At 33.0% G+C, this 72,089-nt stretch overlaps 3 protein-coding genes and 1 pseudogene across 5 annotated transcripts; all 4 read right to left on the reverse strand.

Moving 5' to 3' along the window:
• Positions 1-890: 890 nt before the first annotated feature.
• LOC108480580 (uncharacterized) lies at positions 891-5,718 on the reverse strand. Of its 3 annotated transcripts, XR_008280068.1 has the most exons (3): positions 5,419-5,718; positions 1,797-5,182; positions 891-1,704 (listed from the first exon to the last, which is right to left on the reverse strand). XR_008280068.1 is itself a non-coding variant. In XM_017783626.2 (2 exons), the coding sequence occupies exon 2, from the start codon at positions 5,085-5,087 to the stop codon at positions 4,296-4,298; it is 792 nt and encodes a 263-aa protein (XP_017639115.1). In that variant the 5' UTR covers positions 5,088-5,182; positions 5,532-5,708; the 3' UTR covers positions 3,962-4,295. The 3 variants fall into 3 exon arrangements, 2 of the variants coding, with proteins under 2 accessions (XP_017639115.1, XP_017639114.1); XM_017783626.2 differs by lacking the exon at positions 891-1,704 and having other exon boundaries at positions 3,962-5,182; positions 5,532-5,708; XM_017783625.2 differs by lacking the exon at positions 891-1,704 and having other exon boundaries at positions 3,962-5,182; positions 5,419-5,703.
• Positions 5,719-24,878: 19,160 nt separating this feature from the next.
• On the reverse strand, positions 24,879-25,542 carry LOC108482403 (nodulin-related protein 1). The gene has a single exon (XM_017785529.2). The coding sequence runs from the start codon at positions 25,425-25,427 to the stop codon at positions 25,053-25,055; it is 375 nt and encodes a 124-aa protein (XP_017641018.1). The 5' UTR covers positions 25,428-25,542; the 3' UTR covers positions 24,879-25,052.
• Positions 25,543-26,115: 573 nt separating this feature from the next.
• LOC108480787 (eukaryotic translation initiation factor 5A-2) lies at positions 26,116-27,424 on the reverse strand. Its single transcript, XM_017783886.2, is given in 5 exon segments — positions 26,116-26,423; positions 26,493-26,567; positions 26,649-26,705; positions 26,770-26,892; positions 27,075-27,424. Coding segments are annotated over 5 exon segments (480 nt in total). The 5' UTR covers positions 27,198-27,424; the 3' UTR covers positions 26,116-26,321.
• Positions 27,425-50,101: 22,677 nt separating this feature from the next.
• On the reverse strand, positions 50,102-52,263 carry LOC108482699 (cell division topological specificity factor homolog, chloroplastic-like; annotated as a pseudogene).
• Between the last annotated feature and the right edge of the window lie 19,826 nt (positions 52,264-72,089).

Consider the following 72,089-nt stretch of genomic DNA (forward strand, 5'->3'; position numbering starts at 1 on the left):
AAATCATATCTAAAATAAAAATTTTATTTCTCAAAAACATTCTTTGACAGCAATGGTAAACACTAGAGGTGCTCATGGGTTAGGCCGGGCCGGGTTTGGGTTGGGCTCAACTAAAAATTCAAACTCATTTATTGGGCTCGGGCCAAGCCAGACCCAAAAAATGGGCATAAAATTTTATCCAAGCCCGACTCGTATAAAAATGCTAAAACTCAGTTCAACCATATTAATTTTTATATTATTTTATATAATTTTCAAATATATATAATACATTAAAAATACTAAAAACATTAAAATAATAACAAAAATTAACAAATACCTTTAAAATAATAATAAAATTAACAATAAAATAAGTTTTATACAATATCCAAACAATAACAATAAAATAATAGCAACATAATAGTAAAATGATAACAAAATAGGGAGAAAAATACAAGAAAATAACATTAAAAAATAAAAAAAATATAAATTTTTTTGTCTTTTAGTGAATTCGGGTTGGACTGGGCTGGACCCAAACCAAAAATGCATTACCCAAGGCCTAGCCCATTTTTTAAACGGACCTTATTTTTTTGTCTAAACTCATTTTTCGGGCCTATATTTTTACCCAAACCTCCTACATTTCAGGCGGACCTTCGAGTCGGACCACCCATGAGCAGGTCTAATAAACACAACCAAACTTTTCAATAACACTTGCCAATTTTCAACCAATTTTCAACCTCTATGATAAGTCTAATCCTAAATCAAAATTCATAAACCAAATCAAATTTCATAAACCTAATTAGACATTGAATCAATTCATTTTGTATTGCCTATAAATATTTTTAAACCTAACTTGTTCAGACAGTAGAATTTGATTAAGTTGATCGTTTTTCAGAAGGAAAAAGCCCTGAAAATTATATAGTAACATTTATAAATTTGTTTGGAAAAAAAATACAATAAATAGATTTAAAAACTTGAAAAGCGTGGTGGTAATAACGTAGGCAATGACTAAAAAGATATAAAAAAGGCAAAGCTAGGTGAGCAGACAAAAACAAGATTCTTGTCAAACTTTTGGGAAAGGAAACGTCCCTCGAGACTGTTTAAAAAGAGATGAAATAAATATAAACCCAAAAGCCTGAAGACAAAGAAAGAATACGTATCTTGTGGTAGACTGAGGGTTAAGAATATCCAAAGCCGACTTTTGCATGCGAACAAAGTAATGCATATAACCCAAGCTTGCTTTGCCTGCTCGTCTCTACGCCTATGAACATCACCTACACCACCACTTCTTCCCTCGTCTTTGCTTTTATAAACCACCCAACCTATTCATTCCTTGTATACCTCCACTTTTCTTTCTTGAACCCATTAATGAAGAATTTGCCACACCTCATTCTCCTTTGTTTTTGATACAGGAATCTGCCATCAACCAGATTACTTGCATCTATAGGTAATAATTCTATTATCTCTCACCCAACATTATTTAATTCAAATCATGATGAAATGTTTTTCTTTTTCTAATTTTATCTGCATAATCCTTAGACTGATCGCTTATGCCATTTTCTGGTGCCGGCCGGGAAAAGCAGAAGATTAATTGAGCAGTACTAGAAACCAAAGTCTACCACCATTTCAAAGGAGGTATAACTCTGTTGTTTTTTGTATTATATTGTATCCAAATCTCTTAAATGTTCAATCCTGGATGAGCAAATAACATCCCTTGATTCTTTGAAGCTGTAACAATGAACATCTTTAAAATTGCATTCTTCCTATATCACCATTTTAGGGAGAGAAAGAAATAAGAGACAAAAGTAACAATAACTGACCTTAACTTCCGATTTTGCAGAGAAGAGAACCCATTATTGGTTTCAAAACCAATTTTCTGGCAAAATGACTAGTTGGAATCATGATTCAAACTATATAACAGAGCAAGTAGTTGGAGTTGCAGCTGCTGCATATGTCATTACATCGATTGCAGAACCCTCTTCGATCAAGGACAAGAACAGAAAGGAAGGTCCAACATTTTCAACATGGAAACCTGGCATCGTATCTGAACAATTTTCAGGTAAAGATTCAAGGCATAAGAAATAGAATCCGGATATCCATGTAACAAAGCATTAAGAATTCTTCTTGCTGCCTGTTTAACCAAAACAAATTAACAGGTGAAGGTTCCAAGAAAGTTCCAGACAGTGCAGACATCAAAGTGCCAGTACCCGATGCCAAAGATGAAAAAGCAACTAGACATGGGTCATCGTTTAGAAGACCTCCTATTTTTACTGATAACGCGGGCAGCTCTAGTCGTACAGAACCTGGAAGTTCCCGGAAACCTGATACACTTTCCAGTCAACCAGAACGTGCAGCACCGAAACCTGAAAGAGCAACATCAAAACCAGACCATCATGCCATTAAACCAGGAACTCCTGCAACAAGACCCGAACTGCCTCCTACCCCTAAACCTGTGCCTCCGGTGGTAGAACCCAAAAGACAGCATACAGTAAGGCCAGGGTCAGATCAAGCAAAAGCAGATGCTTGGGAGAAAGCAGAGATGGTTAAAATCAAAGACCGGTAATAATACATTGACACCGAGAAGCAGTAATTGTTTAGTACTAAACAGTTGTAGGCAATTAGAAGTATATGATCTTCTTCACTAACAATGAATTACAGGTATGTGAAGTTAAATAACACTATACTCGAATGGGAGGAAAAGAAGAAAAAGAAGGCCAGAAGCAAGCTGGACAAAGCAGAGGTTAGACTTGTTTTCTAAAGTCGAACTAATTCTTAGAAACTAACAGCTTATTCAGAAGTTAGACATGGTTTTCTTTTCTAATTTACAACTATTTCTTAGAAACTAACAGCTTAATTCTTCAAGCAGAAGAGTGAATCGGAGAAAAAGAGAGCAAGAGCCTTAACCAAATTTAGGAATGAAATGGACTACATCAAACAAGTTGCAGATGGAGCAAAAGCACAGGCAAATGCTAGACAAAGAAATGATGAGCTTAAAGCAAAGGAAAAGGCAAACATAATTAGAACAACAGGAGAGCTTCCAATGACATGCTTCTGCTGTTGAATTTAACTAATAAGTAGTATCATGACTTTCAAGTCACATATAAAACCACTACACAATGCTTTTAGTATGAACATATATGAAGCCATATAGCAGCTCATGCAGAAAATCCTAGCCCTTGTCTTGGACAAAGACTCTGTTACTCAAAATAAAATAATAAATTTACAGCGCAAATGATGTGACGATAAAATGCAGAAATTGTTTTATATTATTTTGATCATGAAGGAATTTGAATAGTCTCGAAGATTGACAGTATAATCCAAACTTCAATTGCTGCAGAAGCATGAATGAAAATCCAACTTTTTCTGGAAATTATAAATCTAAAGTACAAAAATAAAATAAATAAATAAACCCTCCAACCATCTGAATACCTCCCACCATTACTACTGAATAACAAGAAACTAATACTTGAAACTGCAAAAACCTTGAGGATAACAAGAACATGCTGAGAGTTTAAATCCTTAGTTAACCATATCTTACTAGGGCTTTTAGATTGTGCATGAACATTCAACTGTCACCAAAAGATAAACAATACTGCAAGTTTCCACGCTGAATTTGAACCATAATGAAAAGAGCTCTATATCATGCACAAGAATAAAATGAAGATAAGCAGAATCTTCAAGGTTAATGCAGCAAGCTTTATTTCAATAATCATCAGATAGCAGGAGATACGAGCCCAAGTTAGACAAAAGCAACGAGGCCATTTGTGCATTCAGAAATAGTTAAAAAAAACCAGTTAAAATATAATAGGAAGTAAAGCCATACACCACAATGACAAAAGCTGCAATGAGTCCTCATAATTTTCAAGGGCTAAAAGATTAAGCAACCGGCAAAACCATTTATCTTAACTTGAACTGTCTGCAACGATATAAAGTAGCAAATTGTATATAAAAATGCAGAAAAATTATGAAAATAAACAAAAAAAAAAACACCACAATTAACTGCAAATTATATTCTTTTGAGAACTCAAGCTTGTACAACAAGTAAGTTGACATTTCAATGACATTTAATTAAGGGCACAACCACAATTTCCAAAACAAGCTTTTGAGATGTTTTGAAGTCACTCAGTCACAGTCCATATCAAAAACAATGCATTAATCTGAAAGCTTCAGGATACTAAAAAATCCCATTACCAGCGTGGAGCTACTAAATTTCAAATAAAAGCAGTGGAGCGAGCATTGGAAGAAGGATGATCACACGGATAGATGTGTTCACTTGGAACCATATATCTCTCTGACCTTTGAAGTGAGAAAGCAACATCTCATGAGGTGATTTCTCTTACCAACCTATCCAACATAGGGAATGCAAAGTACAGTACCAAGAAAGACGGGATGGCAAAAACAACTGTGACCAGAAAGTGGAGTAATAAGATAACAGCACTCCCCGGTATTGCAAAGAAGACAACCAGAAGGAAAATGATGACCAATGGGAACTTGGATGTAAAGTGAATGAAGAAATCCAATGATTTATGAAGCGAGAAATGATGCCTCTCAGCATTATTTCTGCCACCAGTATCTAGAGACCTATTTTGTTCAGAACGATTGGCATATGATCCTCTCCTAACAACACCACTGATAGCTTGATTGCCAAGCATTAAATTACATCTCAGAGAGCCAACGGCTTGATTGTCCCCAGATAGATTTCTCCTGGAAATGCCATACCTATCCCCATTCAAACTCTCGATCATCCACAAAATGAAGAAGTTCTTCCGAGGGAACTTGAGGTTCCCCTTATAAACTAGCCGTAGCGCTATTAAGTGGCACCATGGGCAAGAAATGAACATGGGGATCTTGATTTGCTGAGTGGGGAGTTTCAAAACAGCAGGTTGGAGACCCAGGATACAATTTTGGCAAAGAGTGTGACCACACCATAAGACATAAGGCACATTCTCAACAATGTTGAAAGGTTCCCAACAAATGGGACACTCTAATCCTTCATCTCTACTACCATTTGAACACAGCTCATCATCTGAACACTCGGAACAAGCTTGATTCGCCTCTTTTGAACATTTTAACCCAATGCTAGCAATGGTATTTGAAGCAAAACTCCACATTTTGACAGAACAATAACAATAAAAATAAATTACAACTAACTCTTAACTACTTAGAATCTTAGACCAGAAAATCAGGGACTTCCGACATAACAAACCTGAAAATAAAGAAAGAAAGAAAAGATTTTAGAAGATGGAAGACAATTGTTCATAATTCAAATATATCTCAATTCATTATTCTTTTACTTTTAGATTCAGCATAATCATCCAATAATTATATTCATAAAATACAAATTAAAATCTCAGTATATGTGAAAAGAACCCCACAAAAAATTTGAAATTTTAGATATGAAATTATAAAATTTACAGATTCTAAAAGGTGAAAAAAAAATACCTTAAAAATGTTGGATGGGGTTGGGAGCAGAGAAGAGATCCAAAGAGAAAGAAAAAAGATAGTTCTCATTCGACGAGACGACACTGTTTAAATAAGAACCAGAACTAACCAACCTGGTCAACGAGTAAACCACCGATGAAAACGCCGTCGCTTAGTACTCCCCCTCGACTCCAACTGAATAACTGAAATCATTTTTATTATTTTATAATTATTTTTTCACTCCTTCCGGAGTTTGTTATTAGCGATTATAGTATATGTGTTTTAACTTCAACACGTCACTTCCTAGATTATTTACACGTTGCATATAGAATATTTACAAATTTATTATAAATATGATTTAATTTAATAGTGTAGTAATGTTTTTTTTTTTAATTTTATAAATAATTTAATATTTAAGTTTGTTAATCTTTTAACATATAATAACTCATAATCATGGTTTGTTTTTGTTATATTCCTCTACCCTTGAGATACATGTCAGTAGTATAAACAACATTGACCTTCTTGTAATCTGGTCAAAGAAAGTACTTCTCTCAACCACCCACCTTGTAATGGAAGCATTAGCCTTCCATGCTTTCAACCATCTTTCATAATAAGAAGGCTTCTCACCTTTCGTTGCCTCCAAGATGTTAAGGCATCTATTTTTTAGGTGTGAACATTTTTCTAATGTAAACATGCCCTTGAGCTTTTGTAGAGTCTAGTTGGGCTTAATAACCTTGTACTAATTGAGTGAATGATGGATTGGGCCTCACAATGTACACTTTTCACATATTAGATGAGGACAATCTTCTTCATGGTTGTAACACCCCTAGCCCATATTCGTCACAAGGTTAGAGCTACGAAGTGTTATCGGAGCATAATGTCAAGGTACAATTAGTTAACAATAACAATTCATCACATAAATCATAACAACATCAACCAAAGTCATACATACGGTCCCTTTTATGAGCCCTCAAGGCCTTAAAAAGACATTATAAACAAATCAGAACTAAATCGGAAACATATGATTTTTTTGGAAAAAGTTAAAATTTTTCAAACTGTAAGGGTCACATGGCCAAAAAACATGTCCATTTCTTTGGCCATGTGGACATTCGAAATAGGGACACAAGATCATGTCCCAGCCTATGTCCATACCCATGTAACTCATTGACTTGGGTTACACGGCCAAGCCACAAGTTCGTGCGCTAGGCCGTGTACCCTTCGAAATAACCCCACACGCCCATATGCCAAGCCGTGTGCTAAGTCGTGTAACAGCCTGACTTGCAAACCTTTGAAGGTTACAGAGGACACATGGCCGTGTCGTCTAGCCATGCGTCACACACGGCTGAGACACACGCCCGTGTGGACGAAAAATAGCCCATTCCCAAGCCATTTTTCTCACCCAAACTCACACATCATGTACAAGCCATTTGCACCTAAAATCAAGCATTTAAAACACACTTTGTATATGCATATCCAAGCTTATACAACATAGAAACTATCCATTCAACCAATATGCCAAAATGGCACCTCAATTTCAACAATCAAACTTACCTAACACCTAACCATTTCATTCACTAAATTTACCAATTGAACAATTACAAAGCCATTTTTATCCATATCTTCATATACCAAAATGCATACACAACTAATACCAAATGACCATTTTCCCAACTAACATATACTATACAAATTTGACCAAAAGATGGTCACTTCCAAACTACTTAAACTAGCCATTTCCAACATCATTCTACATTCATTCCACACCAACCATTCATTGTTACCATACCATTTCCATCAATATTTCCTTACTATCATCTTAACCAACAGAACATCAAATTATCAAGCACACAAAATACCATAAAATCTTAATATCATACCAACTAATTCATCAGCCAAGATAACATATATACAAGCCAAACACAATGGCTAAATTCATTAAACAAAACACCTATACATGTCATTATAACCATGACTCAAAATCATCAAAAACCACCGATTTAGCTGATGGATAGTGTGATGGATCTCCGACAAGCTTCCAATTTGTACGAACCTCCGATTATCTAGAAACATAGGAGAAAATCACGCAAGTAAGCTTATAATGCTTAGTAAGTTCGTAAATCATAAATAATACTTACCATTTCATTATAAAATCCTAAAGGCAAAAATAGTGAGCATATCCAACATTGCTTGGCACAAGCCTAAGCACCAACAACAATTCACAATAGTGATTAACATATAACTTAATCAAATTCATTACACAACAAAGAGCTTCCTTAAGCTTTCCATGTAAACATTCTTACTAAAAATCTTTAATCACTATCATTTCATACCTTTCTCATGCTTTTATGACATTATAAGTCGAAGTTTATACCTATCCTTCCCTTTTTGTATCCCCGTTGAACCACTAGAATAATATTGGATACTCGAGAATTTCACACACTATGTGCTAACACGTGGTTGAAACCACTACTATCTCATATCTCGTATAATTGCTCTCTCTCGAGCCATAAGTGGGTCTGCTCACACAAGTTGTCAGTTAGGACGTAGCTACACGGTGCTGCTCACACAAGCTGTCAAGTAACCGCAACACATGCTAGAAACTCAACCATCGGTAGGGCATACAAGACCAGCACCTAAAACACGGTAACCCCTAATGACATGTCATTTGTATCCTATATATTCTTAAGGTTCAAACGGGATCCGAAAATCGCTAAAACTTCGTTGAATATTTTCGTAGAGTAGTAATACCAAGAATATAACATAAAAGCATTTGAATCAAACATAATTCAATGTTAATTAAATATACGAACTTACCTCAAATTTAACTAATTAAAACTTCATTCTATTCAATTTAAATCAAAAATCATATTTTAAAAAATTACACTTTTGCCCCTATAATTTTGAATTCATTTCAAATTAGTCTCTAGCTCATAAAAATAGAAATTCATGAAATTTAATACCAGCCCACCATAGCCGAACATCACTTAGGCCCTTAACAATCCCTACATTTTAATTATTTCATAATTTCACCAAGAATACTTTCTGTTTTTCAATCTAATCCCTTATTGACAAGTTCATCAAAATTTCCTTTACAAAAATTGTTCAACTATTATCAAACATTCATTTTCATCCACCAAATAAAAAAAACTAACATTCATTTATGGTAAAACCCTATACTTTTAACAATTTTTCAAATTAGTCCCTAGGCTAGCTAGATTAAACTACGACTCCTCCAAAACCATAGAAATCATTAAAAACCGAGCAAAAATGCACTTACATGCACTACAAATGTTGGCCAAATGCTTCAAACCCTAGCTATGACTTCCTATTCTTCAATTTCAGTGGTATTTCTCATTAAGGAAGATGACATTTTAATTTTCTTTTTGTTTTATTATACTAATTAGCTTAATTACAATTTTAACCTTGCTTTTAACCTTTATAATTATAACTAAAGTCCTTAATTGTCCACTAATATGTTAATGGTCTAATTACCATTTAAGGCCACTCATAATTAAATTTCATAATAATTTAACTCCTTTTCTAATAGAATACAAGTCTTGCACTTTTTGCGATTTCGTCCTTTTTATCAAACTAAGCATACAAAAGATAAAATTTCTTCATGAAATTTTTATATGATGCTACTATCATGCTGCAAACCTTAAAATAATAATAAAATAAATTTTTTGCATCAGATTTGTTGTCCCGAAACTACTATTCTGATTTTACTAAAAAATAAGCTGTTACAATAACAATATGGCACGTCATGTTAATAGATAATGAGATCTCTTTTATAAATACATCAACCAATGATGAAGAAAGGATCGACTTTTTATACCCTAAAGCTACTCTGAGAAACTATCCTCTTAGTCAGCCTGTCATCTTATCCTTGTTCCAACTGTCAACCTTTTCAAGTGGATCGACCTCTATAACACCACATTTGTCTCCTCATCGTTCCTCTTTCTCCTTCTCTATTATTGTACACTATATCAACAACATTGTCAATATTTTTTAAAAAAATTATAAATAAATTAACATTCTTTTACATGTCTTTCATATTATTATAACAACAATCATATTAATAAATTAATACTCAATTAATATTTTTTATTTTAATTTAATATATAATAAAGAATAGCTTAATATTGTTACTAACTTATCACATCTTTAAAAACAATCCCTTTCATTACCATGGCTGGAGGGAGGAAATTGAACTCATAATTTTTTGGACGACTAAACAATGCTATTTTAGATATAAAAGGGTCGTTTTTTAGCAATTTACTATGACGAAACTCGCAAATTATACTTAACAACAGATAAGTTTGATGTTTAGTTTGTCTTAAGATTTTCATATGCTTAAATAAATTTATATAGATTTTTATGATATAAGAATTGAGTCTTAGCTCAATTGGCACATTCATTTTTTAATAAAAAAACTCACTAATAATAATTATTAAAGAGAAGAAACAAATCGTTTACACCCCTGCCTGCCATTAAAGCCTGTCTTATCCCTATTAGCCAACAAGGTCAGTGCAATAAATAAAAAACAAAATAATCTTCAAAAAAAAAAAGGAAACTAAACAGCCAAATCTAAAGAAAATAAAAAATAAATAGAAACCAATGGGAAATTGAACGGTTTCCTCTTCTTCCCCAAATCAGTTCTTCACCAATGAAAGATTAGGCAATCCAAAACTCAAAATCTTCCTTTGTATAAAAAATTGACGGTCCTGATTTCATTTCTCTAACCGAACAAAACTCATTAGAGATTTCATGACATCTTTTCTCTGATTCCACTCGAAACTTCCCTCATTTCCTTCCAATTGTAGTCGTCTGTTTTCTGCAACCAACTCTTTCACTCTCGGTAAGGCCTCTTCGATCCAGCATTTGGCCAGTTCAAACCACTTTCCTTCTCAAGCTAAACCATGGGTGGCTATATTTGCTTCCCGAGATACTTAACGAATCTCTATTTCTTTAAACTTCTCAAATTTGTATTTATTAACTCTAATTAGCATACCTATTCTTGATTTATCCTCTTCAGTTGATTTCATCTTTCTTATTACTATCAATGCATCTCCCTCTACCAAAATTCGTTGAAAACCTAAATCTTTGACAAACTGTAAAGCTTGCAAGCATGTACGTGCCTCTACTATTATTGGATCCAACACGCATTCAATCAGGTACATACACGTGCCCATAATTAACTATTTAGAATTTCTAATGAGGACTTTTAGAACTGATTTCTTTCTGGTCTGTGGACAGCTAAGGTAGTGGAGTAGGCAATTGAGGCCAAACCACTATAAATCGTTACTTCATTGTTGCTCATTCATTCGTTGTTTCCACAAATTTCTTAATAAACCAATTCACCCCCTCTTGGTGATTTCAAGCTGATCTTTCGAGCTAACAAGTAGGCATGTAACTATTTTCTATTCTCTACAGTGTAACTTTTATTTTGGTGGCAACTTGTAAATTCCAAAGCTTTGTGTAAAAAGCTTTAAGCAGTGTAATCTGTAATGCTCTATCATCATTTAGAATGTCTGTATCCTCAGCCATAATCCATTTGTACCCATTTTTCACTGGGTATACCCCATTATTGTCACCTCGCCATACCCACTCGTTTTCTCGTACGCTATTAGATAACAAAATTGCCAAGATCCTCTGTACATCATTTTCTTCAAACAGGCTATGTACCACGTCTATTTTTCAGGTACTCTCATTCACATTGATTAAATCTGATACTGTTGTGTAACCAGTATTGATCCTTGCACTTGTACCCTCTATTGACCAAGTCTTGGCAACCAGACATCATTCTAGATGTTAATTTCAGTTCTATCCCCTACTCTTCAACTAGAACCCTGCTCCAACAACTTCCGTGCACTCCAAATACTCCTCTAGGTATAAAAAGGGTAAGAACTCAAATTAGTTGTCATGAAATCCCTTCTTGGATAATACTTTTTTTTCATCACTCTTGCTAAAAAACTATTTGGATTCGTAATTAACCTCTAACCCTTTTTTGCTAACAAAGCCATATTAAATTTGGTAAAGTCTTTAAATCCCAATCCACCGTGCATCTTTGGTCTACGTACCGATTTCCACTAACACCAATGAATTCCTTTATTGGTATTAATGTTACACCACCAAAACTTGGAAATTAAGTTATCAAACTCATAACATATATAACCTGGTAACAAAAAACATTGCATTGCATAAATTGATATTACTTGCAAAATGAACTTAATAAACACTTCAGTTCCTTTTACTAAGAGTTGTCTTGTACTCCAATTCTCCATCCTCCTAACCATTTTCTCTTTTAGCCTAACAAATGCATCTATCTTTTAATGTCCCACCATCTTTGGCAACCCAAACTATTTTTTAGGGTTGTTAAAGATCCTTACACTCCAGGTACCCTTCCAATTTGTTTTTGCGTCTCAAATGACTTCCACTAAAATAAATAAGGGACTTATTGCAATTAACGAGTTATCCTGACACTTTTTTATATTCCTTTTGCAATCCTCTTAACTGCATTTATTTTGGTAAACAATATACTGTCATTTACAAAAAAAAAAAAAAAAGAAGTGTGTTACCTCTAATCTACTTCGTTCCACCTTTGCCCTTTAATTAAATCATCATTTTTTTCTAAATTAAGTAGGCTCGAAAAACCTTTTACACAAATTAAAAATAGATATAAGTTTAACATATCTCTAAAGTCGAAACACCTCTCCTCGAACCCTATTAAGCACCACAAAATAAGACACTGATGTAACACACTTCATTACTAAATTAATCCACTCAATACAAAACTACATCCGTGTCATCATTCTTTCCAGAAAAACTCATTCCACTAAATTATAAGCCTTACTCATGTCTAACTTCAAAGCAAAAACCCCTTAGATCCCATCCTTCTTTTTCTTTTAAAGAATGTATGTAACATCCCGAAATAGGGCCTAAACGGAACAGTGGTTGCGAAACCACAAATCCGAGGTAGAATGTAACGGCCTAATTTTCAGTGGTGTCAAAAATGGTGATTTGAGATCACTAAATCGGACAAATAAGATTGAACAAGATAGTAACTTAATATTTATGAGTCAAGTAAGAATTTAGAAGAATTTGTGAAATGGTGAAATTAGTGAATTAAAATAATTTATTAGGTCGACGGGTCAAAAATGAGGTATCGAGACCTTGAATTTGAAAATCGAGCTATAAATATTTTTATAAATATTTATGAAGTGTCATTGAGTTAGTATTAAAGTTTCAGTTAGAAAATTTTGATGTTTGGATAGCTAATTAATTAAAAAGGACTAAATCGAAAATAGCTCAAAATTTGTTAAATTGTGAGTAAATAGCTTAAGTATTTAAAAGATGGATTTAAAGAGCAATTAGACCCAAAGGTTAATGGCTGGACGGTTTGGGTATGAAATAAGCAAGAAAACAATGTGAACAAGGGACAAAATTGGAATTAGCATAAAAGTTAATAGTTAAAAAATGATGTAATTGAAAATCTAGACATTTCTTCATCTTTCTCACCGTAAACGCCAGTAGCAGGTCTCCTATGCTGGTTTTTCATATTTTGCACCATGTAAGTTTAATTTTTACTATTTCTTAGTAATTTTATGTTTTTGTGACTTTTACAATTAGGTCCAATCATCTAATTCATTAGTTTTTGATTTGGTGGGTGAAATTGGAAGTTACCCTGGCTGAGTAAGGGTAGTTTATGATGAATTATTATGAAATTGAAGTTCTAATTTCATATTAAGGTTGTTTTATTAAGTCATTTTGATAGAAAATGGTATTTAGTACCTAATTGTGAGCAAAATTGTGAATTAGATGTTGGTGTTGAAATTCAGAATATCAAAGGCTGTGAAATAGTTTATAATGATAAAATAAAAGTGTTAATTTATAAAAATTAGTTCAATTGATGGGTGAATTGAGCAGGACTAAATTGTAAAACTGTAAATTTTGGGGTAAAAGTGCAATTTCGAATTTTGAACAGCATAAATTGTGAAGTGAAATAGAAATCAAATAAATGCTAATGAGTAGAAATATTTTATATTATAGATCAAGAATCCAAAGAAGAACGAGGAAAAGAAAAGTAAAGGACTAAATTGTAAGGTTTAGTCACATTTTGTATCAAGGTAAGTTTACAGTAAATAAATACAATATTCTTTTATTTTACATTATTATTGTCAATTTCAGCATTTATATATTATGTTATGAAAATATTTAAAGTCGAATTTAAGGTGAAGTGACAGAGGAAAAGTGTTAGAAAGCCGGTTGAACCCTAGGAATGTTAGGATATTAGGGTTGACAGATGTAATGTAAATGAGCCATGTAAGTCCATATTAGAAATATGGCTTTGGAGACAGGATTGAGCCATGTAAGTCCATATTATATATGGCATTGGAGACAGAATAATTCATGTAAGTCCATGTCAAAGACATGGCATTGGCGAGATATTGATAGACGAGAACGACCCTAGTATCCTTAGTATTCCGAGTGGTTCAACGGGTCAGGATACGAGTTAAATTACAGTGAATTAACAGCAAAGGAAAAGTAGATTATACTTATGAAAAGGAAAGGTCGTAAGAAAGAAGGTAAGGAATAAAGAAGAAGATAGAAATTGAGAAGTAAAGAAATTTATGATGTTAGATGATATTATGCATAATTATCCATTATGTTGAATGTTGTGATTTATTTGCTTGTAAGCTTACTAAGCCTAGTGCTTAATCTCTTTATTTTCTTCTTCTTATAGTACTTATCTAGTCACTCGGGATCGAAGGAAATGTCGGAGGCCGATCACACTATCAAAGAAATAACTCGGTATAACTAGACGTTTTGTTTTGGGTATGGCATGTATAGAAACTTAGCTACTTTTGGTATAATATGAATAATGAATGATGTGTAAATACTTGCTAGTGATTAGCTAAGAAAATAGCTGATGATATACATGTTTATTAATATGTATGATTGAATGATGATTATCACATGAAAATTATGAAAATGTGAAAGTAACCTAAAACAGATTCAAGTAACAGAAATGATGTAACTTTGAAAAATCACTAAAATTGTAGAAACATAGTTTGAAGATGAATAATATATGAAATTAAAGCTTATTATGTATATTTTCTTATGGAATAAGAAAAATAGGTAAAAGTATTATATTTTATGATATATCTGAGTTTTAGTGAAACAGGGTCAGAGCGATTTCTGGATCCCCTGTTTCCACTTTGTAAATTCACCATAAATTGTACAAAACTAATTAGAAGGTATAATTTATATGGTTAGAATTCTTGTTGAATCTAGTTTTGAGAGAAAGAAACGACTTAGTCATATGAATTTTGTACAGGAATAAAAATGGTTCGTAGTAAGAAGAGGTCAGTGCAGTCGAGTTTTGAAATAGGGGAAACTTTAACTAATAAACTGTACTAATTGGCTAAGTCAAAAATTCTAGAAAAAAATTAGTAGATATATATATGAGTCTAGTTTTATGAAAAATTTACGGATCTTAATTTCGAGTTTTGAAACTCGAGAAATAAATTTTTAAGTAACCATGATGCAGGAAAACAGTTTATTCCGAAAATTAAAATAAGTGATTTAGAGTTGTTTAAAAGGTAAGATAAGTTTAGTAACACCTCAAGCTTGACTCGGTGATGGTTTCATGTGGGGCGTTACATTTATTGGTATCAGAGCAGGTTTAGTCGGTTCTCGGAACAGCTAGTGTGAGAAAAAGTTTAGCTATACATGCCATACTTGTATTTTGATAGTGTGACGACTCCTGACGATTTTTAAATATTTTGTTTTATTGTAATGGATCCCGAGTGAGCTGGTGATGATGATGTAGAAAGTAATGCGTCTGCTCCCGTAGAAGGGGTAGCGCCATCTGAGAATAGGCTAGTAACAGTTAATCAGGAAGGAGTGACTCGAGAAGTTCTCTTCCAAGCTTTGAATGATTTGTTTGCCGAGTTCATTCGCATTTAATCCGTAGCTAGACCTCCACCCCTCATGATTCTCGGGCTACCCATGTAGCTCAAGCTCCCCAATCACAGTGCACAAGGATAAGAGAAAATCCACCAGTTGATAGAATCAGAAACAAGGGGCGAAGAGTTCCGAGCAACAAAAGATGATGATGCAGAAGAGCGAATTTTGGTTAGAAAATACTATCGAGTCTTTGATGAGTTATCTTGTACACCGAGGAATGTATGGAATGTGTAGTATCACTTCTTAGAGACTCACCTACTACTGGTGGAAGACACTTGTATCGGTTGTACCAAAGGAGAGGGTCACTTGGGATTTCTTTCGGGAGGAATTTCGTAAAAAGTAATCAATCGAGGTTTATTGACCGAAGAGAAAGGAATTCTCGAATTGAAACAAGGTAATATGACGGATCGATGAGATTCGCTTAAATTATCGGCAACTTAACAAGGTAACAGTAAAGAACAAGTATCCATTGCCTAGAATTGATGATCTGTTTGATCAATTGAAGGGAGCTAATGTGTTTTTCAAGATAGATTTGAGATCCGGATATTATCAGTTGTGAGTTAAAGAGTCAGATGTCTTGAAGACTGCTTTCCGGACTAGGTATGGTCATTATGAGTTCCTTGTGATGCCATTTAACTTGACTAATGCTCCTGCCATTTTCATGGACTTAATGAACCGAATTTTCAGACCGTACTTGGATAAGTTTGTAGTTTTGTTTATTGATGATATCTTGATTTATTCTCATGATGAGACTGAGCATGCAGAGCATTTGAGAACAGTTTTACAGATTCTGAAAGATAATCAGTTGTATGTTAAGTTCAGCAAAAGTGAGTTCTAGTTACGAGAAGTTGGTTTTCTTGGACATATTGTTTCAGGTGAAGGTATTAAGGTTGATCCGAGCAAGATTTCAGCCATTGTTGATTGGAAGCCTCCTAGAAATGTATCAAAACTTAGAAGTTTTCTTGGTCTTGCTTGGATATTATAGGCGATTTGTAGAGGATTTTCCATGATAGCTACCCACGACAAGATTGCTGCGAAAGGATGTCAAGTTTGAATGGATGAGAAGTGTCAACGAGTTTTGACAAGTTAAAAGCATTGTTGACTAAAGCTCTGCTTTAGTGCAACTAGAACCGTAAGGAGTTTGTGATTTATGATGATCGTCCATGAATGGACTTGGTTGTGTACTTATGCAGGAAGGAAGGTAATTGCTTATGCCTCTAGACAACTAAAGCCACATGAGAAGAACTATCCGACACATGATTTAGAGCTAGCGCCATTGTTTTTGTTGAAGATTTGGAAACATCATTTGTATGCGGTGAGAAGTGCCACATATTCACCGATCACAAAAGTTTGAAATATTTGATGACTCAAAAGATTTGAATTTGAGGCAAAGAAGATGGTTAGAGTTGATTAAAGATTATGAGCTAGTGATCGATTATCACCTGTAAGGCAAACGTTGTTCTTGATGCTTTGAGTAGGAAATCGTTATTTGCATTAAGAGCTTTGAACACTAGTCTAGCCTTATCGGATGATGGTTTTATCTTAGCTGAGTTGAGAGCTAAACCGATGTTTCTTGAAGAAATTTGTGAAGCTCAAAAAAAAAATGATAGTGAGTTGTTAACCAAAAGAGATCGGTCTTGAGTCGGATGTAGAGTCGATTTTCGGATCGATTCGACGGTTGTTTGATGTTCCGAGACAGGGTATGCATACCGAAGAATGATGAGCTTATTCGAAAGATTTTATAGGAAGCACATAGTAGTTCTTTGTCTATTCATCCAGGTAGTATAAAGATGTATAATGATTTAAAAAAAAATGTCTTGGTGGGTAGGAATGAAAAGGACATTTGAGTTTGTTTTAGATGTTTGATCTGTCGGCCAGGTAAAGGCCGAACATCGGTACCTTCAGGTTTATTGCAGCCTGTGCTAGTCCCTGAATGGAAATGGGATCGAGTTACTATGGATTTTGTGACAGGATTGCCGTTTACACCGAGAAAGAAAGATGCAGTATAGGTTGTGATTGATAAGTTAACGAAGTCGGCTCATTTTATCCCGTTCAGATGGATTATTCACTTGACAAGTTGGCGAGTTGTATATGTCGAGATAGTCAAACTACACAGGTACCATTATCGATCATTTTAGACAGAGATCCAAGATTTACTTCACGGTTTTGGAAGAAATTACGAAGGCTTTGGGCACAAAGTTGAGTTTTAGTACGACTTTCCACCCTCAAACCGACGGTCGATCGAGAGAGTTATTCGTACTTGAAGATATGCTTAGATGTTGTGTCTTTGGAATTTCAAGGCGCTTGGGAAAAATATTTACCATTAGTAGAGTTTGCCTACAATAATAGTTATCAGTCGAGTTTGAAGATGGCACCTTATGAAGCTTTGTATGGACGTAAATGTTGCACACCTTTATATTGGATGAGCTTAAAGAAAGCTGGATTTACAAGGTTGATCTAGTTAAAGAAATGAAGAAAAGTGAAAGTTATCGAAATTGTTTAAAAGCGACTTGAGACGAGCGTAAGTCATATGCGATTTAAAAAGAAAAGAGATCGAATATCAAGTTGGTGATGCTTTTTTGAAAGTATCCCCGTGGAAGAAAGTTCTCAGATTTGGCAAGAAAGGCAAACTAAGTCCATATTTTATTGGACCGTTTGAAGTGATTGAGAGAGTCGGACCATTAGCATATTGGTTAGCTTTCCCGATTGAGTTAGAGAAGATTCAAAATGTATTTCATGTGTCTATGCTACGTCGTTATCATTCAGATCCGTCACATGTGATTTCTTAGACAAAGGTTGAGATTCAACCAGACATGACTTACGGTGAAGAACCGGTAAAGATTCTAGCTCGAGAGGTAAAGCAATCAAGGAACAAAAGTATTGCACTTGTGAAAATACTATGGAATAGACATTGGGTAGACGAGGCTATATGGGAACCCGAAGAGGCTATACAAAAATAGTACCAAAATCTCTTCACAGGTAAGATTTTTGGGACGAAAATCCCTAAAGGGGGGGAGAAATGTAACATCCCGAAATAGGGCCTAAACGGAACAGTGGTTGTGAAACCACAAATCCGAGGTAGAATGTAACGGCCTAATTTTCAGTGGTGTCAAAAATGGTGATTTGAGATCACTAAATCGGACAAATAAGATTGAACAAGATAGTAACTTAATATTTATGAGTCAAGTAAGAATTTAGAAGAATTTGTGAAATGGTGAAATTAGTGAATTAAAATAATTTATTAGGTCAGACGGGTCAAAAATAAGGTATCGAGACCTTGAATTTGAAAATCGAGCTATAAATATTTTTATAAATATTTATGAAGTGTCATTGAGTTAGTATTAAAGTTTTGTTAGAAAATTTTGATGTTTGGATAGCTAATTAATTAAAAAGGACTAAACTGAAAATAGCTCAAAATTTGTTAAATTGTGAGTAAATAGCTTAAGTATTTAAAAAGATGGATTTAAAGAGCAATTAGACCCAAAGGTTAATGGCTGGACGGTTTGGGTATGAAATAAGCAAGAAAACAATGTGAACAAGGGACAAAATTGGAATTAGCATAAAAGTTAATAGTTAAAAAATGATGTAATTGAAAATCTAGACATTTCTTCATCTTTCTCAGCCGTAAACGCCGTAGCAGGTCTCCTATGCTGGTTTTTCATATTTTTGCACCATGTAAGTTTAATTTTACTATTTCTTAGTAATTTTTATGTTTTTGTGACTTTTACAATTAGGTCCAATCATCTAATTCATTAGTTTTTGATTTGGTGGGTGAAATTGGAAGTTACCCTGGCTGAGTAAGGGTAGTTTATGATGAATTATTATGAAATTGAAGTTCTAATTTCATATTAAGGTTGTTTTATTAAGTCATTTTGATAGAAAATGGTATTTAGTACCTAATTGTGAGCAAAATTGTGAATTAGATGTTGGTGTTGAAATTCAGAATATCAAAGGCTGTGAAATAGTTTATAATGATAAAATAAAAGTGTTAATTTATAAAAAAATTAGTTCAATTGATGGGTGAATTGAGCAGGGACTAAATTGTAAAAACTGTAAATTTTGGGGTAAAAGTGCAATTTCGAATTTTGAACAGCATAAATTGTGAAGTGAAATAGAAATCAAATAAATGCTAATGAGTAGAAATATTTTATATTATAGATCAAGAATCCAAAGAAGAATGAGGAAAAGAAAAAGTAAAGGACTAAATTGTAAGGTTTAGTCACATTTTGTATCAAGGTAAGTTTACAGAAATAAATACAATATTCTTTTATTTTACATTATTATTGTCAATTTCCAGCATTTATATATTATGTTATGAAAATATTTAAAGTCGAATTTAAGGTGAAGTGACAGAGGAAAAGTGTTAGAAAGCCCCGGTTGAACCCTAGGAATGTTAGGATATTAGGGTTGACAGGACAAAATAGAAATGAGCCATGTAAGTCCATATTAGAAATATGGCTTTGGAGACAGATTGAGCCATGTAAGTCCATATTATATATGGCATTGGAGACAGAATAATTCATGTAAGTCCATGTCAAAGACATGGCATTGGCGAGATATTGATGAGCAGAACGACCCTAGTATCCTTAGTATTCCGAGTGGTTCAACGGGTCAGGATACGAGTTAAATTACAGTGAATTAACAGCAAAGGAAAAGTAGATTATACTTATGAAAAGGAAAGGTCGTAAGAAAGAAGGTAAGGGAATAAAGAAGAAGATAGAAATTGAGAAGTAAAGAAATTTATGATGTTAGATGATATTATGCATAATTATCCATTATGTTGAATGTTGTGATTTATTTGCTTGTAAGCTTACTAAGCCTAGTGCTTAATCTCTTTATTTTCTTCTTCTTATAGTACTTATCTAGTCACTCGGGATCGAAGGAAATGTCGGAGGCCGATCACACTATCAAAGAAATAACTCGGTATAACTAGACGTTTTGTTTTGGGTATGGCATGTATAGAAACTTAGCTACTTTTGGTATAATATGAATAATGAATGATGTGTAAATACTTGCTAGTGATTAGCTAAGAAAATAGCTGATGATATACATGTTTATTAATATGTATGATTGAATGATGATTATCACATGAAAATTATGAAAATGTGAAAGTAACCTAAAACAGATTCAAGTAACAGAAATGATGTAACTTTGAAAAATCACTAAAATTTTAGAAACATAGTTTGAAGATGAATAATATATGAAATTAAATCTTATTATGTATATTTTCTTATGGAATAAGCAAAATAGGTAAAAGTATTATATTTTATGATATATCTGAGTTTTAGTGAAACAGGGTCAGAGCGATTTCTGGATCCCCTGTTTCCACTTTGAAATTCACCATAAATTGTACAAAACTAATTAGAAGGTATAATTTATATGGTTAGAATTCTTGTTGAATCTAGTTTTGAGAGAAACAAACGACTTAGTCATATGAATTTTGTACAGGAATAAAAATGGTTCGTAGTAAGAAGAGGTCAGTGCAGTCGAGTTTTGAAATAGGGGAAACTTTAACTAATAAACTGTACTAATTGGCTAAGTCAAAAATTCTAGAAAAAAATTAGTAGATATATATATGAGTCTAGTTTTATGAAAAATTTACGGATCTTAATTTTGAGTTTTGAAACTCGAGAAATAAATTTTTAAGTAACCATGATGCAGGAAAACAGTTTATTCCGAAAATTAAAATAAGTGATTTAGAGTTGTTTAAAAGGTAAGATAAGTTTAGTAACACCTCAAGCTTGACTCCGATGATGGTTTCGGGCGTGGGGGCGTTACAATGTAAAATTTCATATGCGATCAAAATATTATTATCTGCAATTTCTCTTCATGGTACAAAAGCTCTTTAGACTTCACCAATACAAATGTCCAACACACGTCTAAATCTATTGACCACCACTTTAGAGATGATATTATATAAAACATTGCAAAGATTAATTGGTCAAAATTAAGTCATTATTAAGTTTAATTAACCTCCTTATCAACTTCCATATTTAGTGCGGGCTTGATCTCAATCAACTCTACCAAGGCTTCTTCATCAGGATCACCATTATTAAGTTTAATTAATCGATCATTCAACATGGACGTTGAACATTTCCTGTTCATCTGATTTACTTTCGCCCACCTACCAAATGTGAACCCAAGATTGTCCAATTTCAAAGGCACTTCCACACTATTCACCGCCTACACCCTCTTTACTTCTTCCATAAAATCTTCCTCTAAAACCAAATTTACGTTAAACCGAAATTGGGACTGCTTTGTCAGCCACCTATTTCTACTCATTCCATCTATATCCATCAATATTACGCAATAATCCAATATGGAGTGAGTAAGATGTTTAACGTAATAACCAGAAAAGATACTCCACCATTCCGGATTAGCTACTCCTCTATCCAACTTTTCTCGTATGTTATTCTCTAGAAGAAGACCTATTTCCCATGTAAACAACTATCCAGAAAAAGCCAAATCAACAAGTTAATAATCCTCTAATACCGTCTGAAAAGCCAATATATTATTCTCATTTTGAACAAATCACCCTCTTTTTTTTTAAAAGAGAACATTATCTCATTAAAATCTCATATAATTAATCGTGGCAACAAATTATTACCATTTAACTAACGAATCAAATCCCACGATTCCTCCTAACACTTTTCGTTAGATGCACCATAAAATCCAGTCAACCTCCACGATATCATTCCTTCACCTTCATATACTTTCATATCAATGTGTGACTTAGAATAGCTCCTTAGTTGATCACTACAATCCATTGTCCAACCTAATAACAATCCTCCTCGTGATCCGACAGCTTCAACTTCAATCCCATTCATATAACTGCATTTCTTTTTAACATTTTCCGTTCGCCTCGCGCTATCTTTTTTTTTATAAGAAACAAGAAATTGGGCTTAATATGTTTCAACTTGTTTTTTAGACAATTAATCGTCCATGGTTACCTTAGCCCACAGACATTCTAATTGAGGATCTTCATTACGCCTGCCTAACCCGCTTAACAATAATTACCAATATTTCAAAAGTTACTCCCAAATTCGTTGAATCAACATTACTAGAACAACTGGATTTACTTGATGCATTCTTTGCCTTTTCTTACTATCCACTATCTCAATTGGACTATCCTCCATATCCGAGCCCAATTCTATCTGCCTATCACCTTCTGGCCCAAATATTGATCTAGACTTTTTTGCCTGTCTAAAATACTCTTTATCAAATTGCAGCTCTTCCCCAAATTTTGTATTCGGATAATGTCCACTTTTCTCGCCCCTTATCTGATAAGACCAACATTTTTGGATATCTTCAAAATTCTTCCCCCTTTATCATCATCCACCTCTACTCTTGTCAGATTACTTTCATAGCTATCATCCCTCAGCCACCTACTCACCTCCAACGACGCCCTCCTAGGCGCCGCCCTTAATGAAATGTCCCAGCCAAGAGTCACCTCCTGTGATTTTAGTGTTAATCTAACCAGACAAAATCCTTCACTATACCCCAACTTTCTATAGAGAAAACAAAATAGTGGTAGTTTCTCATACTGGAATATTACATATGACAATTGATTCGAATTTATTGTTATTTTTCTCTTCCTCTTTAGAGGTCGCTTAACATCCAATCGAACTCGAATTTGCATATACTTTTTTATTCCATTTATTACAGATCCAACATCGTACTCAAGAAACTAACCAAGAAAATTCCAAAACTAACGCGCCATTCCTTCTGATATGAATCCCATATGCAAATTATCCACCTGAACCCAAAATCTACAAATATTAATGAGACTTGTAACGGATCTTCCCCTTATACTAATTGATGAAATAAAATGAGATGTTTGTTGAAGAACCACGGTGTCCCTTAGAGAACTCTCTTTAGATTTAACTCATGATAAAAAATTGGAACAAACTTTTTTTCTCACCAATATCCGTAATAGAAACTCCTCCAACGGGTGCCACAAATCTGTCAAAGTGTTTTACATTGATGGGAAATGAGCCACACTATCTGTCAGAACCCTTCCAACCAGACATAACCTAAAATCTTCCTCCACCGCATCCTCATCTCCTTGGTTTTGCATCAAAACTTCCTCATCATTTGATATGCTCAGACGTGCAAATTCTTCTCCCATGATTCCTATTCGCAAGTCTCCTCCCTTACCTAAACCATGCCTCAACAAAAAAACCCTAATATCACATTGCAAAAACAACATACAGAGAAAACAAGCATGCTAACAAGCATACTCTACTTTAGCTAGGTTTTAAACGTTCATATACTCATTTTGTGTAAATGTTATTTTAATGCTATGTTTTTAATTATATTTCATGTTAATTTTACGTCATATCTCCAATTATTCCATACTTTATATAGTTTATCTTGATTTATTTTTTACACTAAAATTATTTATTTGTTTTTAATTGCATTCTGCATACATTAATATTATATTTAAAAGGGTTAAGATGCATATTTACCATTATAAATTATGTGAAAATTAAAATTACTACTACACTTCAAGTGGTATTTGTTATTATCTTAATGAATTAGAAATAAATTTACCACTTATGTGTAAGATGATATTGAATTTTGTGGCTTTACTTTTATTTAATTGAATTTTACCACTAAAATTAAATTTTAATTTAAAATAACAAAGTTTTCTTAGTTTTTATGTTAAGAATATGATTTTGCAACTGAGTAGATAATGTGTTACTCCTTGGACAAGTTTGTACCTGCATCTATACAAATGGTATTTTTCCCATTCATTTACACCAATCCAATAGATTAAATTAATAAAAAGTGGAAGCAAAGTCTGAGAAAGGTTGGTTGTAGGAGAGATATGGAGATATGGTGAGGAAAGAAGGTTTTTAAAGTTTAGATCACATGTGAGTTTGTTATTGGCTGACAAATGTTTTTCTAATAAACTTAACATTTGGGGTTAAAATAAGTAACTAAAAGAATTTAGATACTGGAGAAAAATATGAAATTGTGGTTTGAGTCTTAAATCTATAAATTTTATTAATTATAATTTGTCAGGTCAAAGGTCAAAGGATTCAACCACTTTAAAACCAAAAATGCAAAAAAGAGGTAAATCAAGCATTAAGCTTTAGAAATACATTTTAGCTATCAATGTTTATTTTTTGCTTTCTTTTTATTTATTTATTTATAATCTCTCCTGATAAAATAAATAGCACTCAATTCCACCTACTCTTTAATTGTGGTTACAGTTAACGATAAGCGTTATAATTTACTGCCAACCACCTGCCCAAAGAAGCCAAGTCAGGAGCGTTATCCCTTCCATTAAAATGAAAATTTTATTTGTTCTTATAAAATCTTAAATTAATATTAATAAATTTATATGGTAACCTTTCAGATTTAAAATTTTTTAAAATCATAAAATTACATTTTTACAATTTTAAAAATATTAAACTTTTCCACCTTAAAAATTTGACTTAAACTAACTTCCAGTCACCATTGTCAACAGAAATCCTGGAACTGAGAGGAAAAGGAAAACTGGGAAATTTTTGCTTAATTATTACTGCAATATATTTAGCAGAATAATAGGTAATTTATTACAGCATATTACACATATAAATGCATAGGAGTCAACTCATTGACCATGCAACATACACAGAAAGATACATATTGACAGCAAGGCTTAAGTAAATAAATACTAATAAGTTTAAATTATAATTTTATTTGCCTAAGAAACCTTGAGCCATCTTCATGTAATCCCCAACACCACCACCACCAGCTGCAGCAGTTTCAGAATCTTTGGCGGCGGCACCTGCTCCATGGGAGTCGGGGTTGGTGGTGGGAGCTGAGTGACTGGTCTGGTATTGATGCAAGTAAGTCTCAGCCTTTTCGACATATTGGCCAACACCCTTGTCCTTATCCAGCTTCCCATAGTGTTGGGCGGCACCCAAAAGATCAGCACCTGCACCAGCAACCTTACCCTTGTCAACCTTGTCGCTTTCTTTGTTGAATGTGGATTTTGCTGCGTCCGCCACCAGCTTAGCGCTAGACAGGAGTTCGGAGGTGCCTTTTTTAGTGTCTCTCTCTGAAGCCATTGTTGAAGAGCTCTTTCTAAGGCAAGCTTTACTATAGGTACGTCCTTTCTTCCTAGTGGATATATATAATATGGATGCTTGTGAGTTAATTGGATTGCATGATATGGATTATGGGCCACCCTCCCTTTTAACTTGTTCAGTGTCGGCAAAACGTTTTCATGGGTAATTTAAGGACTTCAATTTGCCACGCATTCGGTTTCCTTGATTGGCCTGGCTCTTGGATATTTTGTTGGCCCCCCTATTGACGTGTTTTTGGCTTCTGCTGTTGATAGTGCAATGTCCTTTTTCTGATTAGGACTGAAAAAGCTTGATATTTTTCAGTTGCTTGTTTTCCCCACATCTCATGGGGAACACAAATCCACAAAATACTAGCGTGTTTGAACATTAAATAATTTGTTGCTTATTTTTCTTAAAAATATTTTATTCATGAGACACTTGTCGGATAATATATGGAAGAAAAACTATACTAATATATTATTAATAGAAAATAAATTACAAGTCTTGTTTAAATTATTGTAGGTAAGAAGCTAATGTCTTTTGTCAAAATCATGTTCCTTCAAAACCTCATAGGACTATACCTAATTTTACCTCCCCAGATATGATAAAATCCTCCCCATACATGCTTATCAAAAACCCCTCTTTACATGCTTTATTTTTTTAGATTCCCGAATACATAAAGAGAGTAGACTTTTCTCAAACCCATAACGTGTAATTCAATCAACATTAAACAATGGATCAAAAATAGAAGAGCAGAATTGAATACTTAATTATATGTCAAAGAGTCATAATCTTAGAGCTGGAGGACATAACAAATATGCTCTCCTGAAACATAAAACACCTACTACTACTACCACTACTACTACTACTACTTATATCAACCATTTCCCAGCGCAGTTACTTTGGGCCAATGTCCTTGAGACCACAGATCTGCTCCTCCCCCATAGCCGACATAACAGACACAACCAGATCTTTCCCCTCCGCAAATCCATCCTTTATCTGCATTCACTCATATAATATTAACTCAAACCAACACAAAACATCAAAGAATTCAGACATCAAACACACCTGCGTCAGCAGATTATCATCAGTTGGAAGCCTGAGATCATCCTTCGTGTTCCCATTCTCAGTCAGCAGACTCACCTAAACTCAAGCATCATTAAGCAATTCATATGCTCCAACAACACCATATGAATAAATACATAAATAAAAACCACATCTTACAAATCCATCCTCAGAGATATCAATCAGCTGGTAATCAGTACGGTTGACATGAGGAACCTGAAAATAAACAAATCATGATTAGCCTCTAAAACACCACCACTAGGGAGAGAGGAAGGCATACATCACAGTTGTGAGAGGAGGGAAGGATATCTTCCAGCTTTTTGCCGGTGAAGATATCAATTCCAACAAAGTGACATTTTGCGTGCCCGTGCTTCCCAGTCTTGGATGTTGAAACTTCCACTACCTGTACAACATCATATGCACCAAATACAAAATCAAATAGTATGACTCTACCCAAACCGTATTTAGAGATCAAAAATTAAATTATTTAATAATTTCCTTTTCAGCCAATTGCCAGATTTAAGAATTATCATAAAAAAAAATGAGTTAAAATTTTACCAACAAAATAAAATGATTTAGGCTAACCTTGCAAGGACGGCCTTTAATAACAATCTAACCGTTCTTACGGATGGTACCAGCTTGCTGGGGATAAGTTTTAGAAGCTCCAGCATCAGCTTTAGACTCGAAGTGGTGCTCCTCGTCCGACATCACCGCTTTAAAAAAAAACAATAGAGAAACACTAGAAAAGCAGCGATTGAGACAAAAGGGAAATGGATTTTATAACTGTGAAAATGTATGAAAATGCAGGGTTAACTTCGTTTTATTTATTTATTTTATTTTAGGAAATGTGGGAAATTTGGGTAAAGTCAAGTATGTTGAAGTGGGGAGAGAGTGTAGTCCATTGTGGGATTGGAAAATATCTTTTAGGTCTGCGTGTAAAGGACGCTTTGCCTCAAATGCATTTACGGGTTTTTTAACCTAATATTATAAAAAAAATTATACACCAAAATGAGTTGTTAGTCAGATTAATTACGAAAATAGTATACTTTTTGGGATCGTACCTAGTTAATAGGCACAACCTATTATTTTATTATTAAATTTCTTTTTTTGTTTTAAAAAATTATTATTATATTATTTTTAATATTTATAAATAGATAAAAATATGGGTTTTATACGGATAAAAAATACCCGAAACGAGTCGAGCCTGTCAGATAGGCACGACTAGTCGTGCCTGACAGGTAGGCACAACACCCTGCACATTTCCCTTTTCTTTCTTTGCATTTTACAAAAAATTGATCTTATATCACTTTTGGTCTCTCTACTAAGCCTAAAATTAAAATTCAATCTTTATACTTGAATTTCTACAATAATATTTGGTTCTATTTTTATAATTTTTTCCAAATAATTAATATTGTTAATTACTCGATAAAATTTTTGACGTGTTTTTTAAACAAAAATTAGTTTAACAAAACAATGATATATTAAGTTAGAATAAGTTTTAAATAATAAAATTTCTAACAAAATTGTATTAAAATTTTTGTTAATTACTCTATAAAATTTTGATTAGTTTAACAAAACAATGATATGTTAAGTTGGAATAAGTTTTAAACAATAAAATTTCTAACAAAATTGTATTAAAATTTTGTTAATTACTCGATAAAATTTTTGACGTATTTTTTAAACAAAATATTAGTTTAACAAAACAATGATATGTTAAGTTAGAATACATTTTTGTTAGAAATTTTATTATTTAAAACTTATTACAACTTAACATATCATTGTTTTGTTAAACTAATATTTTGTTTAAAAAACACGTTAAAAACTTTAACAGAGTAATTAACAATATTAATTATTTGGAAAAAATTATAAAAAATAGGACCAAATATTATTGTAGAAATTCAAGTATAAAGATTGAATTTTAATTTTAGGCCTAGTAGAGAGACCAAAAGTGATATAAGACCAATTTTTGTAAAATGCAAAGAAAGAAAAGGAAATGTATGGGTGTTGTGTCATGTTAGGCACGACTAGTCGTGCCTACCGATGCTCTAATTCGCTTTAGTATTTTTATCCAGATAAAACTCGATTTTATCCATATATTAATATAAATATTAAAATAATATAATAATAATTTTTAAAACAAAAAATTTTAATAATAAAATAATAGGTTGTGCCTGCTGTAGGCACGACCCCAAAAAGCATACCATTTTCGTAATTAACTGACCGACAACCCATTTTGGTGTATAATTTTTTATAATATTGGGGTAAAAACCCTGCATTTGCTTATATTTTATTGAGGAGAGGTTATATTAAATTGTGATTTTATGTTATTTTTATTTGTTTAATAGGAGAATAAAAATTATATTTTTCTTCTTAATTTTCTCCTATTGAAAAAATAATAAAAGTTATGTGAAATTATTTCATGCAATCATTTTTTTAATTTTTAGTTACTTCTTTACTTTTTCATTACATTACAAAAAAATGTTATACGATATTATAACTTCTCTTTAGTTCTCTTTTAAAAACCTTTTATTTTTATTTAAGTTTATGTCAAAAAAATTTTAAAAATAGAAAAGTATAAGTTAAATTTCTATATTAAATTCACACTTAATTAAGTTCCTTTCGTTAACAAAAAATTAATTAAATCTTTCTATTAATAATTTCCATCATTGATCACGTTGATCGTTAAAATAAATTGATGATCAATCAAATTGTGACATGTGGCAACTTCTAGTTTAATATATTTTTTCCATAAAAATATATATATTTGGAAAATTATTAAAATTTAAAATATAAAATTGACACAAACTTATAAAGAATAATAAAAAATTATAAATATTTTAATAAATAAAATTATAAAATTAAAATCTCTACAACCTCTACTGTTTAAAAAAAAATCATAAAGGTTGTTTTCTAATCTACTCTCTGTAGCACGTCTTGTGATTTTGTTTTTTTATTCATGTTGTCCTATTCTACTGTTTTCAATTAAAGAATGTTCTATTAGGGCTTTGTCGAAATGGAAAAAGAACTGGCATATCTCAATATAAAGGATGGTGAAGAAGAAGCTTTGATTTTGCCTACTAACGAGATCTCATGAAAATCGATCTATGATTGCAGTTTGGTTGGATGTTTTTTAACGGCGAGTGTGGTGCACTTTCCAGTAATGAAGAACATGATGGCAAATCTTTGGCATCCGTTGGGAGAAGTTCAAATCTCAGATCTGGACTGGAAGTGGTATTTGTTCAAATTATTCCATGAGTTGGAAATTGAGCATGTGATTATGAGTGCTCCTTGGACTTTCAATAACTATCTACTAGTTTTTCACTGATTAAAGTAGGAAGAAGATTTAATGGAAGTTCCTATTATTTCTTCTGCATTTTGGATCAAAGTTCATTATCTCCCTCCGGGATTTTTGCCGAAATCCATGGCAAAATTATTTGGTGACTTTATTGGAGAATTCATTTGCTACAACACGAAACAGTTAAATCACGGAATGAAATTTTTTTCGTATCCATGTGCAGATAGACATTCGTAACCGCTGAAACGACGAAAAAAATTATGATCTCTTAGTCAAAATTTACTTATGTTAATTTTCAATATAAAAGATTAACTCTCTTTTGTTTACTATGTGAATGTCTAGGCCATGATGATAATTTTTGCCCAAAAAGACTTAATTAGGGATTAAATGAGGTGGAAATGTGATGAAATTTAATGTTGAGAGCGAATACTAAAAAGGTATCAACAATGAACAGTGTTTGGCTTCGTGAGGAAGATGACGCTAATTGGGAAAGCAATGGTAGGGTGAAATTTAAGGGATTTGTTGAAAGGAGAATCGAGAATGTCAATCAATCCCATTTTGGGATTTAATTTGGAAGGGTGCAAGATTCAAGCTGATAATGCTAATGTAGGTCCCTCTAATAAAATGGATCATGTCATTATAGAAGATAGCCCAATAGAAAATGGTAATGGGAAGAAAAGTCCCAGGTTTGACAATATGGCCTTAGGTTTTTCTGCTTTATCATATTCGATAAAGCCTAATTTAGAGCGAATCAATGCTCAAATTCAACAAATATTGGCGACTGCCAGTAGGCTAGTCGACCGGGAGCAATGAAACTTTTAAGTTAGAAATGTCCGCGGGCTGGGGAATTCACGGGCTATTAGAAGACTTCAACATATGTTAAAGAAATTTTGTCCCAAAATTGTCTTCTTTATGGAGACGAAGTTAAATTATTACAGGATGGAAAGATGTTATCGTAGATGTGGTTTTCAAAATGGTATTGTGTTTCCAACTGATAGAACACGAGGGGGATTGTGTTTAGCGTGGAAGGTAGGAACTTTGATTCAATTGAGAAGTTATTCAAAAAAATCATGTTAATGTGACTATTAAGGAGGGAGATGATAGCCTTGAGTGGAGAATGATGGCATGAGTGGAGAATGATGGCATAGGGCTCCTAACCTTCGTGAAAATGAAGAAACGTGGAATTTATTGAGGCGATTAGGAAGATATCAAAATCATCCGTGGATTTTCTGTGGGGGCTTCAATGAGATATTGTATGCACATGAAAAAAAAGGGATGGGTGCTGAAGGAGGAGAAAAGGAACATGGTTTACGTGGGAAAGGGAAATCTCCTAGATACAAACATTAGAGAAAAGCTTGACAAAAGTGTGGCCAATACTGATTGGATAAATTTGTTTTCGAATTTTTTGGTAAGACATTTACACAATTCATTCTATAATCATTGTCCTTTATTTATCCAAATAGACAATGATGAATGCAGAGGCTTGAAGAAAAGCTTTCGACTTGAAGCATGGTGGACTTTAGAAGAATTGTGTGATAGAGAAATTTGAAGGCTTTAGGAGACTAGTTCTGGAAATGTATGGGAAATATTGATTTTGTTGCAAAAGGGTTTGAAAACTTGTGAGAGAAAGATTCGCATGAAACGACGAGGGTGCATGAAAAATCTTACAAAGAAGATGAAGTCTCTAAATAATCAAGAGAGAGATGAGGAAAATCTTGTGAATTCAATGGAGGTTAAGTTACATCTTAACATAGAGATTGAGAAAGAAAAAGCCTTTTAGGAGTATAGAGTGCATGGGAATTAGTTAAAATAAGGAGATAGGAATTCTACATTCTTTCATAAATTTACATCCTAGCGAAGAAGGATAAACAATATTCACCGCCTGAATGATGAAAGTGGAAGGGAAACTAGAGAGATGGAAAAGATGAAACAAATTGCTTGATATTAATTCCAAGATTTGTTTACCCTAAATGTTGTTAAAAATCTGGTTCATATTTTGGGAGGTATGATGTGACAGCCCTAAATTGACCCTAGTCGGAAAGTGGTTTCGGGACCGCTAAACCAAGTCACCGAAGTATTTGAGTATAATATTTATTGTCTAAAATATGTGAATATGAGTGTGTGAAAGTTTTAAGCTTCGATTTAGTTAATTGCATGTGAATTTAGTTAATAGGACTTATGTGTGACACTTTTGAAATGTGATAGGTTAATCTATAAGGATCTATTAGTGCATGTAATCAAAAGGGTGGACTTGCATGTCAATTTCCCCACTTTGGTAGTAGTGGCCGGCCATGACAATGAGGATAGACAAAATGTGATGGGTAAAACATATTATAAACATTTTGTGATAACATGTTGTGTTAAGAACAATAAAATACGAGGGGAGTGGGAGGAGAAACCAAAGTTGTTTCATCCTTGCTCCCCCATTTTGCCGTAACTAGAAGAAAAAAAAAAAAGCTTCATCCATTTTGATTCTTCTTGGCCGAAATGAAAAGAGGAAGAAGGGAGGGAAGCATTCGGTCATCTTAGGTTAATATTAAGGTAAGGAGTTTATACTAGTTCTTGAAATTTTAGTTGATCTTGGGTGAGATATCAAGTTATTTTTGTAACCCATGTTGAAATTTTGATTTTGGAATGAGTAAGGTTTTCGGCTATGGTAATTAACAAGGGTGATGGTTGTTGTTTCATGCTAAATCTTGATGAACAATGGTAGTTTGCTTATATTTTGATATTTATGAGTTCCTTTCTTGGTTCTACCTTAAACCCATGAAGTATATTTTTTTTATTTGGTGTTGTTGGAGGTTTCGGTAATGGGTAGAAAAAAAAAAGAAAACTATAGATTTTGAGATTTATGATAGAAATTAATGAGTGAGAGTTGGATAGATATTATGATGTTAAAATTCATGGGATTATGAGCTTGTAAGTTTGATGGTGAAATTTATGCTTTGTGAGGGTAAATGGTTTAAAAGGAGTATTCGGCCATGATGTAAAATTATGATGAAGTGATGCTAATGCCGAATATGAAGATGATGAACTTGAATAAATAATATTCAGCTAGCATGATAAGTTATGAAATATTAAGTAGATGATATAATTGATTGGTGAAGTGGCTAATAGGATTTTAATGAAACTATGCCAAGGCCGAATGTATCATGAAGTAAATAAAATGCTAAATGTGCATTATGTGCTTATATGTGTATTCGGCCAGGGAGGTTTGATATGAAGCTTTGTTAGGTTTGAGAGATGAATGACCGAATGAGCTATAGGTTATGTATGGATAAATTTTATGCATATGTATGTGTGTGGCATTAGTAGTTAATGGCATTCGGCATTGTTTAATTAAAATTAGAAATGAATGCTTGAAAGTTAAATAGGTCGCTCTAATGACCAAATATGCTAAAAGCTAATATATGGACAAATGATCTGAATGAATTGGTTTTTGAAATGTATATGGTTGCCGTATGTATGTGTTTGATTGAGAAGTAAATTTGTTTGATTTAGCTCAAGAGCTTAGAGGATCAAAGTTGGATAAGGAAAAGAAAAAGTGATCGAATAGCCGTTGAAATTGTTCGACAACATCCGAGGTAAGTCTTCGAGTAATGAAACTTAGTTTATGATTTGATTAAGTCATGACATATAAGCATAACGAATAAACGGAGATATAATAATTCTACTTGAATGATATTTTGAGGTGATTAGTTTATACCTATGATGGGTAGCCGAATGTGTATAGAGATCATGTTATAAAGCCAATCAAAATCATGTTCCTTGTATGTGGCTATTGAGTAAAATTGGTAAGGTTTGATAAGTGTCTTGTGTTTGAGCTTTAGTGATGAAAATGAAATATAGATGTGATATGATTTATTGATATATGTGCATGAATATTCGGATGGCAACCGGGCTAAGTCCCAAAGGCATTTGTGCTAGTGACTAATTTCGGGCTAAATCCCGAAGGCATTTGTGCGAGTTACTATATTCGGGCTAAGTCCCGAAGGCATTTGTGCGAGTTACTATATCCGGGCTAAGTCCTGCAGGCATTTGAGCGAGTAGCTATATCCAACTAAATCCCGAAGGTACTTGGTTTGGGAATGAGCGATCTTGCTGTAATACTTTCAATTAATACGCTCGTAAAATCCCAACGACGAGGTATGTTTCGTATATGCATTGGAATAGTTGATTCCTTTTAAATAGTATTCGCTCAATCGATTAACAAGCTTCCGGCCTTAGCCAAGTTGATTCCTTATGTATGAATATAAGGGTTGGAAATGTGAAGTAGGTATGATTTTGAGAATATGTGTATATGAAATTATTCGTTTAGTTATATGAATGCTATACTTCAGTTGTGCATGATTCCATACTCAAACTTACTAAGCATTAAATGCTTATTCCGTTACTTTGATTCTCTGTTTTATAGATTTTGCTCGTCAGCTATTGAACTCAGGAGTGTCAAAGTCGAAGTCATCCACACTATCAAAGCCCTTTTGGTACTCTTTTAGTTGAACTCTGAAAATGGCATGTATAGGACTACCCTTTTGTTGTTGGTCATGTACCTTTCGGTAATGTATATATTTGGATAGTCATGCGAAAATGGCTTGTATATATTTTGAGCATAGCGTTATAATCATTTTGTATGTTGTTCATGGAGTGGTATGGAAATGTTGGTAACGATTAGCCATTGGAATGGTTAATCACGATCATTTTGGTGCTATGTATAACAAAATTCTAGTTGATCCATGGAAAACCATGAAATAGGTAAAGTTTACCTTAAAAATAGATGCTGACAGCAGCAGTGATGTGGATTTGAAAAATCACTAAAAATAGTAGGAATGGAATTAAATAGTGAATAAATTATGTAATCGAACCTTGATGAATCTATTTTCATATGAAAGTAATGAAACGATCATATGAGCCGTGTTTTATGAGATGGCTAAGTTTTCGTGAAACAGGGCCAGAGCGATTTCTGGATCCCCTGTTCTGACTTTGGAAATTCACTATAAATTAACCAGAGATAATTAGAAGTCATACCCTATATTTATAGATTCCTTTTTGAGTCTAGTTTCTTTAGAAACAAACGGCATAAGTATTGAAGCCCTGTACAGGGAGATATCTAAGTCGTAATGCATGAAGGTCAGAGTAGTCGAACCCTAAAACAGGGGAGACTTTAACTAATAAACTGTACTAATTGGCTCGACCAAAAATTCTAGAATAGATGGAAATATGAGTCTAGTTTCAGGAAAAATTTACGGAACTGGTTTTCGAGTTTTGGAACTCGAGATATGATTTTAAGGTGACAAGGACGCAGTTAGCCACTTATCGGAAATTTTAAAATGGATTGTGCAAATAAATGAATTAAGTCTGTTAGCACCTCGTGTTCGACTCAACAACGGTCTCGGCACGGGTGTTACAATTTATTGGTATCGAGCTACGGTTTAGTCGATTCTAGGACTACCGTAATACGCTCGGTCTAGCTATACATGCCATTGTGTGTTTATTTGATAGTGTGGTGATTTCTGACAGTTAAAATGTGTTTACTTATAGTAATGGATCCCGATCCCAACCGAGCGGTAGCTGATGATCTTGATAGTGTAGCGCCTGCTCCAGCACAAGGGACAGCACCGGTGGACTCTCAGCCTATTGCTAGTAATCAGAATGATGAAGCTAGATAGGCTTTTTATAGCGTGATGAATGACTGGTTCAATCAGTACATTCGAACTAATACGGCTGTTCCACAACCTCTATTCCCGACTAATACACCCCCCGCACCTACAATACCTCCGTGAATCGACCAAATAAGGTCAAATAAGCCCCAGTTGATGTAATTCAAAACACGGCTTGAATTTAAAGCTACGGACAATGATGATGTCGAACAAGTTTGAATTTTGGTTGGACAACACTATTCGGGTACTCGATGAACTATCTTGCACACCCGATGAATGCCTAAAGTGTACTATCTCCTTGCTACGTGATTCTACCTACTATTGGTGGAATACGTTGATTTCTGTTGTGCCCAGAGAGCAAGTAACTTGGGAGTTTTTCCAAACCGAGTTTCGAAAAAAATATATCAGTCAGAGATTCATTGATCAAAAACGAAAGGAATTTCTTGAACTTAAACAAGGTTCCATGTCGGTTATTGATTATGAACGAAAGTTTGTAAGGCTTAGCCGGTACGCTCGAGAATGCATTTCTTCAGAAGCTGTGATGTGTAAACGTTTCGAGGATGGATTGAATGATAATATAAAGTTGTATGTTGGCATTTTAGAAATCCGAGAATTTGTGGTACTTGTCGAACGAGCTTGCAAAGCCGAAGAGCTTAGTAAGGAGAAAAGAAAAGCTGATATGGGAGCAAAGGAGTTTCGTAAGAGATCTTCGGGAAAGCCCTTTCAATAGTCATCGAAGAAATTTAGAGATGACTTAGGCCGGTTTAGAGACACTTCGGGATTTTCTAGACGAGATCGCGATCGACCCCCTTTGAGTACACGAGTCACGTCGGTCGCCAGTGTTGAAAATGATCGTCGAGACAGAACAGAGTACCAGTATTGCGGTAAATGGCATTCGGGGAGTTGTAGATTCCATGACCGCTCCTGTTATAAGTGCGGATCAGTTGACCATTTTATCAAGGATTGCCCGAGACTGACTGAACAAAATGTAAATCAGAGTGGGAAACCAGGTGCTACTACTGCTCGGGGTAGACCATCTAGAAATACAGGTAATGCTAGTGGCGGTCAGAGAAGATCTAGAGATGCTACAACCAGATCTGAGGCTCGCGCTCCTGCTAGAGCTTATGCTATACTCGTACGCGAGGATGCTTCCTCGCCAGATGTTATTACCGGTACTTTTACTCTCTTTGATACTAATGTGATTGCTTTGATGGACCCTGGTTCTACTCATTCTTATATATGTGAAACCTTAGCATCCAATAAGACTCTACCTGTTGAGTCTACTGAGTTCGTAATTCGAGTGTCGAATCCTTGGGTCGTTATGTACTTGTTGACAAAGTGTGTAGAAATGTCCCTAGTAATCCGAGGTTCTGCTTTTCCACCGATTTGATGCTTTTACCGTTCGATGAATTTGATGTTATCCTCGGTATGGATTGGTTGATCAGTACATGATGCAATTGTAAATTGCAAAAGAAAAACCATTGATTTGAGGTGTGTAAATAACGAGATAATCCGAGTTTAGTCTCTCGACTTGAATGGGTTGCCACCGTAATATCATTGATGTTGGCTCGAAATATGTAAGAAAGGGTGTGAAGCATACCTTGCGTATGTACTTGATGACAAAGAGTTAGAAAAGAAGCTGAATCAGACTTGGTGGTTTGTGAATATCTGGATGTTTTCCCAAGAATTACTGGGTTTACCACCTGTTCGGAGGTAGAGTTTGGTATTGAGCTTGTACATGGGACTACACCGATTTCGATAGCTCCGTATCGTATGGCATCAATCGAGTTAAAAGAGTTGAAAGCTCAGTTGCAAGAGTTGACGGATAGAGGGTTCGCTCGACCAAGTTTCTCACCTTGGGGTGCACCAGTATTATTTGTGAAAAAGAAGGACGGAACCATGAGGTTGTGCATCGACTATCGTCAGCTGAATAAAGTGACTATAAAGAATAAATATCCGTTACCACGCATTGATGATTTGTTTGACCAACTAAAAGGAGCCTCAGTGTTTTCAAAGATAGATTTGAGATCGGGTTATTATCAACTGCGAATTCGAGATTCGGATATACCCAAAACCACTTTTAGAACGAGGTACGGTCACTACGAATTCTTAGTGATACCGTTTGGGCTCACTAATGCCCCTGCGGTATTTATGGATTTGATGAATCGGATCTTCAGATCGTTTTTGGATTGGTTTGTAGTTGTGTTTATCGATGATATTTTGGTTTATTCGAAATGAAACCAATCATCTTTGAACACACAGGATTAGTGTTGCGATTTTACGGGATAAGCAGTTATATGCTAAGTTCAGTAAGTGTGAGTTCTGGTTGAGAGAGTTAGCTTCTTGGGACATGTGGTATCTGCATCGGGTATTCGAGTTGATCCGAGCAAAATTTCAGCCATACTTAACTGGAAGCATCTGAGAAATATTACTGAGGTTCGGAGTTTCTTGGGACTTACCGGTTACTACAGACGGTTCGTAAAGGGTTTCTCGATGATAGCCACACCAATAACGAAACTACTTCAGAAAGATTTTAAGTTCGAATGTACAGAAAAGTGTCAGAAAAGTTTCGATCAACTGAAAACTTATTTGACTAAAGCCCCAGTACTAGTGCAGCCCGAATCAGGCAAGGAGTTTGTCATTTATAGTGATACATCTTTACTTGGGTTGGGTTGTGTATTGATGCAAGAAGGTTGAGTTGTGGCTTATGCGTCGAGACAATTGAAGCCACATGAGAAAAATTATCCAACCCATGATCTCAAACTAGCTGCCATCGTATTCACTTTGAAAATATGGCGACATTACTTATTTGGTGAGAAGTGCCACGTATATTCGGATCACAAAAGTCTCAAATATTTGATGACTCAAAGAGACTTGAATCTGCGACAAAGACGTTGGCTCGAGTTGTTAAAAGACTATGAGCTTGTCATTGACTATCACCCGGGAAAGGCTAATGTGGTTGCAGATGCCTTAAGTCGTAAATCACTGTTTGCTTTACGAGCGATGAATGTACACTTGTGCATTCTATCCGACAATGTGTTAGTAGTGAATTAAAGGCCAAACCATTGTTGATTCATCAAATTCGTGAAGCTCAGAAAGTCGATGATGAATTAGTTGCAAAACGGGTTGAATGTGTTCCGAATATGGAATCAGAGTTTCAAATTGATGATGACGATTGTTTGAGGTTCAGAAGTCGTTTGTGTGTTCCAAGAAATTGAACTTATTTCGATGATTCGAACGAAGCTCATTGTAGCCGAATGTCAATTCACCGGGAGTACGAAAATGTACAACGATCCGAGACGTCGGTTTGGTGGCATGGTATGAAACGAGACATTTCGATTTTGTTTCGAGGTGTTTAATATGTCAACAAGTGAAAGCGAACATCAAGTGCCTACCGGGTTTACTTCAGCCGATCATGATACCTGAATGGAAATGGGATCGAGTCACGATGGATTTTGTATCTGGGTTGCCATTGTCGGCAAGTAAGAAAGATGCGATTTGGGTTGTTGTTGATAGACTGACTAAGTCGGCTCATTTTATTCCCGTACGTACGGATTATTCATTGGATAAACTAGCTGAATTGTATGTTTCTCAGATTGTAAGATTACACGGGGTACCTATTTCTATTGTGTCGGATAGAGATCCGAGATTCACCTCGCGATTTTGGAAGAAACTGCAAGAAGCTTTGGGTACCAAGTTGCATTTTAGCACCGCTTTTCATCCACAAACTGATGGTCAATCCGAGCGGATAATTCAGATACTTGAGGATATGTTGAGATGTTGCATCCTCGAGTTTAGTGGTTCATGGGAGCGGTATTTACCTTTGATTGAATTCGCTTACAACAATAGTTTTCAATCAAGCATTAAGATGGCACCTTACGAGGCTTTGTACGGTCGTAAATGCCGTACACCATTGTTTTGGACCGAGCTCGGTGAAAGTAAAATTTTCAGAGTTAATTTGATTAAAGATGCCGAGCAGAAAGTAAAAATAATTCGTGAAAGTCTGAAGGCAGCATCAGATCGTCAGAAGTCGTACGCGGATTTAAAACGAAGAGATATTGAGTATCAGGCGGGAGACAAAGTATTTCTTAAGGTTTCACCTTGGAAAAAGATACTCAGATTTGGCCGTAAGGGCAAACTGAGTCCGAGATTCATTGGGCCGTATGAAATCTCCGAACGAGTTGGTCCAGTTGCATATAGGTTGATTTTACCCCCTGAACTTGAAAAGATTCACGACGTCTTTCATGTTTCGATGCTTCGACGTTATAGATCTGATCCTTCGCACATAATTAATCCATCAGAGGTTGAAATTCAATCTGACTTGAGTTATGAAGAAGAACCGATTCGTATCCTCGCTCGTGAGGTGAAAGAGTTGCGAAACAAAAGGATTCCGTTAGTAAAGGTGTTATGGCTCAAACATGGGATCGAAGAAGCTACTTGGGAAATCGAGAACTCTATTAAAGAACGATACCCAAACCTATTTACCGGTAAGATTTTCGGGGATGAAAATTTCTTAAGTGGGGGAGAGTTGTGACAGCTCTAAATTGACCCTAGTCGGAAAGTGGTTTCGGGACCGCTAAACCGAGTCACCGAAGTATTTGAGTATAATATTTATTGTCTAAAATATGTGAATATGAGTGTGTGAAAGTTTTAAGCTTCGATTTAGTTAATTGCATATGAATTTAGTTAATAGGACTTATGTGTGACACTTTTGAAATGTGATAGGTTAATCTATAAGGATCTATTAGTGCATGTAATCAAAAGGGTGGACTTGCATGTCAATTTCCCCACTTTGGTAGTAGTGGCCGGCCATGACAATGAGGATAGACAAAATGTGATGGGTAAAACATATTATAAACATTTTGTGATAACATGTTGTGTTAAGAACAATAAAATACGAGGGAGTGGGAGGAGAAACCAAAGTTGTTTCAAAGATTGCTCCCCATTTTGCCGTAACTAGAAGAAAAAAAAAAAGCTTCATCCATTTTGATTCTTCTTGGCCGAAATGAAAAGAGGAAGAAGGGAGGGAAGCATTCGGTCATCTTAGGTTAATATTAAGGTAAGGAGTTTATACTAGTTCTTGAAATTTTAGTTGATCTTGGGTGAGATATCAAATTATTTTTGTAACCCATGTTGAAATTTTGATTTTGGAATGAGTAAGGTTTTCGGCTATGGTAATTAACAAGGGTGATGGTTGTTGTTTCATGCTAAATCTAGATGAACAATGGTAGTTTGCTTATATTTTGATATTTATGAGTTCCTTTCTTGGTTCTACCTTAAACCCATGAAGTATATTTTTTTATTTGGTGTTGTTGGAGGTTTCGGTAATGGGTAGAAAAAAAAAAGAAAACTATAGATTTTGAGATTTATGATAGAAATTAATGAGTGAGAGTTGGATAGATATTATGATGTTAAAATTCATGGGATTATGAGCTTGTAAGTTTGATGGTGAAATTTATGCTTTGTGAGGGTAAATGGTTTAAAAGGAGCATTCGGCCATGATGTAAAATTATGATGAAGTGATGCTAATGCCGAATATGAAGATGATGAACTTGAATAAATAATATTCAGCTAGCATGATAAGTTATGAAATATTAAGTAGATGATATAATTGATTGGTGAAGTGGCTAATAGGGATTTTTAATGAAACTATGCCAAGGCCGAATGTATCATGAAGTAAATAAAAATGCTAAATGTGCATTATGTGCTTATATGTGTATTCGGCCAGGGAGGTTTGATATGAATCTTTGTTAGGTTTGAGAGATGAATGACCGAATGAGCTATAGGTTATGTATGGATGAATTTTATGCATATGTGTGTGTGTGGCATTAGTAGTTAATGGCATTCGGCATTGTTTAATTAAAATTAGAAATGAATGCTTGAAAGTTAAATAGGTCGCTCTAATGACCAAATATGCTAAAAGCTAATATATGGACAAATGATACGAATGAATTGGTTTTTGAAATGTATATGGTTGCCGTATGTATGTGTTTGATTGAGAAGTAAATTTGTTTGATTTAGCTCAAGAGCTTAGAGGATCAAAGTTGGATAAGGGAAAAGAAAAAGTGATCGAATAGCCGTTGAAATCGTTCGACAACATCCGAGGTAAGTCTTCGAGTAATGAAACTTAGTTTATGATTTGATTAAGTCATGACATATAAGCATAACGAATAAACGGAGATATAATAATTCTACTTGAATGATATTTTGAGGTGATTAGTTTATACCTATGACGGGTAGCCGAATGTGTATAGAGATCATGTTATAAAGCCAATCAAAATCATGTTCCTTGTATGTGGCTATTGAGCCGAAATTGGTAAGGTTTGATAAGTGTCTTGTGTTTGAGCTTTAGTGATGAAAATGAAATATAGATGTGATATGATTTATTGATATATGTGCATGAATATTCGGATGGCAACCGGGCTAAGTCCCGAAGGCATTTGTGCTAGTGACTAATTCCGGGCTAAATCCCGAAGGCATTTGTGCGAGTTACTATATCCGGGCTAAGTCCCGCAGGCATTTGAGCGAGTAGCTATATCCGACTAAATCCCGAAGGTACTTGGTTTGGGAATGAGCGATCTTGCTGTAATACTTTCAATTAATACGCTCGTAAAATCCCAACGATGAGGTATGTTTCGTATATGCATTGGAATAGTTGATTCCTTTTAAATATTATTCGCTCAATCGATTAACAAGCTTCCGGCCTTAGCCAAGTTGATTCCTTATGTATGAATATAAGGGTTGGAAATGTGAAGTAGGTATGATTTTGAGAATATGTGTATATGAAATTATTCGTTTAGTTATATGAATGCTATACTTCAGTTGTGCATGATTCCATTACTCAAACTTACTAAGCATTAAATGCTTATTCCGTTGCTTTGATTCTCTGTTTTATAGATTTTGCTCGTCAGCTATCGGACTCGGGAGTGTCAAAGTCGAAGTCATCCACACTATCAAAGCCCTTTTGGTACTCTTTTAGTTGAACTCTGAAAATGGCATGTATAGGACTACCCTTTTGTTGTTGGTCATGTACCTTTCGGTAATATATATATTTGGATAGTCATGCGAAAATGGCTTGTATATATTTTGAGCATAGCGTTATAATCATTTTGTATGTTGTTCATGGAGTGGTATGGAAATGTTGGTAACGATTAGCCATTGGAATGGTTAATCACGATCATTTTGGTGCTATGTATAACAAAATTCTAGTTGATCCATGGAAAACCATGAAATAGGTAAAGTTTACTTTAAAAATAGATGCTGACAGCAGCAGTGATGTGGATTTGAAAAATCACTAAAAATAGTAGGAATGGAATTAAATAGTGAATAAATTATGTAATCGAACCTTGATGAATCTATTTTCATATGAAAGTAATGAAACGATCATATGAGCCGTGTTTTATGAGATGGTTAAGTTTTCGTGAAACAGGGCCAGAGCGATTTCTGGATCCCCTGTTCTGACTTTGGAAATTCACTATAAATTAACCAGAGATAATTAGAAGTCATGCCCTATATGTACAGATTCCTTTTCGAGTCTAGTTTCTTTAGAAACAAAAGGCATAAGTATTGAAGCCCTGTACAGGGAGATATCTAAGTCGTAATGCATGAAGGTCAGAGTAGTCGAACCCTGAAATAGGGGAGACTTTAACTAATAAACTGTACTAATTGGCTTGACCAAAAATTCTAGAAAAAAATTTGTAGATGGAAATATGAGTCTAGTTTCAGGAAAAATTTACGGAACTGGTTTTCGAGTTTTGGAACTCGAGATATGATTTTTAAGGTGACAGTGATGCAGTTAGCTAGCTTGTCTGGAAATTTTAAAATGGACTGTGCAAATAAATGAATTAAGTCTGTTAGCACCTCGTGTTCGACTCCGGAAACGGTCTCGGGTACGGGGTGTTACATATGAGGAGATGTATCTTGAAAGATATGAATAAATTGTTAACTGGGGAATGCAGGGAAGAGGAGCTGTCTTTGGCATTGAACGGTATAAGCCCAACAAAGGCATCGGGATCAAATGGATATCCTGTTTTATTTTTCAGAGATTTTGGCATATTTTAGGATGTGATGTCAGTGTTTACTGCTTGGGAAGTTTTAATCGAGGTATGTCGTTGGAACCTATTAATGTTACGGATATTGTTTTGATTCTAAAGATATCTCTTCTGCCAAATTTGAGAAGTTTTCATCCTATAAGCCTATGCACTATTATATATAAAATAATTTCTAAGGCTATATTGCAAATAGACTTCAAAAAGTGTTAAATATCTATATTGATGAGGTGCAAAGTGCGTTTGTTCCAGGTCAGTTGATAACTGACAATGTTCTGTTTGCCTATGAGATTCTTCACACTTTTAAAAATAAGAGAATGGGTCTTAAGGGTTATTTAGCTCTCAAATTGGATATGAGTAAAGCATATGACCGTGTAGAGTAAGGTTTTTTGAGGAGCATAATTTAAAGATGGGTTTTGATGCTAGATTGATCGATCTTATCACTCGATATATTTCTACAACATTATACAAGGTCATTATGAATGGTAAAGAAGGAGAGGTTTTTCATCCTTCTAAGGGTTATGCCAAAGGGACCCTTTGAGTCCTTATCTTTTTTTGTTCTGTAGCGAAGGTTTGTCAGCTCTTATGAGATTAGCCTGGGAAAAAGGTCTATTAAAAAAGGCTAAAATTTGTCGTAGAAGCCCTAAAATTACACACCTCATGTTTGCAGACAACTGTATTTTGTTTGGCGAGGCAAGTATTAATAGAGAAAATGTGCTTAAAAATATTTTTAGGAGTATGAAAGGTGCACAGATCAATGTGTTAATTTTGAGAAGTCAACAAGTTTCTATAGCTCAAATGTTAGTAATCGAGAAAGGCCACTGGTGGAAAACATTTTAAGAGTCTAGAGTTCAGATAATCCTAAAAAAGAATTAGGGCTTCCAAATATGGTGGGAAGGGCAAACAAGGGGCTTTTCAAAATACTAAAAATCGTATCAAGCAAAAAATTGACAGTTGGTGTATAAGATTTCTTTCGCATGGATGAAAAGGAGTATTTATAAAATTTGTTTTGCAATCAATTGCGTCATATTCTCTGTCTTGTTTTCTTCTCCCAAAATCTCTTTGTGTGGAAATGGAAAACCTTATTAAGAAGTTTTGGTGACAGAAAAGTCATGGAAAACGTAGGTTACATTAGTGTGATTGGGAACAATGTGCAAATTAAAAGAGAATGGTGGTATCGGCTTTCGAAGTTTAACCAAGTTCAATTTAACGTTATTAGCAAAGCAAGGATGTTGTTTAATTTTTTTATCCGAATTCCTTGTTAGCTAGAACGTTAAAATCCAAATATTCCTCGTTAACAGATTTCATTAATGCAAGTTCAGGTAATTTACCTTCCTATACTTGGCAAAGTGTGTGGGTTGCGAAAGGGCTCCTTCAAGTGGGACTATTCTGAAAAGTGGGTATAGGGACCTCCATTTTAATTCTGGATGATGCTTGGGTACTGGAAGCAAAGAACTAAAAAAATTCAAGATGGGTAATCAAGATGTGCGATTAGTTGAAGATTTTATAAATCCTAATACTAGAAGATGGAAAATTGATACTATCCTCAATATCTTTAATAAAAGGGATGCTGAAAGGATTCTCAAAATTCCTTTGCTACAATACCTAAGCGATGATCACATTACATGGAGAGGTGAAGCATCTGGAGAATATTATATTCATAATGGTTACAAGCTCATAATACAAGGCCTTACAAACTCTACTGCTAGACAGGAACAAGGTATCAAAGGTAATTTTTACAAAAAAAAAAAAAAATTGTGGCTATTAAATGTGCCACCAAGAATCAAGATTATAATATGGCGTATTACTTGAAATTTAATTCCTACTTTCAACAACCTACATTACAAGAGACTGATGAGCACGGCGTGTTGCCTTCGATGCAATGAAGAAGCAGAAACAGTCTTACATGTGATTCGAGACTGTAGATTTACAAAAGAGGTCTAGGAAAATTTGAGCTTCAAATAGCCATAAAATTTGGAAAATGCGAGCCACAGAGATTGGATTGCCTACATTTTTTAACGTTACTCACAAAGTTTATGTCGATTATTTGTGTGTGTTTTGTAGGCAATTTGGATGAATAGAAATAAATTGGTGCATGAAAGTGGCAGTCAAGATGAACTATCTACTGTGAATTTTATTAAGAATTACATCAGAGAGTTGGATGACTTGGAAAAAATTTTACCTAAGAAATGTGGAGCCATGGAATGGTGGAAAAGTCCGAGAAACACGTGTAAAAGTCAATTTCAATGCTGCTTATAGGAAAAAATGAAGAGAGATCATGTTCTAGTATTTTGTTAAGGGATTCAAGAGGAAGGGCAATAGCTTCAAAAAATACTTTTCACGAGAATATTTCATCGCCGTTTACGGCTGAAGTAGTGGCTTGTGCTATGGCCTTGAAGATGTGCTTAGATTTGAATACCAGAAGTCTTGAAATTGAAGGGGACTTTCTTACTGTGATAAAAAAGCAAGTAGAAATGAGATTGATAAAAAAGCAAGCAGAGTGCTGATGATCTGTTTCGTGCTTATTTAGGAAATGAAAGGTTTTTCCCCTGAAATTTGTTTCTCAAAATACATTTGGTTTTTAGATATTTCTAGAATTCCTTTTTTTATACTTGTTAAAGAAGTCTAGAATACTAGGCTAGATTTAATTTTTGTTTATGATTGTTATGTTCGGAGTGTTTTGGGCAGCCCAAGGTTCTGTCTTGGGTATTGCTTTATTAATTCAGTAGATATTTTAAAAAAATATAAAAATTATAAAATTAGTAAACCATATTTTAAATATTTTAATTTTATCAAAACATATTAAAATTCCTAAAACTTATAAAAATCATAAAAATTATAAAAAATTATTAAAATTGCCATAAACTTATAAAAAATTATAAAAAAAATCATAAAACTTAAATTGAACCAAATCAGTTGATTGGACTGATTAGACCAAAATCGACAAGGGTACCAACCGGAGAAAGCTGTTAGACCTGTTGCCCTAGGAACTAGAAAATTAAAACAAATTTTTATTATTTGGTTTTTTAATGTTTTATTTAATTGAATTGGACAAATCAATCAAACTAACAAATTGATGGCCTAACTAGTTCAACCACCAATCTGATTCTGAAAGCCTTGGTCAGAATATTTCATTATTACACATGTTAATAATTGAATAATGAAATTTTTGTTTGATAGTATCTAACGGCACCAAAAAATACTTTAGATCATACAATATTTAGCAAATATTTTCAACTTTTCAAAGGTCCAAACTATTATATTGTACTTAAAAATTAGGGATAAAAATTTTAAAATAAAAATAATAGTTTATCAATAAAAAGGAAAGGGTCCCACATTATTGATTTATTTATGGAAGATCGAGAATATTTTATTCAACATGAAATTGAACCTAACGATTAGATGACAATTTCCATTACACAATGGTTGGTATGATGCCTTGTGTTCATTATGATTTTAGGAGTTTAAAAGACTTTTTTTATTATTTATTATTTATTATAAGTTTTTATGAATGTTTATAAATATTTTATAAAATTTTAAAAATATTTTAATAATTTCATAAAGTTTTAATAATTTATTAGAATTTTTATAATATTTATAAGTTTTGTGATTTTTAATAATTTTATAAGTTTATATGAATTTTAATATTTTAATATTAAATATTTTTATGATTTTTATTTTTTATAAGTTTTAAGATTTTTTTACGTTTTTATAAACTTTTAAAAATTTAAATATGTTTATTAATTTTAAAATTTTTATAATTTGTTAGAATTTATTATATTTTTATTTTTATAATATTTATAAGTTTTTATTATTTTTATAAGATATATCAATTTAGTTATTTTTAAATATTTTTAATTTTTGTTTTGTATTTTACTATCAAATTTGAAATTACCACATGTCTTGGTCCATCAATTTAGTTTAACAATGAAAATTGTCAACCACTTTACAACGAGATATAATTCTTTCTCTTCCTAAAACTTTGAGCCACTCAAAACTTTTACACTACATTTGGTTCGTTATAATAGAATAGAGTTATAATGGAATAGAGTTATAATATAATAGAGTTGTAATCAGAATTCAATTATTTGGTTGAATGGAATGGAATAGAACTATAATAGTATTCTTATGTTTAGTTGAATGAAATGATGTTGTAATAGTATAAGAAAAAATTGAAATGATTAGAGTACCCTTAGCATAATTTTTTCAATAGATGGTTATTGTTATTGTTATTAAATTTTAATAGGATTATTATAAAAATAATTTAATAAAAATAATTTAATCATATTTTAATATAATTATAATTAATTATAATTTGATAAAAATAAAGATGTAATTTAATTTAATAATATTTTTAATATAATTATTTTTATATTAATTATATTAAAATATTTTATTTTAAATTATATTTTGAAATTAAATATTTTATTTTCAAATTCCAAGTTCTAAAGGACGGGTACAATAGGGGTAAAACGAGGAAATTTTGGGGGCTTGCTGCAAAATCACTTATCCTGTTCTTTCGGTCTTTGTAGCAGAAGCAGTTACAGTGATACACGGGCTCCGATTTGCTAAAGAGTTAGGTTTTCTATCAATAATAATCGAGGGAGATTCAAGATCTGTTATTAGGAAGATTAATAACCATGAACAGGATTTCTCGGATATAAATGCTCTTACATGGTCTGTAAAAGAGATAGCGAAGGAGTTTTAGGCCTGCGCCTTTCACTTCATTGGCAGATCTGGGAACAAAACAGCACATGCAATTGCACAAGAGGGATTAAGTCGAGGCGAGGATGGCTACTGGGTCGGAGATGCTCCGGCATTGGTAGAAGCAGCGGCTGCAGAAGACTGTAGTCTTCATGAACCTCCATAGAACTGTTTGTTTTCTTCGAAGGGTTGTGAGGATTTGCGTACTGATGACTCCAGTTCTTGTTTGGTTGCTCTTTATCCAGTATTGTTGATGATCTTGTTTGAGCAACTGCTGGTTGAAGTCCCACGATCAAGGGATTCGTTTTAGTGTTTTCCTTATAACTGTTCTTTTAATTGTTTTTCTTTGTTCCATTCTTCAATAAAGAGGCCGGCTTTTGAGTCAAAAACTTTTCTAAAAGACTAATATGGATATTTTTTTGTTATTCAATGTTGAATTGAATAGTCATTCTTTGGTTTGGTGATACCAAATAATAGCTATTATAGGAAGACAAGTAATATAGAAGTAATGATCATTCTATTAAATGAATATTACGTTCAACCAAATAAAGGAATGGTTTACCATTCGATGAATTTGTGGGGAATGCAACCGAACATGGTGAGTAAAACAATGTACATCAACACATTTTCATTTTTTAATTCATTTTGAATTTTATAAAAGGTTTAACTTATAGATTGATATTTAAATTATTCTTAGTATTTAATTTTTAATCATAAATATTATCTAAACTCTTTTTTCAAAGATGGTATTTTATTAGTCCAACTATTAGTCAAACCATTAAGCTTATTTAAAAAAAAAGGGTTAATGTATATTTTGCCACAATATTAAAATCTAAAATAAATATTAATAAATTAGAATCTATGATATTAAATCATTATGAATAAATAAAAACAAAACTAGATGTGGAAGCGTACCTGAATTCATGAATTTCTTGAATTTTTCAAGTCTTGTGGTTTTGATATTCCAAAATAGCATACAAGTAATTTTGAGAAGGAGTTCTCTCTTTCTAAAGATTAGATATTAGAAAAGTTATCTATGTGTAATTTGAGGACTATAACTCTAATATATATAACTTTTGAACATTAACCCTAAAATCTAATCACTCATCATTAATTAAAAATTAATTACTAGAGTATCTACACATATTTGGTTCATACTTTATTTAATAACTAAAACTCAATAAATTTTAACTAAATTAGATCACATTTTATATATAATTACTCTTGTTATATATATAATATTCATATTTTCAACAATATGAACTCAAACTAATCTGAACGAAAGTGAACTTCTAACCGATAACTTACAACTTGGATTCAATAAATATTCAATTAAATATAATTGTAAGGATGTATTAATCTTTTCATATTTTTATATAAATATTCAAATAGAACAACTACAAATAACCAAGAGTTCAAGAATCAAACCTGCAACACAAAACCTTCATCACTTCACCTCACTCCACCTATAATTCACTTATACTATGTTTGATTATTACTAAAATAACATTAGAAAAAACTTATTTATTACATATGTATTACAATAGTGAAATATAAAATAAAAAATAATTAGTAAAATTTAAAATTTAAAATTAAAAAATGAGTAAAAATTCGATAAAAACAAATTATGACAATGACTAAATCAAATCGATTTAATTAGTTTATTGTTAACTCATATACTAAAACCTACCAAATGTATTAATCGATAATTTTTTGATATAAAGATTTTACTTCCACCATAATGATAAAATAATCTAGTGTATATATAAAATATGATTAACAGGTTTAAGTAAAACTGATTTTAAGATAGTTTACGAACAGAAATCGATACTATATTAACTAAAGAAGAAAAAAAAAAGGTTAGAGTTGAAGCTAGTAGACAGATTTTGGATTGTAACAAAAGAAAAAAAAAAAAAAAACCCGACTCTTGAAACATATCTAGATCTGAAATCCATAATCAAATTACAGACTGAAACAAAGGCAATCGAGAAAATCACCTTAAATGAAAAAAATTTCATGCATACAACCAAGTGTCAAGTTGCATTGCCAAATGCAAATGTTTTTACCTTCTGACCTCATCAATCTGTGTTTATTCATCTGGAACATAGAAATCGAACTTGACATCGATACATCCAGACCTTTCTCCAGTATCTTTGTACTCGATATTTGTTATTGTTCCAGCTCCATTCACTGCTTGATATTCTGCCTTCACTCGCTGAATAGGGACCGTGACGGAGTAAATAGTCCCTAGATCAGAATCTGTTGAGACACTAAGTTGAACCTTGTCTTTTGACTCCATCTCAACAAAATCCGACAGGGACCTTACGATGTTCTTAACAATCTTCTGTTTCACCTCATCACTAACTGCACAACGATCAGATAACAAAGCATCTTCAAACGCTGCTTTGCTATATTTGCATTAGAACTCCTGCTGGTTGCTGGAGAAGGGAAAACTATTTTCTATGCCAAGTTAAGTCGCTCAAAGAAGCTCATGTTTATGGCATTCAAGAGGATGCTTTCAACCTCTTGGCTGCCAGTATTTGGTGATTTCTTATAACCTCCCAATATCCCAGCTAAACCTTTAGTTTGATCATGAATGTTTCGGCCATTCATTGTCATTCCAGTCCATTTCAGTGTAATTCCAGAAAAACTTGATCTTCCATTCATGAAACACGTAAAATCTACCTATAAGAAATCAAAATATGACCATGCATTAGCATTTCTTCTAAATTTTACATTCTAAAAAACTCACCAGCCAGTTCCTTCTACTTCTAACAAACGGTGGTCTTTATTGATATATAATGTACGACCAAAATAAGAAGAATGGAACATTTGGCACTTTTCCATAGCATTGAAGACTACAAAGCATGTTTATACACCTACAGTAATTAATGGTGCTTTCTGCCAAACAATGTGCTTTTTTTTCAAGCAAGCAACAATTTATGCCAATGCCTAGTAGCAATGCAAATACATGCTCCTATAACAACAAAGGGCACCAAACTAGAGCAGCAGCAGAGACCACAAAAACCACCACCATCCAGAATCAAGGAGCTAGAGAACTTGACTATTTGTTTGAAATGATAACTTTCAATGAAACCGATAATAAGAAAGTTACTGCAATTACCACTGCCACCAATGCTTTACTCAAAAGTTCTACTACACACGAGTAATAGAAAGACCATTCGAGCATCAGTGACCGCCATTAACAGAAATAGCACACACCACCACCTAACATATAATCCACAATCGATGGCAATGCATTTACTTTTAGTTCCTAAGTCACTATTGGTTTTTTTCATTACCTTAAGAGCTAATTATCACAGGCAGGAGGTTAAAGTCTTGTGATGAACAAGCATAGCATTGACTAACGCAGAGCACAAAACTCATCAAGCTCAGATCTTCCATTTTACCATCATCTGGTATGAGTATGAGTATGACTATGAACATCTAATCAAAGGGAGGAAAGGTGATGATGCCGTGTCTAACATATTCATATCTAATGATATTCCAAAAAGTGGTGATGGATGGTATAATTTGTATAAATGTTATAGTCATTTAATGTCCTTACTCATTATTGCCAAGTTTTTATAAACAAGTAATAAGTTGTAAAACTCAGAGGAAATATTCTCAATATAACCTGTACCTAGACAGTAATTGCCCAGTTATATTCGGTTCCAACAGGGAATTGAAAAAATACATAGGAAAATGCAAAAATATTTCAAATTTGATGTAGAAAAAAGTAAATACGAAGGAAAAAGAAGAGGTAATAGATATCAGAAGATAAGGACCTTTGAAGAGAGTGTGGAACTAGGAGAAGGGTTGTGAAGGTAGAAGGCGAGCGTAGCTGCAACACTTAAATTCACAGATATGGCCATGTTGGAGTTAGCTCAGCTCCAATGGCTCCTTCTTCATGGAGAATGTGGCTCCTTTTGCTCACTCACCCTCTTGCATTTCAGGCGGCTCCGAACTACACAGCAGACAGTTACAACCAAGTCCATGGGGAGACGTTGCGTTGGAAAACGGCACCGTTTAACTTCGCGCTCGATGCTCCCACCTACCCTCACATTTTGCTTGTTGATTTGTTGGGTTCTTCCCCGCTTTATTTATTTTATTTACTTTTTTTTTCTTTTTGTTAAAATCAGTTCAAAGAATCTCACACCTATATGGGTGAAAAAATAAATATTTTATACGTAAAATTTATTTAAAAATAATTATATTTGAAATAATTAGATAATTTTTAGAGAAATTGAAAAAAAATGTTTTTTACTTTAATTAAAATGTAGATAAGTAATTATTTCAAATTAAAAAATAAATTTAGTTAGATAGTTATTTCAAAGTAGTGAAAAAGTTTTAAATTTTTAATTTCAAAATATCTATTTACCTATGTTCTAATTTTACTAATTTTTATTTTAATATAATTTTACTAATTGAGTTGGTGTTACTAAACTTGATCATGGGTCTGGCCACCTATCCAGGCCTAAAGGTTTGCTCGAAAAGTAAAGAGTTTGAACAAAAATATACGCCCGAATTAGTTATTTTGTTGTTGTTTCTCTATTATAGTGCTACTATTTTGTTGTTATTATTTGTATATTGTACAACTCTTGTTTTATTGTTAATTTTGCTACTATTTTAGAGGCATTTGCTTGTTAAGTTTTAACTATCTTAGTGTTATATTTTCAATTTGTTGGAAAACAACTATTTTAATATTTTTAGTGTATTTGATTATTATATTTTTAAAATTTGTCTTTATATACTTTTTTTAATACGAACAGGCCAAGTCGGGCTCAGGTTTAGCATTTTTAATCTGGGTCAAGTTTGGATAGAATTTTAAGCCCATTTTCAGTTATGCCCGAGCCTAGAACATGGGCTTAAAATTTTGAATCTGTTCGACCCGAACCTAATCCAGTTCGACCCAGGATCAGGTCTAGGTGTCACTTAGCTCATGGTATCAACTCAATTAAATACTTAATTGATAAATGAATAGATATTAAATTGTGACACAATCACGATGTAAGTGAAAAAAAATATGTAAAACATATATTTATAAAAAGTTTATGATAAAATGCAGTAAGCCTTTAGTTAGAATGGTTAAATTATAAGTTTAAAGCTTTATGTGTGACAAGTTAATTTTATCATAATATTATTTTATTGAAAAACATGAAAAGGAAAAAACCTAAATATTAAAATTTGTTAATTTGAATAAAAAGTATTTTAATAATTATTAATATTTTGATTGATGAGATTAGAAGTATAGATAAATGCTTTTGAATAGCAATACTTATAGGCAATTTCATATCAATAAAATGTGATACAAACAATATATGAAAATATGAATAAATATAAAAATATAAATGAAAGTTGATAATAAAAAAAAAAGAAAAGAAAAGAAAAAAAAAGGCACCATTTGCAAAGAAGAAAAAAAATAATATATGATTGCCTGATTAAACTTCAAAAAGGCTTTTCAATTTGTTTATTAGCAAATAACAAATCGTGAACCCAAGATCCAAATATAAGCTAACAATAAAAACAAATGCAACTATTAAAAAAAAAGTTCACCCCCACGACGGTGACGACGGCCAGCCACAACAAAGGTTAAGACTTAAGATGAGAGAAGTAGAGAGGCAATCAACAACAAGTGAGTAACTAATTACTTTGTTACTTTATTCATAATATCATGTTTGAAAACTCAAAACTCCCTCTGTCCCACTAAAACTGTCACAGTTGACATTTTTTTTTGTCAAATATTTTCAAACTTTGACTCAATTATTTTAAATATTTAAATTAATTAAATTATATATATATATATATATATATATATTAAAAACTACTTCATAGAAAGTTCTTATAATATTTTCTTTTCAAATTTTTATCTATAATAAAATTTAAATAATAAGAGATCAAAGTTGAAACTTTTTATCTTTAAAAGTAAAAATATGACAAATTTGGTGAAACAAAGGGTATATTTTAGTAATTATGTTGTAATATTATGTAAAAAATAATGTGTTTGAAAATATATTTTTATGCAACTAATGTAACTGATATTTAGTTTTGGTATAATTAGTAGTTTTGTATATGATAATATTCTCATATTTATTTAGTTTAGTTTAGGGTGTAATGCTATATAGATTTTAGCATATAAGATGAGTAATAGATTTTTCACAATTATTTATTATGACGGAAAAATTTGTGACACTAAAATGAAGAATATATTTAAATTTGCTCACCTTATAAGTTTGGCTTTCAAAAGAGCATTAAATTAGATAAACTTATGTAAAAAATTAGTAGAAAGTTTGAAGTTCAAGTTGGAGGACATTATCTAACTTAAATATAAATTTTCAATGTCATTAAACGTAATCAAATATATTGCAATTGAGTTTAATGACAATGATCTCGAAATTATGATTAATGCACATTGTTCAACTAGGAATATGCAATAGAGATATATGCCCAGTTTGATTATGTAAAGGCAAATGGTTCGTGTTCTTTAAGGTTTCCTGTAAAGATGTCCTATAATGTTAATTAGCAATATGAACTAGAAAGTCCAACAACATGATTGTTTAATGATTTCACGTCGTTATTTGAAAGCTCTTATCCAAGAACATTGCAATCATCTTTAGGGAGGCATTCTTTTGTAAGTTCCTTAGAGCTTAACTTTTGCATACCAATAGGGATTGTTGGTAACTCATATGTGGAGATCCCATCAAGTCATATAGGGGGATATTTGTCTCTTGTAAGCACATTTTATTTTAGCTTCAGTATGCAAATGCCATATGCTTTAACTCCTCATGTAGAGATGTGACACCATGTACTTGACTCTGACGACAAATCTGAATGTAGGATAACTCCTCATGTAGAGATGTGACACCATGTACTTGACTCTGACGACAAATCTGAATGTAGGATGTCACATTTGTTGCTGAAGCAACTCAAACAAATAGAAATGTGACATTGAAGCCTAATTAAGAAGCTTGACACATAGTTCTTGATTAATATTCAATTACATGTATTGTAATACCCCGAAAATCTTTACAGTAATATATTATCCTTGATATAATAAAATAAGGAAATAAAGTGATAAAAAGGGAAGTTTTGAGTTATGGCAACATTGGGAAGTAAATTATGATATCTTGATTCAGGAAAGGACTAAATTGTAAAAGTCAGAAAAGTTTTGTTGCCTAAGAGTAAATACTCAAGACTTAAGGGGTTAAAGTGTAAATATGAAAAGTTGAAGGACCAATAGTGTAAATATTTTAAGGGTAGAATGATCTAGAAACTAAGGAAAATGGATAAATTAGGACCAAATTGAATAAGTGAAGAACTATGAGGGACTAAATTGCAATTTTACCAAATTAAATGATGACTCAAGGATGGAATTCTAAAAGATCATGAAGGGCAAAATGGTCAATTAGTAAGAGAGAGAATTCTAGAATGTAATGATTATGTTGATGATATTGTAAATTAATTAATTAGATAAATATTATTTTATTAATATTTTATGAGATATTTAATATTATTTTATTATTATTTATTTAGTATATAAGGAAAGAAAGATGAAGAATTTTCATCATCTTTCCTTTCCATGCAAACCAACGTGAGAAAGAGTAAGAAGAAAAGAAGTTTTCTTTCTTTACAATTTAGTCCTTTCACCAAAAATTCATTATTCTCACCTAAAAATTGAAAGAATTTCCATAGCCATCAAGGAGAAAGATAGCAAGGAGATGATGGGGAGCAAGAATATCAAGTTGGATTCAAGAAATAGAAGCTGGAGGAGAGAAAAATCAAGTTAAAGATTGAAGTTAATAAGAAAAGGTAAGAACATTAAGATTTCAATATATTTTAAGTCTAATATTGTTGAAAAAGCATGGAATTGATGTTAATGTAAAGTTTTCTTTTATATGGTTCCATATTTTGATATATTAGTGAAGGAAATGAGAGAAAATAATGGGAAATATGGTAGAAAATGGAAATAGGAGTGTTATAAACTTGGTAATCAATATGTTGCACTAAAGTAGTTTTAGACAGTAGTAATAGGCTAACTTTTAAAAATCACCAAAATGATAGAAATTGAATTAGAATCTAAGGGTGATATGGAATTAAATCTTATTGAGTCTATTTTATATAAAATAAATAGAGAAAGTAAAATAATTCTGTATTCGAGATATTTATATTTTTGTGAGACTGGTTCATAATGATTTCAAGATCCCTTGTTCTGACTTGGAAAAATCACTAAAAATTATACAAAAATAATTTTGTTACATACTTTATATGGTTAAATTCCTTAATGAGTCTATTTTATAAGAAACAAATTATAACATCATTTGAATTCTGTTTAAAGAGATAATTAAAATTTAGTGAAGAGTGGTTAGAATTGTCAAATAGCAAAATAGGGAGAATTTAATGAATAAACTATACTAATTGGCTAAACCAAAAATTCTGAAAATTTTATGGTAAGAATACATGTGAGTCTAGTTTCAGTAAAAATTAACGGATATTAATTTCGAGTTCTGTAGCTTAATATATAAATAATTTAGTGACTATGACGCAAATGGACAGTTTTGAATGTACATATAAGTAAATAGTGAAATTATTGATAATGTTACTTGTTGCATGTTATATAAATTAAGGATGTGGAATGGAGAGGAGGAGGAGGAAAATATGTATGAATATTCATCTAGCATGGCTAATTTGCATGTTTTAGGCTTAGGGACTAAATTGAATAAAAGTAAAACTTTATGGGTAATTTTGTAAAAATGTCAGAAATGACTAAATTGCATGAAATAGATTATTTTATTATTTAAATTACAAAATTTAACGAAATTATCAATTCAGTTCAAGATCAGGGGAAAACATGTTTTAGGGATTAAATTGAAAAGTGTTGAAATTGTGAAAAATTTTGATATTTTATAGAATTCATGGACTATTATCGATATGTATGATAATAATAGCTGGAAATAAGGATTAAATTGCAAGAATTTTATTTTCTTGACCCTAAGGATGAAATCGTCATTAATTAAAAGTTTAGGGGCAAAATGGTAATTTTTTCCTAGAGCATTAATTAAATGCATTAGAATATGAAATGAATGAAAATGATGATCAAATTTATTTATAAAGATCTGGACGACACAAATACGAGACTTGATCATGGAAAAAAAATATATCAAAATAATGAAATCATAAACACGAACAATCAATGAGGTAAGTTTGTGTAACTTGAATTGTATTTTTAAACACTTGAAATATGTGGTTATGTAATGAAAATATGATTTGAATATTCAATTTATGATAATTGATGAAATATTGGTAAATACTCGATATAACTTGAAAATAAATCCCTGTTGAATGGAAGGAAAATTCGATGGATCTCTGAAAAGAAATTGACAGTAAAAAGGATCTAGCCCGGACGGGTGATCCTATCTTGATATAGCCCTCGCGAAGAATATGTGTAAAATGGATTTAGCCCGGATGGGTAATCTGAATTAGGATCTGAATTTAGCCTGGACTGGTAATTTAGATCCAAGCTCCTTAGAGTAATTGTCGTTGCAGGGGATTTAGCCTGGACTGGTAATCCCGACAATACTCTATGAGTTTATATTACAGGGGTTTTAGCCTGGACTGGTAATCCCACTGTAAGAATGAGGTTCGCGGGAGTGTGCTCTCTGATAGAAAATGTGTAAGACCATGGTTGAAAGATACCATGGCAACCTGATATGAAATGTGTAAGACCATGGTTGAAATATACCATGGCAACCTGATATGAAATGTGTAAGACCATGGTTGAAAGATACCATGGCAACGTGACATGAAATGTGTAAGACCATGGTTGAAAGATACCATGGCAACGTGACGGGGAAATGAATAAGACCATGGTTGAATGATACCATGGCAACATGACAGAAAATGAGTAAGACCATAGTTGAAAGACACTATGGCATCATGTCGAAGATAAATAAGATCGTGGAAGAGAAACGCCAAGATATCTGTTGAACAACTAATATTCAGGTAATATAACAAATGGTTAAATGAATTGGTTATACAAAATGGTAATGTGAAATGTTTACAGGAATTGGTCATATGGAAATAAATGTACAAAATAGTTGTATGAAATAATTTATAAGATAGATAAATGAAATAAGTATAGGTACATGGAAGTTAAATTATGTTAAGTTTAATACGAACCATTACCAAAATAAATATACCTAAGATATAAGGAAATGATAGTGCATGAAATGTTGATATAATGAAATGAATGATATATGTTATTAAAGAAACGGTAAGAGAATGATATGTATCATGACATGTATATGAGATTATCTTTTATATGTTAACATAAGGAAAATATGTAAGTTAAGACAAGTATTAAATTCAAATATGACATATTGAGAAAATAAGAATTTATATGAAATATGTGTAAGTACATTAACAAGTGTTGTTGTTGATGCTTAGGCAAGTGCCAAGCCATTGATTAAATGGTAATATATTTATTGATGCATTGAATTGATAAGTATTTAAATGAATTTTTTTTTTGTGATTTGCAAGTGGTAGTAATGCTCCGAAACCCTATTCTGGCAGCGGATACGGGTTAGGGGCGTTACATTTAGTGGTATTAGAGCTATGGTTTAGTCGGTTCTCGGACCAAACGTAGTATATGTGAAGTCTAAAAACACATGTTATTAAAATATGTGATAGTGTGATATCTCTCGACTCTAATGAGATTTGTTTTACATATAGAAAGAGATGTATATATAAAAACAAATCAAGCTTTAAAGTTCATAACATAATTTGTGGAGTGTGCCTCATGTTTTTGGACGAAATAGAGTTGACGCTGCAACAAGGAAGAGCTGACTATTCCCACATAAACCAGGTTTCTTCCTCTAGTTAAACTCTTATTATTCTTCCTAGTTGAACTCTGATTAATCTAGGATGATTTAATCATATTTGACCTTCGAATTTGGCCTATAAAAGGGCCTTAGTAACTCTAGAAAAGTTGATGGAAAAACATAAAACATAACACAATTAAGAAATAGCTCAAATAGAGCTTTAAGAATTTTTTTGTGTTTTAGTTAGAGGGCTTTATATCTGAGATTTAAAGTTTATTTTTAATTATCTCTATATTGTACTTTTCAGATTACTTTCTCATTAGGGAAGTCTCATTTTCCTGTGGTTTTTTGTCTTCTTCATTGTAGAGGAGTTTTTCCATGTAAATATTTTTGTTCGATCTTTTTTATTTCTTTTTGTTTGTTGTTTGTACAAGTTAATCCCAACAAACTGGTATCAAAACTTGATTCAGATTTTGCAATCGACATGTTCAGAGATGACAACAATGAAATTCGATATTGAGAAGTTAGACGGGGTCACAAAATTCAATTTATGGTAAGTTTAGATGACAACAATTCTGGTTTAGAACAACCCAAAGAAGGCCGTCATAGGGAAAAATTCAGTGAGTTTAGATCAGTCTGATTGGGATGAGCTTAATGAGAAGACTTTATCTGCAATTCAATTGTGCCTCACAAATAATGTGTTGCAAGAGGTACTCATGGAGAAAATGACATCCACCTTATTGAAGAAGCTAGAAACCCTCTATATGACACAGTCTTTGGCGAATCGATTGGTGTTGAAACACTGGCTATACACGTTATGTAACATCCCAAAATTAGGCCTAGTCGGAACAATGATTTTGAGACCACAAATCCGATGTCAAAATATTTATTTTATGATTATTGTAAGGCCTAGAATATGAAAGTAAGCATGTGTTAAAGTTTCATGAAGAAATTCTTAGTGTAAGGTGTCCAATTGGAAATTAGGGACCAAATTGAATAAATTGCAAAACTTGGATTTTAGAAGCAATTTGCATGAAATTTCTTTAGATTATTAATTAGAAAGTCTTAAAGAGTAATTTTCCCAATTTCTAAGTTTTTGGACAAAAATGGGCATGCATGGAAAATTTTGGAAGTTTAGTAAGGAAGGGCATTTTGGTCATTTGGTAATAAAATCAATAAAAAGAGGAAATGAAGGCAAAAATCAGCCATTCTTCTCCCTCTTGCTGCCAAAATTCCAAGGGACACCATAGCTAGGGTTTCTTCACTTTCCAAGCTGAATAGTAAGTGACTCCTAGCCCCGTTTTTAATTTTCTTTGTATTTTTGAGATCCTTGAAACATGTTCTCTCCATTTCTACCCATATTTTAAGATAGGGTTCATGTATGTGTGACATGTTTTTTCTTTGATGATTTATGAGGGAATATGAAAGTTAGATGTGTGTTAAACATCTTTTCCTAAGTGATTTTCATGAAGAACCCCTAAAAGGACCTTTTTGCAAAAGGTACAAAATATGTGGTAGAAATGTGAAATAGAGGAAAATGTGGGCTAGAATGAGTTTATAATACATTTGAGTAGGCTTGGGTAACCAAGGAATTTCATGTATTTCATTTTACGAGCCTAGGGACTAAGTTGTAAAATTTTGAAATGTTAAGGGCAAAATGGTCATTTTGCCCAGGGGTGAATTTTAGGTCCGAAATAAATAGCATGAAGTATTAATAATTTATTTTTACTGATATAGACCCCGGGGAATCGATTCCGGAGATCGATCATGGAAAACGAAAGGTTTCGGAATAACTGAAATACGAAACCGAAGCAATTACCAGGTAAGTTCGTGTAACTTGAATGTAAACTATCTTTAAATACATTAAAGATGTATGTACATGTACGAATTATAATAGTAATATTTATTGTATGGCAACTCATGAATTATTAATGTTATGATGAAATGTCCCGGTTGAATAAAAAGATATGTCTGTTGGATTACTCGAAAATGAAATAATGGTATAAAGGATCTAGCCTAGACGGGTGATCCTATAGTGATCTAGCATCTCGAAGAATATGTGTGCTTTGATGGATTTAGCCCGGATGGGTAATCCGAATAGGATCTAAAGTTAGCCTGGACTGGTAATTCATACCTGAACTCGTAGGAGTATATGTCATTGTAGAGGATTTAGCCTGGACTGGTAATCTCGACATTACTCTGTGAGTTACGTTGTGGGGGATTTAGCCTGGACTGGTAATCCCTTCATAAAAGTGAGGTTCACGGGAGTGCGTATTTAAAAGATCACTTGCATGATTTGATGGTAAACGAGATATCCATCGAGATTCCAAGAAATTCGACGGGATTAAAATGTTAAATGGGAATAGACTTGTTTGAATTGATGAGCTCATCTATGAAGGATGTTACATTGTACTGGCATGAGACTAACTTGATGGTTGAGTACATGTGATAGGAAATTTTACTATGAATGTTTGGCCTGAATGTCTTATATGGTTGCGTGCTAAATAACCGGTAAGTTTACTTTCCGGTTATCCGGACTTACTAAGCATGTTAATGCTTACCCCACTCTTTTCCCTATTTTACAGAGCTCGTGGACTCGTGAAGATTGGAAGACGATTAAAGCATTGTCAACACTATCAACTTGTCTTGCGTTGGTATATAGCTACTTTATTTTGTTTCAATGACATGTATAGGTTTTGGTTATTTTGTGATATGTGTCATTGGTTGGCCTATGTAAAGGCTTAAATATTAAACTTATTATTATTTTATATGGCCATAAGACATGGCTCATTTTGATGTAGGCAATTGTACTTGTTTGTGGTTAAATGTTCTTGTGATGATTAAATATGGTATATTATAAATAGACATATGAAATGTGGTCAAATCACTTGAGATGGTTAGGTCATAATTGGAAATGAGTTATAACAATGAGCCAAGTCTAAATGTGTTTTTGAATGAGATGGAAATCCTAAATACAAAGCGGATAAATTAGCATGTAGATAATCGATGAGATGAGGTTAACATGCAATAGACCACTTATAATAGTACTCGAACATATTTAGGCCATGTTAAACATCATTGAGGTTCACGAATATAAGTGGTTATAGAGGGTGACCATTGGCTTAGATTTGTAGCCTCCAAAAGGGTCCACACGGATAGACACATGGGCGTGTGTCTAGACCGTGTGTGAGACACGGTAGCCCCATGGGCGTGTGGTATGGCTATGTGTCCTCTGCACCTAAAATTTTTAGGTTAGAATAAATGGTAGTAAAAACACGGGTAGAGACACGGCCGTGTGTCTCAACAGTGTGGAGGACACAGCCTAGCACACGAGCATGTGTCTTGGCCATGTTTTTCTAAACACATGATGATGCCATAAATAGAATGCTCGAGTTATTGGGCATTGGCGACAACACGGGCGTGTCTAAGCTGTGTGAAGGACACGGACCAGGGACACAAGCGTGTGCTCGGCCGTGTGAGAACCCCTGTAGGTTTGAAATGAAAAATAAATTCAATTAATTCCATACAGGTAAAGGACACGGGTGTGTCCCAAAGCACATGGGTGTGTGTATTGCCTCTACACGGGCGTGTGAGGCTTAACCAAGGAAATTTTCCAAAAGCTTTTTTAAGTTCTCAATTTAGTCCCGGACCATTCTCAATGTATGTCTTAGGCCTCGTAGGTCCATAATAGAGACATTATGAATATGATTGATTGGTTTTAATTTGAAATGAAATTTTATAGCCCAAAATTTTCTCAGAAATGTCATGTTTGTGCACAGTAATTGTAACACCCCTATCCCGTAACCGTCGCCGGAATAGGTAAGGGGCATTACCGGACTTGTAACTCATGTCAGAACAGTAAAATTTTGAACTTTTTCTTGAAATAAAGATCATTCATTTAAATAAGTACTAAGCACGACCAGGATAAAATTTAAACTTCTCTAAGTAAACATTCAAAAGATGCCATTTTCACATGGCTTATATACATTAACCAAAAATATTCTTCCGCCACTAGTCTATTCTATACATGCCATAAAATAATTCTAAACATAACAAGAACAAGCGTTGGATAGTGATAGTGTGACTAGTTCTTGACGATCCCCGAGCACAGAACCGCAATGAGATCTATAAAGCAGTGAAAACAAAGTAAACGGAGTAAGCATTACAATGCTTAGTAAGTTTTAAGCAGTGTCAACAGATAACAATCAAATTATAACATAGTTGTTCGTATTTTTGTTTCACTCTTCCTTCGGGCATACTATCCCTTTACCGAATATGCACATCTCATCATATACAATAGGCAGATAAACTTTCACATAAAAGTGAGCTCATGTGACATAGATATATTGTATGATTTCACATAACCTCTCACACTGATCCGATGTCACATAATCATAGGAATAGTCTCATAGATTGCTCTCGTATGCATCACATAACTACCTTATGATTTAGTTCAAATCAAGCTCACATATAAACTTGGAGTACATACCTGTTTAACCTTTCTCATTGAGTAAATTTATAAGTAATTCTTATTACGAAGTCTTATAGCTTTAAACTCTCCTCGGATTATCGGCGGGACCTTTAGCTCGGATGAAATCTCCACACGAAGTCAGTGGTCTTAACCGGACATAGTCACCACATATAGTCATCGGACCTTAAATCCGGATTTACATCACGAGTTTCATGCATATTTATTCACATGTTACAAAGATTCACATTGACTATCATATTTTTTATTTATTTACCTCATCAAATATCTAATAAAACACACCTTCCGCCGTTTGTCATTTGGCCACAATATATATATATATATATATATATACACATCTCATACATATCTCACATTAGCCATTTGGCTTTACCACATATCCATCTCATACACGTTTAGCATTAGCCATTAGGCTTTATCTCATATCTATCTCATACACATTTCGCATTAGCCATTCGGCCTTACCACATATATACATGTTCACATTCATCACATTGGCCATTCGGCCTTATCTCATATATGCATGTTCACATTCATCACATTGGCCATTCGGCCTTATCGCTTTATCGCATGTTCACATTCATCACATTGGCCATTCGGCCTTATCACACATACGCATGTTCACATTCATCACATTAAAATCCTAAATCAAAATATAAATTTTCATGTATTCACATCACAATTATCCAAATATACTTCACATACCGCATATACTTTCACGTATACACTTTGTCTTGGCTGAATCTACATCTATCATTTTCCAATGAATAATTCAATTTCATGCCATACTATCATTTCATATTCAAATACTTATGAACTTACAATTTCACAAATTTTAATATCAAAGATCCATCTATCACTCATATATCATTTTACAATATCACAATTTAGAATTCACGTATGGGTTTAATCAATAGCTTATGAGCAACTAAAACAAGTTTTGTCAAGGTTTACAACATAATCTCAAATTCAGCACAAGCTATTTTTCCTGAGCAATAGTCACTGAATTATTTATAACTGGAGCTAAAAAACTCCAAATCAATTTCCGTTAATTTTATCTGAATATAGACTCATATATATTCCATCCATAAAATTTTCAGAATTTTTGGTTTGGCCATTCAATACCAGATTTTTCTTAAAGTTTCCCCTATTTCACTGTTTGACTAATCTGACCACTCTTCACTACGAATAAAATTTCTCATTTTACAGAATTCAAAAATGTGTTGTATTTGATTTCATTTGAAACTAGACTCATTAAGGAGTCTAAGAATATAAATTTTATCTTATAACCATTTTTGTACAAATTATAATGGTTTTTTAAAAACAGAACAGGGGATTTCGGAGTCATTCTGACACCGTCTCACACAACTTTAAATATCTCTTTATAGGAAATTTCTTTGCTCACACGGTCTCTTTTATAAGAAACTAGACTAATTAAGCTTTGATTACATATTTTATTCAGCCTATAATTCCACACCAACAATTTATGGTGATTTTCTAAAATCACATTACTGCTGCTGCCTAAGCAAATTATTACAATTTGCTCTTAAATTTCCAAGTCCAAACACTTATGAACTTACCATTTGAGTTTAAAACATATCATGGCCCCATCATATCTTATTAAATCAACTCATTATGTCCTATTATGATTGAATTTACTCAACGTTTAATCACTTAAAACTTACCTCGGAAGTGGTCGACGACTAGATATCCACGGCTATTCATTTACTTTCTCTTTTCCCTTATCCGACTTTGATCCTCTAAGCTCTTGAGCTAAATCAAACAATTTACTTCCCAATCAAACACAATCACAAGGCATCCATATACATTTTAGAACCATTCTTAACATATTTACTACTCATTTACAAACAAAATACTCATATCACATTTATAAAACTACCTTTCATAAACACTATGTATAAATATGCATTTCTTCACTATTTACTAAGTCAAGCCAAACCACATGATTTATTAATCATTAATATATATATATATATATACAGCATTAACAACTTCACTTAAGCTTAAGTATAAAATTTGGTCTTACCAAATTTTGCACATTTTACCAAAATAATAACTACCAATTTTACACATAAGTGCCGAATCAAACCATACCATAGTTACAATATCACTTGACTAATGAAATATCCAAAATATCAATCTATCATTTACCAAATTCATAAACCACATATAAGGCACATTTTAAACTCAAGCATGTAACTTAACAACTTAACCATTAGTTGCCGAACCACAAACAAAACATATCCATACGTTAACATCTCAAACCTTACTTTAACAACCAATATGCAAGATATCACATATACATAACTTAGCTTATGAAAGCATATGTATTATATCATAAACACATCTTTTACCAATTACCTCAGTTAAGCCAAATTTTATAATCAACCACAAAAAAAATATACCACAAATCATACTTCCAAAATGAGCTACTTCCATGGCCGATTATATTTCATCATTAACATATCTCATTTTCGAATCATATAATCAATATCACATACACATCACCCAAACACAAATCATACCTATCATATAACAAGCATAACAAAATAAACCAACCATGTCAAATATAATCATAATTTGATCAAACCTTGAAACCGAACTTAACAAAATAAACAAGCCATTGAATGATTAGAACTTGAACTAACCACCTTCTTTATACATAATTTTCCAAGAATTTCAAGGTACTTATCTCTTCCAAACCTCAAAATTCTAAGTTTAATCTATGGGATAAGTAGAGTTTGAACTAATCATCTCAAACATGCATAGATTTTCAAGAATCATTCAATACATACCTCATTCTAGCCATCTTCTAAGCCAAAAATCAAGGCAACCAAACTTTCTTCTCCCTCCCTTTAGGTTACGGCAATGGAGGACAAGGATCAACCAACTTTTGATTCAATTTTCTCTATGACCGAATGCACATACCTCAAATTTTTAGCTTGCTATCTTGCCGAAGTCCTCAAAACATATTTCTTCTTTCTTTCATTTTTTTTTCGGTCAAGAAGAACAAAGAGGATGAAGCCTTTTTTTTTTTTTGTTTTCATCATTTTCCCTTCCATTATTTTATTACCATGCTCCTTATTTTATCATTCCTCCCATGAAACACCAACATAACATGTTATGACATGTTTTGCTCATCACACTTTGTCCACCCTATTTGTCATGGCCGGCCACTACTAATTAGGGGGCAAATTGACATGCAAGTCCACCATTTTTATTACATGCACTAATAGATCCTTATGTTTTGACCTATCACATTTCAAAAGTGTCACACATAAGTCCTATTGACTAAATTCACATGCAATTTACTAAATCAAAGCTTAAAACTTTCACACATTCATATTCACATATAATAAACATAAAATGACTCGATTTTGTGGTCCCGAAACCACTTTTCGACTAGGGTCAAATTAGGGGTGTCACAGTAATGCCTTGTACCTTGTCCCGGTCTCGGGTACGGGTAAGAGGCGTTACACTTACTCTAATGTTATATTTAGTCGATTCTACTGGTATGTTCATCATAGTTACTAAAGTAGTGCATATATAAGAATGTGATGAATCCAAGGTCAATTAATGCATGTACTATAACATCAAAAAGAGAAAAAGAACCAACGATGACATTAGGGGTAGAAGCTTTTCGTAAGCTTGAATAGCGTAAGCCCTGGTAGGTGCTTGAGTTTCAGATTTGATAGTCGTATCTTTAGTCCCAACATGGCTGGCTTCCACGTTACCACTATTTCTCTGTCGTCTACCTCTCTGAGGAGTGACTACAAGATTTACATTTTGTTCTTTGCCTCGTCTAATCAGTTTAGACTATCTCACATACTGGTTTGTTCACATTGCGAACACTACCGACACTAGTTGTTGGAGTAGTTTAGGGTCTCAAATTACTTGACCTGTCTTTCTTAGAAAACCTTGATAGAGAAGTGAAATGATGGTGAACTTCTTTGGACTTCTTCGGTGGTGGAGTAAAAAATGATGTAGTCATACTCTTTTTTTCCGATATCTCGAAGCTTCGATTCAACTTTCTTCTTTTCATTACTTATCTCTTCCATTTTTTTGCTTGTTCAGACAGGACTACAAATTCTTTCAATTTTAAATCCCAACAACCAATTGAATGTCTTCATTTAAACTCCACTTGAATTGGGTACACATATCAGCCTCAATGGATACTAATTCTCGGGTATATTTGCTGAGTCAAACAAATTCATGTTGGTATTCAGCGACAGTCATGTCACCTTGTTTCAATGTTATAAATTCTCTCATTTTCTTCTCCAGATATAGTTAAAACTATTTTAACATAATTAAACATTAATAGTGACTATTATAAATAAATATGAATAACTTCTGGATTTAAGATATTAGATTTAAGGGTTTAGGGTCTTGAGTTCTGATTAGTGTCAAAAGTAACATATTTTAGTCTCATTCTTAGTGCATTTTTGGGTGATTATGCCATAATTATGAATTATATACTAATAATCCTATATATTCATGTTTTGGTGCTTAATAGGGCGTTTGGGAGCAATAGGAGTGAAAAAAGGGTGAAAATTAGAATTTTGGAGCTTTCCGGAAGCTGTGCACATGTAACAGATTTTCACACAGGCAATCCATATGGCCATATGGATTCATACAATTGTGTGTCCAGAGTGTGTCAATCTCGAGAACTATTTGAGCTGAAGGTTGCAAGTTATGTTTTTTAGTTTTTTTTTAGCATTTTAAGAGGATATAAATAGAAAAAATAAGAAGGGAAGAAGGCAACCACAAAAGGAGAGCTCAAAATTACCTTGAGAACACCATTGAAGCCCATTTCCAAGCAATTTTCCACCACGATTCAGGAGTCCACGTTGATTTTCAAGGGAGTTATCATGGATATATGTTATTCTAGTGGTTATATTATATTTTTGGTGTTTACTTTTAACATTATGAACTAGTTCTCTTAATACTTGGGGATGATAAACCCTAGGATGAATTCTATTGTTTGATTTCTATTTTTATGCAATAAAATCTTAGTATCTTTGTTTTCAATTATGAATGCTTTATTATTTTTGGGTTAATAATTCTAAAATGTTAATTCATGTTTGATGTGTACAAGTCTGAGGTTGAATAAACACTCATTGTGATTAGAACTTTTATAACTGAATGGAGTTGCATGCAATCCTAGAAATAGGACTAAATAAATCTACCAGATTAGATTCAAATCTAATAAGGGGATTAATAGAGAGAATTAATGCAATAATAAGGGTTTTAATTAATCAACTTAGAATTAGTAACATAAGTTAAGAATTTCTACTGATCAAAGAGCTAAAAAATAAATTGTATAAATTAGATTGAGAATTATAGATGAAATCTAGGTAGATTCTTACTTAGGTATTGTTTTGTCACTTGGTTCATACTTAATTGTTTTGCATATTTCATTATTTAGTACATTCATTAGTTAATTTAGATAGTTTAGTTTAATTTTAATAAATCCTTTGAATTACTAGGTTAAATAATAGAAATGTGATAGTTACTAGAAATTGTAGTCCTTGAGGGAACAATATCTGTGCTCATCATAACTATATGATTATTTGATAGGTGCACTTACCTTGGTCAATTTATTAATTAGTTTAGTAGACATCATGTTAAAGACATCAACTTATGTTTTTTTTTTTGTTTTTTTTTTACATTAATTTCCATTACATTATGTCTAATTTTATTAAACATGGAAATAATGGACAAATGTCTAACCTAAATGAATCTAGCATTGAGGGCTTCAGTTATGTTGTCATCAATAGAATCACATGGTGATCTAGTACTAAAAATATGCCTTACTCTAGCCTATAGGATTTTTCTTCAAAACATCCAACAAAACCTTACATTTGACCTCACCTAGTGCAGTTTCCTTTTTCCTAAACTCAACTCTAGATGTTGTATTGCTAGAGCTCCGAAAGAGTTTGTGGAGCCCTAAAGTCTTATGCATTCTTTTACAAATAGAAAATCAGTGCCTAGCACAAAATCCATGCTTAGCCTCTAGAAGTACAAATTGGACAGCTTAATTAAGCCTTGCATTTGCATAAAAAAGATAGTTAATGCCCAACCTAAAATATATCAGTTGGAAACACAAAAATATGCCCAACCTAAAAGATATCAGTTGGAAACACAAAAATATACACACTTTTTCATGCCTTTTTTAACTTAAATTCATGTAGTTCTGATAAAATTCTTATCAAAAATAATTAATTTTTATAAGATAATTAAATTGCACTTAAATTATGAACATGTTGAATTTTGATTAATTTTATAATTAATTGCACAAAAGGCAAAATCGACAGACACTACTAGAAGTTCAAAATCGAGAAGCAATTTGAAGTATCAAGGCGAATTAATTTTTAGCCTAAGTCGGTCCAATTATGTGTATTAATTCATGATATAATTAATTTTAATTTATATCCAATATAATTTGGACTAAATAAATTATTATTAATTAATTATGAAAAAGTGGTCCAATTGAGCCGAACCGAGTGAACCAAACTGACCAAGAAGTGGACAGCCCAAAACCGCCCATATGTTGACCGAAATCAGCTTATTGGTTGATTATTTAGCTTGCAAAGAGGCCCTTGAAGACTTGTTCAAGTTGCAAACAAACCCCTCTACAATTTGTGGCTTTATAGATTTGCCCCAAGCCTAAATTAGCAAAGTTGAAACTATCAACCTTGCCACATGTGTGGCCGGCCAAGGGAGGGCTCTTTGGCTGATAATTTTAGCTATTTTTAGCAGCCCTCTTCAGCTATAAAAACCCCCTTAGGCTGATCATTTGAAACACATCTCAAGCATTCACATGTTTTCTCTCATCTTTTTACTTTCTCTCTTTTTTTCCATTCCAAATTCCCTTACTCTTTTATCGATTTCTCCTCTTGGAAAATGGGAATTCATCAGCCATTTGGAGCAGCAATTAAGTGTTCATAGTAGCCTTGGTCGACGAGGACAACAGAGAAGGAAGAACGGAGCAAACTAGTCAAGCTACGAAAAAACATCGAATTTGATTCTTGTTCCTTATCTCTTTAATTTTTGTTGTTGTTATGATGAACATATCTATGGATATTTATGTTGTTGGAATAGTTAATTTAATCAATTTAGCTTGAATTTAATTCATGTTAGGTTGATTGCATTTCATTTGCTAAAATTGCTAAAATTGTGTTTATGTTGTTATAGGCCTCGATAAGATGCTTGATTAAGTAAAATCATGACTAAGTTATTCTTGCATTACAATTGTGAGGTAGCTAATGAATTAGTTATTTAAACGGATTAAAATTGTAATTAATGGACACAATACTTAATCAATGCATGTTTAATCATCTAAGGTAGTTGAGGGTTAAATTAGCAATAGTATCTGACAATACATTTGCCTTGCATAACTTGCAAGATTATTGTGACTAAACTGTTTCAAGGTAAGGATACCTTGTTACCTCACGTAGTCTTTTATATGCTTATTAGATTCAATTAATCGTTTGAATTGACATAGGGATATGAACAAGAGATTATTTCTATTTAATAAGTATGTATGTGCAATAACATATTTGCCTATTAAGATTTGTTTAATCGGTTGAATTGAATAGGGATATAGTCAAGAGATGAATAGATTTTGGTAGGTAACTCATAATTTAGCAAATTATCGAGTTGCCATGAATTTATTCGTAACAATATAAACATGAGTTTAATAATTCTAAGTTAAGAAATGTAATTAATCTAACACAATTATGTCATCTTGATTAAAATCGTATTTTGAAATTGTGCAAATCTATTTAGTTTACTTAGTTTAAAATCTTAGTTTTTAATCACCCTCTTCAAACAAAATATTTTTTCTTCACCAAAGTGTTTTAAATAGCTTTCATAAATAATTCTTTTCACAGTCTTTATGGGTATGATAACTCGACATTTACCTGTTACTTTATTACTTGTTGTGATTGTGTAGACTTGCACATTTCCGTCGTTCCAACAGCTCTAATAAATAATTTAGAATAAAATTGTATAAAAAAATATGGTCACTTTCAGCCAACCTTCTGCGTGTCACTCATTATGGTAAATTTGTCGCTAGTAGCCATATGAAGATTTTTCTTCAAATTATCCAGAAACCATCCCCAAGAATGTTTGGTTTCACTTTCAACCAATGCCCAAGCAATTAGGTACATTTGATTGTTAGCATCCCTGCCACAACAATTAACAACTCACCTTTTAACTTCCTTTTGAGAAAGCACTCATTTAAAAACACAAAAGGTCTACATAACTCCTTAAAAACATAAAATCTCTTAAACCTAGATTTATGATTAGGAGTCGGTCTCTCAACCATTAAATCTAACTACTTTCCCTATTAGCAATCCTTAAAGCATTGGCATAGTTATATAATTTTTATAATTTATAAAATAAATCTGAAATAAAACTTAATAAACAAGGATCTATCATGTCAAATCATCAAGAATAAATCAATAATAAAACTAGATGCAGAAGTGTACTTGAATCCGTGAATTCCTTAAAGTTTTACCAGATCTTGGGGATTTTATCTTCCAAGTTAGCATACAAGAAATTCAGA

This window comes from Gossypium arboreum, chromosome 3, assembly GCF_025698485.1.
Source record: "Gossypium arboreum isolate Shixiya-1 chromosome 3, ASM2569848v2, whole genome shotgun sequence".
Taxonomy (NCBI): domain Eukaryota; kingdom Viridiplantae; phylum Streptophyta; class Magnoliopsida; order Malvales; family Malvaceae; genus Gossypium; species Gossypium arboreum.

Excerpts from the sequence above, each read along its gene's own strand:
- LOC108482403 (XM_017785529.2), bottom strand. The coding sequence starts at position 25,427 with ATGGCTTCAGAGAGAGACACTAAAAAAGGCACCTCCGAACTCCTGTCT.
- LOC108480580 (XM_017783626.2), bottom strand. The coding sequence starts at position 5,087 with ATGTGGAGTTTTGCTTCAAATACCATTGCTAGCATTGGGTTAAAATGT.